The sequence below is a fragment of the Triticum aestivum genome, chromosome 4B (assembly GCF_018294505.1).
Source record: "Triticum aestivum cultivar Chinese Spring chromosome 4B, IWGSC CS RefSeq v2.1, whole genome shotgun sequence".
In the NCBI taxonomy this organism is placed as follows: domain Eukaryota; kingdom Viridiplantae; phylum Streptophyta; class Magnoliopsida; order Poales; family Poaceae; genus Triticum; species Triticum aestivum.
In genome coordinates this window covers 579,801,183-579,873,271 of record NC_057804.1, presented here as the reverse complement: position 1 = coordinate 579,873,271, position 72,089 = coordinate 579,801,183, and the positions used below count along the sequence as shown (strand labels likewise).

Sequence of the window (72,089 nt, the reverse complement as noted above, 5' to 3'; positions counted from 1 at the left end):
AGAGGCGAGAAAGCGATAGGGTGATGCGGGGCTAGGGATTGCGGAGGAGGGTGGGGGTGTGCGATTTGAATGGATGGTTCTGCCCACCGTTTTCTTGTATGTGGCGGTGGAGACGGCGGCGTCCAGCCATGCAGGCGAGGCATGGGTCGAGCCGGGCACACGGCGAGGCGCAGTAGCAGACGCGGGGGCGATTTTTTGCTACTGAGATGCAGGGTGTGGGATTGATTGTTCATGTTCTCTTTTCCTTTTTAACGGGAGATGGATGCAATTTTTTCACGAGGGGAGAGATGCGACCACGTACAGATTCCATAATAAATTAATTAGGTCCATAACGGGATTTCTTTACAATGCGTTAAGATTTACGTGTTAGTTTTCTTAATAAAGAAATGCACTGATGTAGGAATCGATTGATTCGGATAAGGAAAGATAGATTCGTGATCTTTTGTATGTTAGGAAATTAGTGGTTTGCAAGGAAAGAGTGGAGAGAAAAAGAACCAATGCGACCACATATAGATTCCATAATAAATTAATTAGGTCCATAACGGGATTTGTTTGCAATTTGTTAAGATTTACGTGTTAGTTTTCTTAATAAAGAAATGCACTGATGTAGGGCGCGATTGGTTCGGGTAAGGAAAGATAGATTCATGATCTTTTGTATGTTAGGAAATTATTGGTTTGCAAGGAAAGAGTGGAGGGAAAAAGAACCAGTACGAGGGGGTGGTGGGAGGTGGGACGAATAAAAACCGGACGAAATTGGGAGGTGGGAGGGGGCGAGTAAAAACCAACGAAATTGGGAGGTGGGAGAGAGGATGAAAAAAACCAGATGAGGTGGGAGGAGGACAAAAATAAACCGTACGAGGCTACCAACTGCTCCATTAGGAGTAGAGATTGTTTGTGAAAATAACATGCGACGACGACTTAGCGAGCGGATCCCCTTAAAAAAGACATAGCGAGCAGATTCCCTTAAAACTGGTAGAAATGGATACGATTGATGACATTGATAAATAGTGGTGAATGTTGGCATAATTTACTATCATCATGCATGGAAACGAATCATCAAGAAAAAGAATACTTCCAATTACTACACTCATAGGAAGCTTCCTAATCTCTGCTACCAAACACTTTCTGCCCAAACAAGGAAGGAAAGTTATGAACGTGATTCGAAAGGAAACAAACATTATGAAGATTAATTAATTTAGATTTGATCTTTAGAGATTGATTGTGATTGATTCTTTTAAATAAAGACATTACTAAATAATTTGTGTCAGTATGGAAAGTTCTGATCCGTTCAGTTTTTTTTGTTGTCTGAGAGGGTGAAGTGAAAATAAACCGATGAAGTGGGGGAGGCGACGAAAAAATCTACGACAGTTAACCTATGAAAAAAACCGAACGAAAGTGGTGGGACGAAAATTGACCGGCGAAGACTACCAACTGCTCCATTAGGAGTAGAGATTGGTTGGTTCGATTTTTTTGCGTGGAGGGAACTACCTGGGAGGTGGGAGGGAGTACGAAAATAAACCGTCTCGGCTGAGCGGGAGGTAGGAGCAAGTACCAAAGAAGTACCAAAAAAGACCGGGCAAGTACCTGGGAGGCGATTTTTTGCTACTGAGATGCAGGGTGTGGGATTGATCGTTCATGTTCTCTTTTCCATTTTAACGGGAGATGGATGCGATTTTTTCACGAGGGGAGAGATGCGACCACGTACAGATTCCATAATAAATTAATTAGGTCCATAACGGGATTTCTTTACAATGCGTTAAGATTTATGTGTTAGTTTTCTTAATAAAGAAATGCACTGATGTAGGGATCGATTGATTCGGATAAGGAAAGATAGATTCGTGATCTTTTGTATGTTAGGAAATTAGTGGTTTGCAAGGAAAGAGTGAAGAGAAAAAGAACCAATGCGACCACGTATAGATTCCATAATAAATTAATTAGGTCCATAACGGGATTTGTTTGCAATTTGTTAAGATTTACGTGTTAGTTTTCTTAATAAAGAAATGCACTGATGTAGGGCGCGATTGGTTCGGGTAAGGAAAGATAGATTCATGATCTTTTGTATGTTAGGAAATTATTGGTTTGCAAGGAAAGAGTGGAGAGAAAAAGAACCAGTACGAGGGGGTGGTGGGAGGTGAGATGAATAAAAACCGGACGAAATTGGGAGGTGGGAGGGGGCGAGTAAAAACCAACGAAATTGGGAGGTGGGAGAGAGGATGAAAAAAAACCAGATGAGGTGGGAGGAGGACAAAAATAAACCGTACGAGGCTACCAACTGCTCCATTAGGAGTAGAGATTGTTTGTGAAAATAACATGCGACGACGACTTAGCGAGCGGATCCCCTTAAAAAAGACATAGCGAGCAGATTCCCTTAAAACTGGTAGAAATGGATACGATTGATGACATTGATAAATAGTGGTGAATGTTGGCATAATTTACTATCATCATGCATGGAAACGAATCATCAAGAAAAAGAATACTTCCAATTACTACACTCATAGGAAGCTTCCTAATCTCTGCTACCAAACACTTTCTGCCCAAACAAGGAAGGAAAGTTATGAACGTGATTCGAAAGGAAACAAACATTATGAAGATTAATTAATTTAGATTTGATCTTTAGAGATTGATTGTGATTGATTCTTTTAAATAAAGACATTACTAAATAATTTGTGTCAGTATGGAAAGTTCTGATCCGTTCAGTTTTTTTTGTTGTCTGAGAGGGTGAAGTGAAAATAAACCGATGAAGTGGGGGAGGCGACGAAAAAATCTACGACAGTTAACCTATGAAAAAAACCGAACGAAAGTGGTGGGACGAAAATTGACCGGCGAAGACTACCAACTGCTCCATTAGGAGTAGAGATTGGTTGGTTCGATTTTTTTGCGTGGAGGGAACTACCTGGGAGGTGGGAGGGAGTACGAAAATAAACCGTCTCGGCTGAGCGGGAGGTAGGAGCAAGTACCAAAGAAGTACCAAAAAAGACCGGGCAAGTACCTGGGAGGCGATTTTTTGCTACTGAGATGCAGGGTGTGGGATTGATCGTTCATGTTCTCTTTTCCATTTTAACGGGAGATGGATGCGATTTTTTCACGAGGGGAGAGATGCGACCACGTACAGATTCCATAATAAATTAATTAGGTCCATAACGGGATTTCTTTACAATGCGTTAAGATTTATGTGTTAGTTTTCTTAATAAAGAAATGCACTGATGTAGGGATCGATTGATTCGGATAAGGAAAGATAGATTCGTGATCTTTTGTATGTTAGGAAATTAGTGGTTTGCAAGGAAAGAGTGAAGAGAAAAAGAACCAATGCGACCACGTATAGATTCCATAATAAATTAATTAGGTCCATAACGGGATTTGTTTGCAATTTGTTAAGATTTACGTGTTAGTTTTCTTAATAAAGAAATGCACTGATGTAGGGCGCGATTGGTTCGGGTAAGGAAAGATAGATTCATGATCTTTTGTATGTTAGGAAATTATTGGTTTGCAAGGAAAGAGTGGAGAGAAAAAGAACCAGTACGAGGGGGTGGTGGGAGGTGAGATGAATAAAAACCGGACGAAATTGGGAGGTGGGAGGGGGCGAGTAAAAACCAACGAAATTGGGAGGTGGGAGAGAGGATGAAAAAAAACCAGATGAGGTGGGAGGAGGACAAAAATAAACCGTACGAGGCTACCAACTGCTCCATTAGGAGTAGAGATTGTTTGTGAAAATAACATGCGACGACGACTTAGCGAGCGGATCCCCTTAAAAAAGACATAGCGAGCAGATTCCCTTAAAACTGGTAGAAATGGATACGATTGATGACATTGATAAATAGTGGTGAATGTTGGCATAATTTACTATCATCATGCATGGAAACGAATCATCAAGAAAAAGAATACTTCCTATTACTACACTCATAGGAAGCTTCCTAATCTCTGCTACCAAACAGTTTCTGCCGAAACAAGGAAGGAAAGTTATGGACGTGATTCGAAAGGAAACAAACGTTATGAAGATTAATTAATTTATATTTGATCTTTAGAGATTGATTGTGATTGATTCTTTTACATAAAGACATTACTAAATAATTTGCGTCAGTATGGAAAGTTCTGATCCGTTCAGTATTTTTCGTTGTGTGAGAGGATGAAGTGAAAATAAACCGATGAAGTGGGGGAGGCGACGAAAAAAATCTACGACAGTTAACCTACGAAAAAAAACCGGACGAAAGTGGTGGGACGAAAATTGACCGGTGAAGACTACCAACTGCTCCATTAGGAGTAGAGATTGGTTGGTTCGATTTTTTTTGCGTGGAGGGAACTACCTGGGAGGTGGGAGGGAGTACGAAAATAAACCGTCTCGGCTGAGCGGGAGGTGGGAGCAAGTACCAAAGAAGTACCAAAAAAGACCGGGTGAGGTGGGACGAAAATAAAACCCGGAACGCGACCTACCAACTGAGACATTAGGAGTAGAGATTAGGAGTAGAGATATTAACAAAAGTGCAGATCCCGTCCCACTCTTCACTTTTTGACAAAAAACTTCCGAATAGCAATCTTGGTGAGTGATCTCGATCGGGTTCGATCGGCATGGCGTGTCGTTCCTTCAGGAGTGGGTGCTGAGAGGAAGGATGGCAAACCTCCATTGTCAATCGGCCGGAGCTGCATCGTCATTTGGATCAGAGCATGGACGAAATCGAGATGGTAGAGGTTGAGGAATTTGTAGGACGTGAGGGTTTAGGGTGGGCATCACGAGAACTCACCCATATCTTGGGAGACGGCAAACCCGAGGTGCAGTCGTGTTCGTGCTTCAGGGGCTGCCGCGTGCTGTCCTCGCCGCCATCGCCTGTCGATGCCACTTCAGCGCCACGAGCATGGGACTGAGGGACAAAGGGAAGAGATGGGAAGAAAGCGAGCTAATGACGTACCTATGTTTGGTATGTAATACCCTCCATTAAGAGTAGATATTTTCTTAAATCGGTTATTTTATTTCCTAATTAATGTGATTGAGCACTTTAAGGTAAGGTTAATTAATTTAGATTTGATATTTAAAGATTGATCGTGATTGATTCTTTCACATAAAGACATTACTAAAAATAACTTGCACCAGCATGGAAAGTTATGATCCGTTAAGATTTTTTTTGTTGTGTGAGAGGGTGACGCGAAACTAAACCGGTGGGGTGGGGGAGGGACGAAAAAAAACCAGCGAAATAAAACGGGTGGGAGGTGGGAGGAAGTACCAAAGAAGTACCAAAAAAAACCGGGTGAGGTGGGACGAAAATAAAACCCGGAACGCGACCTACCAACTGAGACATTAGGAGTAGAGATTTAGGGTGGGCATCACGAGAACTCACCCATATCTTGGGAGACGGCAGACCCGAGGTGCAGTCGTGTTCGTGCTTCAGGGGCTGCCACGTGCTGTCCTCGCCGCCATCGCCTGTCGATGCCACTTCAGCGCCACGAGCATGGGACTGAGGGACGAAGGGAAGAGAAGGGAAGGAAGCGAGCTAATGACGTACCTATGTTTGGTATGTAATACCCTCCATTAAGAGTAGATATTTTCTTAAAATCGGTTATTTTATTTCCTAATTAATGTGATTGAGCAATTTAAGGTAAGGTTAATTAATTTAGATTTGATATTTAGAGATTGATCGTGATTGATTCTTTCACATAAAGACATTACTAAAAATAACTTGCACCAGCATGGAAAGTTATGATCCGTTAAGATTTTTTTCGTTGTGAGAGGGTGGGGGAGGGACGAAAAAAACCAGCGAAATAAAACGGGTGGGAGGTGGGAGGAAGTACCAAAGAAGTACCAAAAAAGACCGGGTGAGGTGGGACGAAAATAAAACCCGGAACGCGACCTACCAACTGAGACATTAGGAGTAGAGATTTAGGGTGGGCATCACGAGAACTCACCCATATCTTGGGAGACGGCAGACCCGAGGTGCAGTCGTGTTCGTGCTTCAGGGGCTGCCACGTGCTGTCCTCGCCGCCATCGCCTGTCGATGCCACTTCAGCGCCACGAGCATGGGACTGAGGGACGAAGGGAAGAGAAGGGAAGGAAGCGAGCTAATGACGTACCTATGTTTGGTATGTAATACCCTCCATTAAGAGTAGATATTTTCTTAAAATCGGTTATTTTATTTCCTAATTAATGTGATTGAGCAATTTAAGGTAAGGTTAATTAATTTAGATTTGATATTTAGAGATTGATCGTGATTGATTCTTTCACATAAAGACATTACTAAAAATAACTTGCACCAGCATGGAAAGTTATGATCCGTTAAGATTTTTTTCGTTGTGTGAGAGGGTGACGCGAAACTAAACCGGTGGGGTGGGAAGGGACGAAAAAAAACCAGTGAAATAAAACGGGTGGGAGGTGGGAGGAAGTACCAAAGAAGTACCAAAAAAGACCGGTGAGGTGGGACGAAAATAAAACCCGGAACGCGACCTACCAACTGAGACATTAGGAGTAGAGATTTAGGGTGGGCATCACGAGAACTCACCCATATCTTGGGAGACGACAGACCCGAGGTGCAGTCGTGTTCGTGCTTCAGGGGCTGCCACGTGCTGTCCTCGCCGCCATCGCCTGTCGATGCCACTTCAGCGCCACGGGCATGGGACTGAGGGACGAAGGGAAGAGAAGGGAAGGAAGCGAGCTAATGACGTACCTATGTTTGGTATGTAATCCCCTCCATTAAGAGTAGATATTTTCTTAAAATCGGTTATTTTATTTCCTAATTAATGTGATTGAGCAATTTAAGGCAAGGTTAATTAATTTAGATTTGATATTTAGAGATTGATCGTGATTGATTCTTTCACATAAAGACATTACTAAAAATAACTTGCACCAGCATGGAAAGTTATGATCCGTTAAGATTTTTTTTCATTGTGTGAGAGGGTGACGCGAAACTAAACCGATGGGGTGAGGGAGGGACGAAAAAAAATCAGCGAAATAAAATGGGTGGGAGGTGGGAGGAAGTACCAAAGAAGTACCAAAAAAGATCGGGTGAGATGGGACGAAAATAAAACCCGAAACGCGATCTACCAACTGAGACATTAGGAGTAGAGATTAATAAGCCCTTCAACAGTCTGATCCACTTGAGTAGCCGTTTCGCCGGCCGCTGCTCTGCGGAACGAGCTGCGTGTTGTGTGGGTAATCGGGCCGTGTAGGTTAAAGGCCCAGGAGGTCCAGTGGAACGTGCAAAGCCTTCCCACCTTCGTTCCTTCGTCTCTCGCCAGCCCTTTGCTCCTCTGTTCCTCCCGGCGGCGAGATTATACTGCACCTCTGGGAGTCGGTGCCCTCTACTACTGTTCCACCGCACACCCCCCCCCCCCCCCCCCCCACCCCCTCCCCTCCCTATGGTTGATCCCTTCTTTCCCATGCCGTGTCCTGCTCCATGGCGGCAGCACGTGTCGTTGCCGTCCATTCCCTGCTGGCTGCTGTCCTTCGCTGGCGTTCCCCTCCATTCCTTTGGTACTGTTTGTTCATTACTGAGAGTTTCCTCTCAACCAAGTAGCTAGCGTTCTCGGCTGCCCCATGAGATCAATGACCAAAAACAGTACAGATCAAGAGCCCCAAGATTATGAGACAATCTCCATCTTCTGTACCGATTCTCGTTGCTAATGTTTCTATTATGTATGATAAGGCAAGATTTGCTTACCAGTTCTGATGCATGCTTTATGTACTACCAGTTTTGGTGTTTAGAAGGGAAATCATAACTTTACCTTAATCCAAAAGGACCGCGTGCTCTACAGGAAAGATTTAGGTTGTGATCAGTCCACTATTTCAAGGTTGCATCAGTCGAGGTAAAATCTCCGTATGCCAAAACAAGTGTGCAAATACTGCTCTACTCTGCCTGCAGTGATGTAGCTTTGGAGGATGTGTTTGTTTTGGTACTTAAGCTTTGCCAAGTGTGGTAACTATAGCTCGTCTTTACTCATGAGAGCATATTAGTTATTACCAGCCTTATATGAGGGTGTGTTTTTTCATTGCCGATTAATTCGGCATCCTTGAAACTTGAAAGGTTCTTTTCTTGCTAACGTGCTCTTATTTTTATTTAAAAACAGGCATGGGAGGAATGGAAATAGATGCTCCCCAGCTTCATGCTAAGCATTATTATTTATGACAGCAACATAACTGAGTTCCTGTAAGGTATCTCTCTAGCAAGTTTTTCTTATCTTCACATTTGAAGGCTATATGAAAATTTCTGTTTTGTTGTATTGATTTCATATCCTAATTGTGGTACGCAGGAACCAACATGAACAGATGATGGTGAGGAGTTTTTGGTTTCATAGAGCGTCCGAGGAGGTATAACTCTTTGAGTGAATAACAAAGTCACGGCAAGTGAGCTGAAGTCACATGTACACATGCACAAGCTGGAGCCGTTTAATTCAAAACACATTGCAAACCGAGAAAATTCTTGAAGCCTGGATTGTCTACGATTTTATTAATTTTATTTTTCATACAAACTCACTATAGAATCTTATCTCACATAAGGCGGGAGAGATGGTAGATCTGCAAGTGGTATCACGGTATGCTCAATTTTGAACTGAAACTTTGTAAACACCACGATAATATGTATGCATCATTAGTGTGACCCATTTGAACCGACAGTTTAGTGAAATCAGAATATTTTCTAGCTTGAACAAAACATAGATTTTTTTTCCTTGATCTACATCACTGACCCAAGCAGTTTTGGAAGAGATTTTCCGAAATCTAACATCCAATTATTTTCAGGTAATTGTATTATTGAAATCTTATATTTTACATTCATTCTACCTTATAATTGACGGGCACGGCAACGCGCGTTTTTTATGTTCTAGTATAAACGGAAATGCATTAGCCGTCCTAGTATTATGCTACTCTATCATGCTCGTCTCTTTCAAGGTTTTAACTATGGCCAACAATGGGAGTCTAAGTCTCCGCGCTACTACTATTCGTGACCACACATCACGGTATCTGCATCCATGACCGATGCTCGCATAGTGGCATGTACAACACGTGCATCCGTTCATCTAGTGCCGATCTTCTTCGTGTCGATCGAGAGGGCAGGGTGGGTACACGGGCTGGCTCTGGATCGATCAGGTCGTGCGTGGACAAACGGGACCTGTAGATCATGATGCCGACGAAAGAACGGAAAAGGAGAGACATGCCCGTTCGTCTTTATACATGTTGGGTGGCATGGCATTCGTCGGTCGGCGTCACCTCCGACTCCGAGCGGCACCAAATCTAATCGGTTCACTCCTTTTTTATCATCATCATTTGGTACCACACCAGCACCACCGTATCGACGACTGTGTACATCGGTCGGTGCGTTTCCAGTATATTCTGTGCCCACTCGAACGAAATGTGGCCAGCCGGCTAGTAGCATTCTAACTGTTGAGTATTACTTCCTCCGTCCGGAAATACTTGTCATCAAAATGAATAGAAGGGGATGTATCTAGATGTATATTAGTTCTAGATACATCCCTTTTTATCCATTTTGATGACAAGTATTTTCGGACGGAGGGAGTAGATTATTAGAAAGTATGGGATGGATTAGGATTTAGTTCTGTCTTGTCTTGTGCTTCAAGTTGATCATTGTATTTTTATATATATGCCCATGAGACTCAAGCAATACAACAACTATTTTACCAAACCCTCTCTCTCTCCCTTTTAACATGATATCAGTTTCCGGGTTCTAAATCCTAGCCACCGCTGCTTCCGCACCCGTGCGCCGCCCCTGGGACGGTCGGCCTCCATGACCGCCGCCGGGGGCTGCACCGTCCGTACCTAGGGTTCGTCCGCCGATCGTGTTGACCAGCTGCCCTAAAGAGTCTTTTTCTCGAGCCCTTGCTCCGGGTTTTTTCGCTCTCTCACCGGTTGTTTTGATCGGTGTTTACTTTTTGGTTTTCCGATCTAAGATCGGTTTGCGTCGCCCACCGCCGCTGTCGACACCTCGCGCCTCTACTTCGACATCGACGCGACCGGCCGGCTACTTCATCGACCCGGCGGCCTCGCGTGACAGGCAGCCCTCAAGGCCGTCGTCCACGCGGTGGCCCGCCCGTCGCCCTGCGCCGGCCGTCACCGTCCTGCTCCGACCGGGACTCCTGCATCATCCGACCCGGCGGCCTCGCGCCATGCGGCGGCCAATCATAGCCGCCCTGTCGCCCGCCGTCGCCGGCTTCATCTCGGACTCCGCCGCCACCCCGTCTCCACCGAGCGGCGTCCCCGACCTCGCGCGCGATCGGCTTGATCACCCCCTCGCCGCCGCGATCCGCCTCATCTACGCCGCGCGACCGACCTGGCCCGTCGGTTACGCGCGCCTCCGTAGGTCCCGTGAAGATCGTCCCCGAGTTCAGCGCGCCTCTTCACCGATCAAGCATCGGGCTGCCGCTGCGTCGCCCCGTCGGGCCGCAGCGCCGCCCCCCGTGGTTCTCCTCACGGTTGCATCGACTCGTGTGTCGCCTCTGCGTCGCCCCTTCGGGCCGTAGTGTCGCGCTACGCGGTTCCCGCCGCCGCCCTGAGGCCGTCCCCGCTGTTGCACCGACTCGCGAACCGCCGTTGCGTCGCCCCTTCGGGCCGCAACGTCGCGGCTTGCGGTCCCCGCCGCCGCCCCGAGGTCTTCCCGTCATCCGCCCCGACCCGCTTGCCACCGCTGCGTCGCCCCTTCCGGTTGTAGTGCCGCGGCCCGCGATCCACTCCGCCGGCACCGCGCGTTGACCTCCCGTGGTATGCGTCGCGCCGTCTCCCTTGGCGCGGGAACGCCACCGTCCGCGCCGGTCTTCGTCACGCTGTCAGGGTTCTTCGCCTACTTCGAGCATCACCGCCGCACTCCTAACCTAGTCACTGCCGTCGCCGTCTGGCTGCTGCCGCCGCTCTTCTTCGGCCGCCGCAGCCGCCCGTCCACCCACTTCATCTTCGTCCAGCACCAGCCCGTCGCCAGCGTCGCCGTCATCTACCCCGACCACTTCGTCTACTCCGACAACCACGGGCGACATCGGCCCCGCGCTGATTGGCGCCGCAACCGTCGTCGAGTCCTTCTCTGCTGGCCTCTCCGACTTCTCCGACATGGCGTACAGCTCATGCAGGTCCTCGTCTACGCATGCCCGGTGCTGGCAACACCGATGCGTGTCTTCGTCCATGACGTGTCCCCGGGCCTGGCAAGCCTAGTGCGGCGCTTCATCAACTTCGTCTTCGTCCGTCTACGCATGTCCGGTGCTGGCAACACCGACGCCTGCCTTCGTCTATGATGTGTCCCCGGGGGTTGGCAACCCGGCGCGATGCGTCGTCAACACCATCTACTTCCTGGTGCACCACTATTTCGACACCACTGTGCCCATGACTAACTTGGCGCCTCCTTGCGCCCGCAGCTCTATGGCGACTTCCTCGACACCGGCTACCCCGACTCTACATCGACCACGGCATTCTTCGCACGGCTACGTCGACCATGGCTCCACCACCCACGCTCTCGGCTACATCGACAAACGGCACAAAGAGCTACCGCCTGCTTGAGCAACCTCGTCGGTTTTCACTCCAGCCACGACTCTGCGATGCATCGACTGTTACGACTGTGGGGGGGTGTCCGTCGGCCTGCCTTCGGATTCTTCTCCAGTCTCACCGTCTGTGTCGCTACCGTTGTGACTGCGGGGGATGTTGAGTATAAGATTATTAGGAAGTATATTTTTTTGCGGGAAATCTTCCGGTCTATTCATCTTCAATCATGGCAGTACAACGAATACCAAAAATAATAAAAATTACATCTAGATCCGTAGAACACCTAGCGACGACTACAAGCACTGAAGCGAGCCGAAGGCGCGCCGCCGTCATCGCCCCTCCATCGTCAGAGTCGGGCACAACTTGTTGTAGTAGACAGTCGGGAAGTCGTCGTGCTAAGGCCCCATAGGACCAGCGCACCAGAACAGCAATCGCCGCAGATGAAGAATAACATAGATCAGAAGGATCCAATCCGAAGACACACGAACGTAGACGAACACCAACGAGATCCGAGCAAATCCACCAAAGATAGATCCGCCGGAGACACACCTCCACACGCCCACCAACAATGCTAGACGCACCACTGAAACGGTGGCTAGGTGGGGAGACCTTTATTCCATCTTCAGAAAGCCGTCGCCGTTTCGTCTTCCTGAGCAGAACACAAACCCTAACAAAATTGAAAGAAACGACTAAAAACAAAGCCCTCCCGCCGGCCCTTGGCAGGATCCACCGCGCCTCCATGGCCCTAGGGCCACCGGAGACGAGGTGGACCTGCGTCGGAGCCGGAGAGAGGCAGAAACCCTAACTGCCTTTTATAGGAGGAGGAAGAGGCGGCTGTGGTGGTCTTTGTGATTATTAGGAAGTATATGATAGACTAGGATTTGGTCCTGCCTTGTCTTGTACTCTAAGTTGATCATTGTACTCCTATGTATATGCCCACGAGGCTCAAGCAATACAACAACTATTCCACCAATCCCTCCCTCTCCCTTCAACACTAACAAACGCTGGCTATTTTTCTTCACGACTGTGTTGATGTTCTTTTCGGTCTCCCACTGGGCTATTTTTCTTCACGACTGTGGTATGGTTTTCTGATAACACGGGCATCTGAGCTCAACCTTCCATGCGTTGCTGTTTTCTGGTGCCAACGGCCTTCCGTTAGCAAGCCAATGACGGGGCCGGGAGATTTTTATGTCGAAACGACGGGGATATCTCCTCCAGATTGCACGAGCCGACCCGGCCTGGGAGAAGATCATCATCAGCGGGGCGGTGCCCACCGTGACCCTCCGTGATCTCAGGCCAACTCCAACGCGCGACCCCAACTAATCTAGCCGCGTCTGTTTAAGGGAACGGATAGAACAAGCTACCCAGCGCGCGGGAGCAAACGGAGCATCGTTCGTTTTTTGTCCGCTTTCGGTCCATTACTGGCCCAAAGTTGAGCCGTTTTTGTGGCCGAACGGACAGCGCGCGGACGGACGGGACGCACGGCCTTGTCCTCCCCTGGTCTGGCCACACTTTCCCTCCATTTGCCAAAAACTCTCCCGTGCCCTCCCCCGCCTCTCCACCTCCATCATGGCCCATGACCCGATGAATCTCGGCGACCCGCCGGCGGCCGAGCGGCCCGTAGCAAAGAAGAAGGGTACCAAGAAGCCACGGCCGGAGCTCACGCCGGCGGAGGTTACCAAGCTCGACGCTGAATCGGCCAATAGGAGGAACCGGCGGGCAAAGGACAAGGAGAGGAAGGTTGCTGCGGGCTACACCGCCGAGGCCGCCGCGCTGCGTGAGGTGTAGCACCAGGCGGACGTCGACGACAACAAGTCCATCGTTGCCAAGGCACACGTCCTCCTTATGTTAGGGTTGTGCAGACCCCGCCGGCCATCCTCTCGGTCGCTACCATGGCCGCGGCCAGCACAGGCTCATCGGTCGCTCGTCCTCGTTCCCCGAGCTTGCCCGTCACGCCCGAGACATGTCATGTGTCGCCGCTCCACGGCCACGGGCAGACACGGTTCTCCACCTCGCCGGACTGCGGCGTGGTGGCTCCGGCCACGCCCGCGGACGTCATCAATGTCAATGTCACGCATGGGTACAACAACACAGGCCAGGCGTCCGCCGGTACGTAAAGCAGTCCCGGTCCTTGCCGGCAGTGAACATGTCTGGCACCCGTAGGCTATTCGACGAAATGCCAATGCCGATGCCCACGACCGACAATCCAGAGTACTCTGCGTTCATGGAGAACGTCATCTTCAAGGGCCGTGGTGAGGCCTTCCACGTCGACGGCCATGCCCATGGTTTTGATCCCGACGCCACCCAAAGTCAGGACGGTTGCAGCCACTATGAAGACACTGAATTCGACAGCCATGGTGAAGATGAGGACGACCATGGCAACTCTTGACATGAAGATAATGACTTGTATTGTGAAGATGAGGAAGAAGAGGTCGCATTTACGCCGAGCCTTTGATTCACCTTGTCAATGCAGCGAAGATCAAGAATGTCAACCAACTAGCAGGCGTCACCTCGAGCGTGGGGACCGCATGTCATGATGTTAGCCATTAGTATGTGCCTTCCTCTCCTGTGCTTATTATTCTGGGAGTAGTCCGCATGTTGTTTCGCGGGATGGCTTTTGTAGCGCGCCATCTGTGGGGTCCTTGTTGGCTTGTCGGGTCTGTGTGTGGGTTTGACCCTTGATGTATCGGTTTTCGCACGGTTTTCCTGTAATTAACCGGGCAACTATCTTCTTCTCTATTAATGAAAAAGGCAAAGCTTTTGCATCTGTTTCAAAAAAAAAAGATAACTCAGGCTGGGGAAAAGATTATCATCGGTCGGCGGCTAGAAGGACATCTCTTAGGAGGACTCCTGGCCTCCAACCCCGTGAGGCTCGGTACACTTCACTTGCCACCCGCTTGATTATTTTTGCTCTCGGTGTCATCACCTTTCACCCTTGATCATTTGGGTGAATAATTGACCAATCTAAAATCAAAGAACACATTACTTTAATCATCCCCATAGGATCAGAGATAAAATTTTCTTTCAAAGATAATGTTATTTCTACATTTTCAAACCATCCAAAAAATGGCAGCAATGCCAACCAAAACGACTTTCTTATCATTTTTCAAAAAGCTCCTCGTCCATCTCCCTAAACAGTCTTGAAGATTATGTAGAATTCTAATCGAAAGCACATTTCATCCGGCTCCAAACTAATTTAGAAGCAACACAATGAAAAAACAAATAATCAATAGATTCATCTTTACCATAATACACACAATTTTCGTTGCCTTTTTAGGCCCTCTTCAAGAGATTGTCTCTATCCAGAAGGCTCTTTCTAGTCAAAAGCAAAAAAAAAAGACTTTGGTCTTAGCTGGAATTTCGATCGTCCACATATTTTTTTTAGGAAAACCACTTTCAGACTTAACTAGGGAGAGGTATAAGGATATCACAGAAAACTTCTGTCAGCAGTCAACATCCATCCGATTTGATCTCTGCCACCCAACATCCTAACCTCATCACATATATTTTTCAAAATATTCCCGAGATCTACAGATTCTCCCAACAGAGTTCTCCTGAAAGAAAAGCCACCCCACCCTGTGTTAATAGCATCAACAACTGTAATTTTATGATAAAAGCTAAGCAAAGAAATCATAGGATATGAGAGTTTCAGTGGTTTATCTCCCTCCCACGAATCTTCCAAAATCTAGTGTTATTACCATGTCCCAATATCTATTCAGAATTGCTATAGAAAAAATCTTTGACCTTCAGGAGACTAGACCAGAAATGTGAGTCTCCAACTTTATGTTTAATCCCAGAGATGCGTTTGCATTTTGACATATTTGTTCAGCGATACAATGAGGTTACGGTACACGTGGAGTGGTGGTGATCCAATTTATGGCTGCACTTGTCGGAGAAGGATGACCAAAGGAAGAGAAAAGCCAAGAGAAGGAGAGAGGCGATACAACACAAGATTAGTGTAGGAAGACAAATTTATAAAAATAAAAAGAAGAAGGGCACTTTTTAGTAGAAAAGAAGAAGGGCAGAGAATGCCATTGAAAGGAAAAGTCATGTTGGTTCAGTAATCCTATCTGACGCATTCTACGTCGTCAAACAATCGAGGTTTTTTGGCACAACGGTCGACCGAGTGAGCGACATATGAGACGACCCATTTAGCAGTTACAAGAACTAGATTTTAGGAACTCTCTGGATGGTTCTCTGTTTTTTTTTCAAAAACTGTTTGTTGTTTTTAAAAGGTTGGAATTAAAAAAAAATCGGATTTTCCAAATGTTTTCATATTTTCAACAAATATTATGTTTTCCCAAAAAAATTTGAATTCTAAAAATTATTCAGGAATTCAAAAAAAACTGTGTTCTAAACACATGTTCACATATTTTTCTATTTATTTTTTCTTTTCATTTTTTAAAATGTTTCTTTTGAAATTCAAAACCTTTTTTGCAAACTTGTGAACGTTTTTCTCAGATTTTGTGATATTTTTGGCTGCTTACAGTTTATATTTTCAAATTGATGAACTTTTTCCAAACCCATGATTTTTTAAAGAAATGAAATTTTTTCAAATTTGTGTACTTAAAGAAAAGAACTTTTTTGATATCTCGTGAACTTTCTCTCAAAACCAGGGACCTTTTTTCAAATTTGCAAACATTTTTTCGCAAAAATCGATGAACCTTTTCCAAAATAGGGAACATTTGTTATATATTCTTAAGATTTTTTAAATATCATGAACTTAAAACAACAAACAATTATTCTGTAACGTGCGATCTAGTGGCGCTCAAGGCGCCGGGACTTCCTAGTGGGCGATCTAGTGGGCCGCCCATTAGCAGCGCCTGTTCTGTAACGTGCTCTACAAAAAAGCGAGTTCTGTAGCAACGCTACGCTAAAATAATTAGTGCATTCTGAGGAGAATCTAACACGTGACCTCTCGTGTAGGCTACTCCAAGCTAGCCATTGCACCACGAAAGCTTTTCCGGTAAAACGATGCAGCTCCCGAGGAAAGTACTATAAGCCACGACAGGTCAAAACATTTTTGAAATTTCAAACACAGTTTGTTTTCAAAACCTGTGTCTTTTTCTAAATGAGGGCATATTCAAAATTGCAAATAATTATTTATAAAGTTGAACATTGTTTTGACCTGTGAACAAAATTTTGAAAAACAGCAATGTTTTTCGTCATTTTGAACAAATTTTGATAACGCAAACATTTTTTAAATTTGCGAACAATTATTAAAAACAAGAAAATTTTATAGAATTCTGAATGAAAATAGAAAATGCGAACATTTTTTGGAAAATTAAAATAATTTTAGAAACTAGGGATTTTTGTGGAAAAGCGAACATTGTTTTGGATCTGTGAATAATTTTTGAGAAAGGGAAAAAGTGAACATGTTTTTGGATCTGTGAACAATTTGTGAGAAAGGGAACAAATACTTTAAATGCAAACATTTTTTTAAAAGTTTTCAGAACAGGAACATTTTTAAAATTCATGAACAAATTTTGAAAATGGGAACATATTTTTAATGTGTTATTCTTTTTTGAAAACTGAAACATTTTTAAAAATTTCGAACATTTTCTGTGAATCTCAAACAAAATCTTTAGAAATCACAATTGATTTATAAATTACAAGCATTTTTTTTCAAATTAGCATATATTTTTAAAAATTCTGAACGTAATTTGAAAGAAGGAACAATATTTGAAATTTCCAAACATTTTTTGAAAAAATTAAGATAAACTTGAAAACGAAAAAAAGGGAAACAAAAAGGGAACAGAAGAAAGGAAACAGTAAACAAGAGAAACTACACCCAGGAGAAAAAAAGGATCCAAACCGGAATGAACGAACTAGTCGAGTGGACCGGCCCAGTCGCTTCCCTGGTGCACCTCCCTCTGTGCGATGCGGCGACAGTTTGCCGCAATGCGCAGCAAATAGGGATTTCCCAAGGCGCCGACGAGCAGGACTCCCGTATAGGATCTCGATGCCGTCCTATGCTCTATGCATGACCAAAGAGAGATGTTTCATGGTCCGTTCGGCCTAGGTCACGGTATTGCAACTGTTGTAGCCCTGTGGCCTGGTGGCCATGCCACATGGGCGTACCTATGTCTCGCTTCACGCGAGATGTAGGGCAGCCTTGCATGAGGGAGCGTGAGACAGGGCCAGCCCAGCTTGTGGGAAGCCACAATCTCGTTTTTCTGTTTCTTTTTCATGTTTTTTACTTTCTTTTTTCTTTTATTTATACTTCCAACTATATATGTTTTCTCATGTATACAAAAAATATAATGTGTATGAAAAAAAGTTGATCATGTATTTTAAAAGTTAATCTGGCAGTTGAAGAAATGTCAATCATCTATTTAAAAAATGCATTCAAATATTCCTTGTCTATACAAAAATGTTGATCCTATATAATAAAAATTTAATTATATAATCATAAATGTTAACCGTGTATAAAAAATGTTCCTAATATATAGCACATATGCACAATGTGTATGAAAAAGTAGTCATCAAATACAAAATTTTGAAAAACTGTTCATCATCTATTTAAAAAATGTTAAATGTGTAAGACAATGTTCCTGATGTATACAAAAAATATAGAACGTGCATTGTCAAAATTGTGCATGAAAAAATTAATTGCCAAAAAATTAGATCATGCATAAATATATTAATCACGTATTTTAAAAAATTAAAAATGTTTCAGACATATATTGAAAATGAAAAATGTGTATGTAAAAATAGTCATCAAACATATTTAAAAAAATTAATCACGTGTAAAATATTTTTTCCTGATGCTAACGTGAAATATACAAAAGTGTATGAAAAATATAGACATGTGTTGAAGAAATAAAAGGAAAAAACAAAGAAACAGAAGAGAGAATCAAAAGAAACACCTCAACAACGAATAAAAATGGAAAACCTGAAGAAAACCATGAAAACCCATGGTGAAACAAGAAAAACAAAATAAAACCAAAGAAAAATGAAGAAAACTGATGGAAACTAAGAAGGAAACAAAAACCAAAGAAAAATAAAGAAATATAATAGAAAAACAACAATAAAATCAAAGAAATGAACAAGAAAAAAATGAAGAAAAAATAAATAAATCAGTAAAAGCCGGAATAAAATGATGAAAGCGGCGAAAAACAAAGGATACAACTTGAGTTATAAAACGGCCTAACACCTCGTCGAGGCCCGACCAAAGAATCTTGAGCTCCACGACAACACCCCAAAGAGGGTGACAACGCGTCCTTACCGGGTCTGAGCATAGACATAGGTTTTTACCCGGAGCACTGAGACAAGAACGAGTTGCATGACGATGTCTTGAGGAAGTAGGCGACGACCATAGGTGTCGCCTTCGTTGGCGCTAGAAATGCAAAACTTTCACTATGAAGCTCCCCTACGGCACCAAGAGGAGTCTAGGTCACCATTACAACAAGGCCCAGCACATCGACACCAGATCAGGGCACTGCAAGAGTAGAGAACAAAGATCAGAGCCTCCCATCACTACACCCTTGCCGTCCACACGACCAAGAGATGAACCCTGCCGGAAAGCCAATGTGAAGCCACCATCCTGGACCGCTGCCTGGGCATCCAACCCCCTAGGCATCACCGACCATCCACGTCACGACCACGCAACAACGGTAGGAGGAGTGAAAGGCACCTCCTTGCCTTTCTCTGTGTACTCTTTACTTGTGCAACCTGCCGAGCGTAAATTAGATGGAATTTTTGCTCGTGTCCATGATTAACGCCTTTTGCTTGACGACGGAAATGAAGTAATATCTGAACACTCACCGGACAATGATAAAGCTCGGTTATCTTTCTTCCTTCCTCCCCTCCCTGTTCCATGCATGCATGCTTGCATGCAGGCATTCTTTTCTCGGAAAGGAGGCAGTAAGCGTTGCCGTATACGGGTATTCAAAAAGTTTAACACGTTTAGGCGCGTGATTAGGCCTGCAATTAGGCACAATCCTTATGTTTAGCTGGACGTAAACTCCTCGAAAAGGCAAAGGCATAAACACAAAGCTGCAATTTGGTGGCCGGAAGCAATGCAATTCAAAGATTCTTCTGCCGATCAATCCATCTCATATTCTCCTGTGGTCCTGCGTATATATACTAGCTAGGCTTTGTCACGCATTGCTTCGGCCGCTAAGCTTCGTCGAATCGCGTGGTTCACGATAATCACGTACGTACAGCGCCGATCGATTAGGCAGGTGGGTAGCCAGACGCGACATGAGGAGTCATGGGACACTTCCACACTCAAATCGCTCTATTTATTCCCTCCATTGATGCATTGCCCCGACTTCAACACGTGCGCAGGCAGGCTATCTATCCTTGGATCATGGGTGCGCACACGCTTCTCACTCCGGTTGTCAGCAAGATCTTCTGCAGCTCCCTGCAGGCCGTGCTCCTGGTCCGTCGCCGTCCCCCCGCCGTGACCGGAGGCGGCTTGGTCGTCACCGACCGCGAGCAGAGGGTCGTCTTCAGCGTCGACGGCTGCGGCATCATTGGCGCCAGCGGGCAGCTCGTCGTCAGGGACGGCGACGGCACGGCCATCCTCTTCATCCACAAGAAGGTGAGTTACCGACTTCGTAGATCGAGCTCGAGCTAGTCCATGTGCCATCTCTGAGTGTTTCAACTGACTTGGCCGGTGTCACAGGGAGGAGTCGTCCAAGCGCTGAGCGTTCACAACCGGTGGAAAGGGTATCTCATGGACTACGGCGAGCCCAGCAAGCTGGTGTTCAGCTTACAGGAACCGAAGACGGTGCTCAGCTGCGCGGCGGGCGACGTCCGGGTCACCGTCGAACCCAAGGGGAGGAAGCGGCACTGGGACTACGAGGTCACGGGATCCTTCGCCCACAGGGCTTGCGCCGTCAGGAGCCGCACAGGCCACGTCGTAGCACAGGTAAAGTTCTACCAGCTGATAAGTCAAAGGAGTTGAGTCATGAGTTCAGTTCAATTCAATTACAAATTATGAGTTTTGATTTCTTAATAACGTGTGAACTAGATTGGAGTGAAGGGGATGATGGCTGGCAGGGACTTCTACCATGTGGTGGTGCAGCCGGGCTATGACCAGGCCTTTGTGATTGGCGTAATTGCCATCCTCGACAACATGAATGGGGAATCCACAAGGTGTTAATGCTACAAAGTGGGAGCAATGAGCTGATCACACTTAGTCATGGGACCGATAAGATTGTGTTGCCAATTTGTTTAATTATCTTGATTGATTGATTGTTGGGCCGCTATATTTGCTCCGTCTCAATGGTAGTCTGGAGGTGAAAGTACTGTAAATTGGTGTAAATTAAGGTTGAGTTTGTTGAACAAGCAAATGGTATGTGTATAGTGTTGCATATCTTGCGAACATGCTCCTCATGTTTGCCTATGCCCTAGAATGAGTTGGCTGGGTTTGCTGCCACGGTCCCGCCCCAATGTTCATTGGAGGTGACTTTAATACTGTCCATCATGGAGAAAAGTACCGGTGACCTTTCCTGTTCACTAGCTAATTGCTCGTGCGTTGCAATGATGACATACATATTCTATTGCTTCAACCCCTATACAGTGTGATAACTTGGACCTGACGGACATCCTTAATTCCTTCCCACCGCAGCGTTCCACCTTCCCGATGAAGTACCTCGGATTACCTTTGTCGGTAAGGCGTCTCAAGAGAATACGCTTCCAACCCCTTGAGGACAAGATTGGGGCTCAGCTTACACCTTGGACCAGGCAGGACGGTCCTAGTCAAGTCGGTCATTACGGCAATCACCATTTACTACATGGCGGCTCTAAACCTCCCGGTTGAAGTTACAAAGAAGATTGATGCACTCCGGCGGGCCTTTCTTTGGGCTGGACATGACAAGGTCATGGGTGGCAAATGTAGATAAACTGGGAGCAGGTGTGTAGGTCCAAGCTGCTTGGTGGGCTAGGTGTTCTAAATCTTGCAAAATTTGCCTCTGCGTTACAGCTGCGTAGGTTGTGGTTCAAATGGATAGACTCGGCCAAGCCTTGGGTAGGCTTGGGAACCCATGTGACTCGAACGACCGAAATATATTTGCTGCGGCAACCAAGGTGGTGGTGGGTAATGGACTCCGGGCATCCTTCTGGGGTCGGCTTAGCTTGATGGCTTGAGGCCTAAAGATATGGGGCCCAAAATTTACAACATTGCCAAAAGGAGGAAGTGCTATGTCCAAAAGGCTTTGCAGAATAGTTTCTGGATCTCACAGCTGGACATTTCTTCGGGTATCTCACCTGTACACATATCCCAGTTTGTTGCCCTCTGGGAAAGGCTTTTCCACATTCATCTCAACCCTGATGTGGAGGATTCTATCTCATGGAAGTTTTCTAAAGATGGTCAATACTCTGCAGCCACGGCTTACAGTGCTCAATTCCTAGGTCTGATGGTTACGTACATGAATCAGATTGTTTGGAAGAATTGGGCACCCCCCAAATGCATATTCTTCGCTTGGTTGGTAATCAACAACATAATTCGGAGGGCTGATAGACCGCAACGTCGTGGATGGCCCAACTGCCACTTATGCAAACAAGTGCAGGAATCAGCGGCCCACCTCATTTTCCAATGCAGGTACACCGTCAGGGTCTGGGGCATGCTCAAGAGTTGTCTTGGGCTACATGATGTCCAACCAACGAATTGGGTGGCAATGGAGTCAGTTGAGGTTTGGTGGAGACATAATGCTACACATATGACCCAATTGCGTCCACCACTTATCTCTTTGATGTTGCTGGTCTCTTGGGAAATTTGGAAGGAACGAAACACCCGGGTTTTTCGTAACACCGTAGTTACGGTGGGAGTGTTGGTCACCAAGATAAAGGATGAATATTCACTTTGGAGCCTGGCGGGGCAAAGCATTTGCGTAATATAATGTCACGAGAGTACTGTCTTGTAATCTGGTCTTGGGCCACGAACTATATACTCCCTTCTTAATCAATGAAAATGGCAAACCTTTTGCCTAGTTTCAAAATAAATCATGTCCAACATAAATCTTACACCCATCTTATTACATATCTTGTTAAGATTTGAATTAATTTGAGTACGTGTACGGAAAGGCAATTTTTGATTTAGGTGAGGTGCTTTTGATAAGATTTGATTTGATTTGGTATGGGTAGGAGAAGACAAGGAAAGTTTTAGCCCAGGTTTTGGATTCGAATCCCAAACCTATTTTTTTCCTGACATGTTCCTTTTCATTTTGCAATCACATAGTGTCAACATTGTCACTTGCGCTCACACATCATGTTTACATGCTCATGTTTAATTTGCGGTCACACATCATGTTTACATGCTCATGTTTAATTTGCGGTCACAACTTGACAAATTTGCATCAAAAATCACAAACTATAACATCTTTCAGTACACATTGCAACAAAATTTCACCATAAATGGAAGCAAGTTCAGTAGCCATTGCTCGAGGTTCATTAGGCCAAACACATAATATATTTCAGTACAAACGGACATATTTATAACATATTCCATTGATCCATTTAACTCATATGATCAACCTTGCAGATAAAACCCCTAATGATAAATGCCACTAGAACATAGATAATTGCCCATGAGCATACCAGTAACACTACAACTAAATCCCTTCTCTCCATCCTTTCAATTTGTTGACTCCGATATATGGGCTTTATCTTCGTCCTACAAATATGTGGCTTGTTTTCAATCTGTGCCCTTTCCAGCTTCATATTGTCATCGGCAGGCTTCTGGATCACAATCCTTGCTCCCCCCCCCCCCCCCCCCCGCCAGTCTTCATCCACTGACCCCAAATATCCACAAGAATATAGGTACAAAATTCATATGGCAGTTCAATTATAATTGGTAAAACATTTGACGAAACAATGGTCAGCAGCATAAAGACAACAAATTGAATTTAATGGACTGATTCGCTAACATCATAAGGGCAGCTCGGAAATCTACGACCATCGTCAAATCCTTCACTGCAAACTTCACGAACCGGCGTAAGTTCCTGCATGCAAGATGATTCCTTCTTCTCTATCACATAGTACTTATAATCTTACACAAACAACCCCCAAACATCCCCATACTCTATCACATGTATATGTGGTAAGCAACTTTTGAATGGAAATTCGGTGATTAAGGTAGTTAGATCTACTTTAAGAGTTACATAATTCAAAAAGAAAAAAACATCCTCATACTTTCAAATATATAATCCACATCCGAATTTTTGGTGTGTACTTGGAAGAATTTAGAGATGGAGGGGACATAGGGAATACAAGAAGCAAACGCGCACCTTGCCGTGCTGATTTCCATTATCATTATAAAAACTACTCCCTCTCCTTTCATCTATATAGGGTCTAATGCGTTTTTTGAGGCTAACTTTGACCAAATGTTAGAACAATAATATATGACATGCAACTTACACAAAGCATACCGTCAAATTCGTATGCGAAAGGAGCTTCCAGTGATATAATTTTCACATTATATACCTCATGTACTATTAATCTTGTCAATAGTCAAAGGTGGTCTTAAAAAATGCATTAGGCCCTATATAGATGCAAGGAGGGAGTATGTTTTTGTAGGTGAGCGTCTTCATGCCTTTTAGTGGCCGAGGAATGTTTTCTTTCCACTCGCCGTGTTTACTGTTGAAACATAGAGACAAAATATAATGAATCTTGCCACATATTTTAGACTTTCAATTTCTCTATTTGGCAGATAGAAAATTTAGAAACATTGTAACTGCGCATCTTTTCATCCCTCTCAGGCCATTAGCCACCGCTGCCGCCCGATCATCACTTGCAGTTGTTTCTGGCCATCAGATTAGCTCTTAATCCCACGCCTCCTCCCTCTAATCACTACGAACGAGCGCTAACAGGGATGGGCCGCTGCTCTGCGGACATTTTTGGCTGTCTCACATTAAACCAGGCCTGATGGGCTTCGCACTGTCTTCGGGACTCTGAGCATGACGAGGACACAAGTGATATGGTGGCGCGGGACTCGTGGTCGCGGACCAAGTCCTGGACCGCACTCCCCGATTCAGGTCGAGGCAAATCAACGTCCGTTTGTTCGTCTGGTCGGTGAAGCAAATCCTGCACTCAGGTTTTAAGGAGGCAATAATTCTTCAGTTTCCACAGACATTGATGGCGGATGAAGTGTGCCACTCGCCAGCGGAGTTTATTGAGGTTTGCCTTTCTGTCTTCCCAGCATGCTGATGCGTCAGTATATAAGCTTCCTCGCCCTAGCCCTCTCAGCCTTAACCTTGTCGCTGGGCAATGCAAGCACACGAGACTTGGTGATTAGGGCCTAGGTCCATGAGGCGGCCATAGGATGCGTGCGGCCGCCGACCAGAGGAAGCTCGGGGCACCAGCCCAAGGTTAAGTTGGGACGTTGGGCGGCGGTGGCCAGATGACATGGATCGCCGGTTCCATGTTCCCCCTCTCTCCGATTGGTTGTTATTTTTACAGCGATTCTCTCTCACCCATCGCTTTGACTTTTCTCTGCAATGAACATGGCGGACGAGTACATTCTCAAGCCCGAAGATTAATTCTCCACTCGACTCTGTCGATGTGGGCCGCATTACCCGAGAGATGTTTCAAGGACACACCCCCTGGCAATTCACTGCAGCATCAATCCGTTCCCATGCCCGAGCTCTCCCGTCGTGCTCGATATGAAATTACCTAGACGGACGAGCGTACAAGAATTTCTACGGAAGTCATAGCAGCGCTGGCCTCATACGCACTGGAGAATAGAGTAAGTTAATCTAGAGATTTGTATCTGTAGTTCTTTAATTTACTTATAATTATCACCTTAACATGTTTCAGTCACTCATGCCTCTGCGGCTATGCGGACTTGCAGGAACAGCATGATCTTCATGTTATTTGTGGAGTCAACCATAATGTATGTGGCCGTGTGTACTGCACGGATGCTGACAAACCCATTTTCATATTTCATCACATTCATGTTAATTTTCCGGCAAGTCCAAGTGATCGAAATCCAAAACTCTTTTATATATACGCATGATATGCAAATCCCGTAGATCAACCTTGTGAAGAAAAACTAACAACACAACCTGTTTGACATGAGGTTAGATGAATGATTTGGATATTCGATAAGAAATTTTTGCAAGGCAACTCTAAGACCAGCAGAACTGATCAGTATAGTGAAAGACATCCACAAATCAAAACTACCTATTGCATGGCTCGATCCATGCATGCTAAGTACCAGCACACTGGAAGAAGATTCCCTGCTTCCTAAATTCCCGTTCGCTGGTTCAGCCTTGGTCGCTGTTGGCAATTGGTTATCTTGTCAGTACTTCACAATTAGGATGATGCATTCATGTATTTCTCTCAGCTTGGTGCTTGTACGGTTGTTCCCATACTATTTATTGAAGTAGACGGATGTGTTTCTTCCCCCCTGTTCTGAATCTAATTCTTGGGTGTAAGGGGGCCTGTAATATGATTTTGATATTTTATATCTTGTAAAATATTAGTTGGAGAAGAATGACACATACATAGAAATTTAGTTTAGTTAGATTCTTCCAAGGTTAGTTAATTGAACTATTCATATCCTCATGTCATTTTTTTAGACTGCAAAAATTGGAATTTATGGGGTAATTATGGTGCAGTCAAGCAAAGGCAATGGTGTTGCAAACGGCCACAAGTAAATCTAATTATGTCATTTTTTGGTATAATTTAGTTGGTGACCATGGGAGACTTTGAGCACTCAAAAGCAACTAACCTAATTCAAGATTCACAAACAAAGAAGATTTAGATCAATGCACTACACTGTTACATGCTTATTTCATATTTGTGTTATTGCTTATCATTGATCTTGACGATAATGATTAGCTATATTTACTGTACACTATTTTATTGTCATACCAAAGCCTATTTTTACATATGATATTTTTCTTGACGCAAAGTTCCTTTGTAGCTCAGGCTACATGAAACCTCTTATTCTCAACCCTCCAGCCTTGCTTTGAAATCCGTACTCTCCAACAAACTTGCAACAAGAAGATTTCTCTTTTTTGTTTCTCTAAAATGAAACAACATATGAACTTCAAACTTTTCAGATCGAACATTAGAACATCAATGTGTGAAAAAACTTTCAGATTTTTTGGTCTGATATAAATATACAAAATGAGATTTTGTTTGACTAAAAATATTAATTTAAGTATTTAAAATGCATGAAAAAATCTGAAATTTTTTCCTAGATTGTAGTTAGAATGTATTGTTGTTTTGCAAAATTTGAAGTTTATATGTTATTTCGTTTGAGAGAAACAAAAAAGACAAATGCGTCTGCACAGACCGCAGTGTAGAAATGGATGGCAGTGATAAGGGGTACCATGTAGCCTGAGCTACAGAAAACCACACTCCTTGCTTGATTATCGACTAATAGATGTTTATATTTGTGCAAAATTGAATATGTTGCATGAATTCATATGTTTATTATGCAAATAGACGGGCGCGGCAACGCGCGCCATCAATGAACTAGTGTAGCATTATAACTATACTAACCAAATAAAATTGGGAAATTAGCTACAGTTTTACAAGCTTCGAGACAGGATAATACACAACAATTAAGAAAACAGCAAAAAGAAAAGGCATCATAAAGATGGTGACCCTTTTCCTACAGTCCCAGCAGAATTAATTTCAATGCCAACTTTGTCAATGCCACTTCTCAGCAGTTATAACACATCGATTTTCACCCTTCAATGATCACAGCGGAGCCTCCTGATTTGCTAACTTGATAAACGAAACCATCAATTTAGAAATACACCACCCCTTCAAATCTGCCCTCACCTGGCCTAATTTCTTACTATTTTGCATATTTGCATACACAACCTGGAGAGCACTCGCATGAGGTACCTATGTACTCCCTCTGGAAAGATTTATAAGACGTTGAGGGATTTTCAGACACAGCCGACAAAAGTGCAAATAGACCATTATGCCCTTATTTTGAATTTCGAACCAGTCGTCTTCTTCCTCGCGTCGTCCCCGTATCCACGCCCGCAGCCTTGCCGTCGCCGTCGCCTGGCTGTGTCCAGGAGCTGGTCCCCGTCGTCACCCGCTCGTCCCCGTCGCCTGGCTGCGCCCAGCCTTGTCGCCGCCGGGCCCCTCCACGCGCCCAGCCTGGCCGTTGCCGTGCCCTGGTCCTCCTCCTCGCGCCCAGCCTTGCCGTCGCCGCGCCCAGGCCCTCCTCCTCGCGCGCCCAGGTCCTCCTCGCGCCCTGGCCCTCCTGCTCGCGCGCCCAGGTCCTCCTCCTCGCGCCCTAGCCCTCCTCCTCGCGCCCAGGTGCTCCTCGCCCAGGTACTCCTCGCGTCGCCCAGAGCAAGGAGAAGCAATACATTAGCAAGATACGAGATCAAAATCAATTCCACTATAGTGGAGTACAAGATCCATGTGCTTGACAGTGGAGTATAAGATCAAGAGGAGTAGCTTCGAGAGCAGCAATAAATCACAGTAGCAATAATTTCTCATCATAGCACAACACCAGATCAGGAGATCTTCAAATTACTCCAGATCAAGGAATCAGGTGTGCTCCAGATCAAGATCAAGAGTACAGGAGTAGGACAACAAAAGAGATCTTCAAATTACTCCACATCAAGAGATCGATAGCTCAGGATTAGGACAACAAAAGCATTAAGAGCATCATTAACACAACAGCTGATCAAGAGGAGCAGTTGATCAAGAGGACCAGCAAGAACAACAGCATTATCAGCAGTATCAATAGCAGGCGGCATTATTAGCAGCATTATCAGCAAGAGCAGCACCAGCACAACAACAGTAGCAAGTGGAGCAACAGCACAGGATCAGTAGCAAGAGGAGAAGCAGTATCACATCAACAGTACCGGAACATAGCAGCAGCAGCACAAAATGCTCCCAGACCTGAACTGCTCACCACCCTCAGGAGAAGAAGAAGCTGATGTGAATATGGTCCAAGAAGAAGAAGTAGCAGATGTCCAAGAAGAAACATTAAATGTCCAAGAAGAAGCAACAGGTACTACATACACATACTCCTTGTATAGAAGTACATCTGCTTTTAGTTGTGCACCGGATGTTGGCATATGCATAGGCAGCCTACTCCTAGTGCTTTAATAGCAATTCCTTTGCTTGTTGTTAACAAGATTTGGTGTTTTTGAGTATGCACTAGCCGATGCTATACAAATATCAGGTTTAACATACTCTAAAGTGTTCATGAAAACTGAATATATGTTCATCTACACATACTATACACATACTCCAAAATGTTCATGAAAACTGAATATATGTTCATAGAACTTAACATATGTTTAACAACAAGTTTAACTTGCTCAAATTCATTTAACTTGCTGAAATTTGCATATGCCTACTCCTAGTGCTTTAAATAAGAGTAATTTTCAGTTTTCTTATTCTAACACAATTTCCCTAATTTTCCTATTTTTCTTTTGTTGCTGTAGGTGTTCAGCAAATACGAAGGCAAAGAAAGTCACTAACAGATGAGCAGAGATATGCTGCTTACATGGCAATGCTTACGCTGAATATGAGTAGGGGTGGCAAGTTCAAAAGAACTGACAAGAAGGATGTTGCTCGAATTTTTCAAGCTGATATTCAAGTTATTCAGAGAATCTGGAGGACAGCAGAGCGACAAAAAGAGCTTGGTAAGGAGGTGGATGTGTCCAACCAAAAGAAAAGAAGATGTGGAAGGAAAGGAAAGGATAATGTCCTATCTCAAATCCCCACAGTTCCATTGAATAGAAGGTCGACTCTCAGGTCACTTGCTCGCGCATTGGGTGTCAGTCATACTACACTCTACCAGAAACTCAAGCTTCACAAGATTAGGAGGCACTCCAATCGTTTGAAGCCAAGCTTGAAAGAAAAGAATAAAAGAGAAAGAATCAAGTTTTGTATGTCGATGCTTGATGAGACAACTTTAGCAGCTACAAGACCTAAATTCATCAGTATGCACAACATTGTGCATATTGACGAAAAGTGGTTCTATATGACAAAAATGAACAGAAACTACTACCTCCTCCCTCATGAAGATGACCCGGTCAGAACCATTCGGAACAAGAACTGTATTGGCAAAGTAATATTCCTGACCGCTGTTGCTCGACCCAGATATGATGCTGAAGGCAATGTAACATTCTCAGGAAAAATTGGTGTCTGGCCTTTCGTCCAAGAGATTCCAGCTGCTAGAAGAAGTGAAAATAGAGCAAGAGGGACCATGGAAATCAAGAACGTCACTGTGAACCGACACGTAATGCGGCAGTATATGATAGAGAAAGTGGTTCCGGGAATAAAAGAAGTGTGGCCCACAGATGATATTGGCCCAATATTGATCCAACAGGACAACGCGAAGACACATATTCTTCCCGGTGATGCAGAGTTTGCAGAAGCTGTGGCTACAACTGGTCTCGACATTAGAATAATACAACAACCTCCAAATTCTCCAGATCTGAATGCACTTTATCTTGGATATTTCAGATCCCTTGAGTCTTTGACCGACTGCAGAGCCCCTACGACTATCAAAGAACTGATTCAAGGTGTGCATGAAGAGTTCGATGAGTATGATGTCGACAAACTCAACCGAATATTTCTAACACTTCAGACCATCATGGTTGAAGTGATGAACTATCGAGGAGGAAACTCGTATAAAATTCCACATTTGCGGAAGGAGAGATTGGAAAGGCAAGGAATGCTACCGCCTATGATACATTTCCCTCGTGAAGTTTATGATAATGCCATGGAGATTCTAGGACAAGATGTCGACTGAGCATGCAGTGGAGTATGTTGAGACTTGTAGTGCTATGATGAGACTTGTTTGTGGAAATGCATCCATGGAGTCTTTTTTGTCGAAATGGATTATATTGTTTTAAAGTTGTTTGTGGAAATGGATTATACGCCTCACTCTCCTAGATGCAGAGGCCGGGGGTCATCCTCCTTTTCTAAAAAAAAACTACTCTTACAAGGAGTACTTTCAGACTTCCAGTAGAGTACTCTAACTGCTCCTAACAAAAATCCTACTCTGAGCAAGCACTCTAACTACTGCATGTACTCTACTCCTACTCATATTAATCTAGCAGCACCAGAAGATATAGCAGCACAAGCATAACCACTAGCAGTACAAGCAAAAGAACATGGAGTACAAACAGCAACTCACTGTCGTCGGAGAGGAACCGTGGATCAGAATGGTTAAATGGTTGTCCTTTCTTATGCAGAAATTGAATGGTTACGTGGTTGTCCTGTCTTCTGCACTAATTTTGGGACGCTGAGCATCTTCTCTGGGATTGATCCTGCAAATTGATTGTTCTCCACATTCTTGTGAACATTGACATAATCAAGATTCAGGACTAGGCATGCGAGAAATTCAGTTAGATCTTTGTGTCATCATCATCAGTGAGGAGCAAGTTTGCAATACTCAACAAGCATGCGGCAAGCAATCAGATCTACAGAGAGGAGTGCTCACCGACGGCGCCGACGTCCTCCTGCTCCTCCTCCACTGGTCAGCAACAGATGGAAGGTCGCCTGCACCATGTCATCGCTGCCTCCGCTCCTCCTCATCTAAAACAGCCGCTCGCTCGTGTTCCTACCACCCCTCTCCCTGGGTGTCGCCCTCCTCCTTTTGCTCTGCTCCATTGGCGGCAATGTGTGACCTTGGATGCAGATGCGGATGTAGTCAATCCAGATGCCCAAAATCAAATTCGCACCAAGAAGACACGCTCATCTTGATTTACTCCCAAGATTGCTCCATCTGGCGTGGTAAAAATGAAAGAGAGTTGCATTTTTTACCTTCTAGATCTTGGAGTAAGACGGAGCGGAGGTCATTGAGGTGCTTGCGGCGGCGGCGCTCCGCCATGCCCTCCACCTGCTTATTCCTCGACGCCGACGTCGGCGCGGGGGACGAACGCGCTCCTCCCGCTCATCCTGACCTCACTAAAAAAACAATTTTGGCTAGACAACGCGGGCGAGGAGAGGGAGAGGCGGCGACAAGAGGAGAAGGGAGGCTGCGAAGCGGCCGAGAGGGAGGTGTCGACGCGGGCGAGAGGGAGGTGTCGACGCGGGCGAGAGGGAGGAGCGTCGCCACCACGCCGGAGAGTGAGGCGCGTCGCCACCGCGCCGGATTCGGGCAGGGAGATGTCGACGCGGGCAAGTGAGTGCGAGAGGGGAATGGGTGAGTGCGGGTGAGTGAGTGAGCGCAGGGGCAAAAATGGAAACGACCGAATTTTCTTAACGTGCCGAGATTTGAACTACACTTTCTAAAACGTCTTATAAATCTTTCCAGAGGGAGTACTATGCTTTTATGTCGATAGTTGCTCTTGGCCTTCACATTCCACTCCCTAGTACTGGCAACCAAGTATTGAGGTGCCCTTTGGCGCAATTTTTATTGCATCTCTTGTCAGGTTAAATTCTTTTTTTGAGACAATCTTGTGAGGTTAAGTGCAAAGTGCTAAAGTAGCAACAAAGAAAAACTAAATTAACCAAATATGACATGAGAAAACCAAATTAATCAAATATGACAATAGGAGCAACCAGCGGCAAGTTCACTTCATGAAGATTTAAGCACTCATAAGTTATGACATTATATCATAGGCACCTACCAATATGTAGGCACGAAAGGAAATGCAAGGACACTAATAATGTTGTGAGGAAACCTATTCCATTCAGACGATCAGAATAAGTAAATTTGGGAATTTATATTTTTATGCATTAGCTCTGATGGCCCATCTAGCATTAAACAAGGGATTTTCTTGAAAAATTTAGCATTTCAGTATGAAATAAGGGGCACTCACAATCAGGTTTAAATTGGACAAAATAGCATACTGAATATAAAGACCATAAAACATTGTACATTAGAGTCACATCCTTCATTAAGGATACCTCTTCACCACTGATATATGCTAGTTTACCATTTGCAGTGATTATTGGGCCCACACCAACCAACATACAAATGATACATGAGTTAAAAGGCCATCAATTCAGATTGGAAACAACATTGTTACCAATATTCAGGATGTCCCTAGAAACTGTAGCTTATCAACTTCATGCTAGCACAACATGTTTATCTCCATTCAGATAAATAAGAATCTAATAGTTGCTTAGTTAAATCTTTTAGGTGCTCAAGATCCCATATGAATACATTATGTTATATTCTTCTGGAATCAATGCCTTATACTATTACCACCCACAAAAGTATTGCAGTAAGATTTCAAATTTTATGAAGTTTGAAATTTAACCTATGTAAGCTTAATGAATGTCAGTAGTTCTGAATATGTAATGCTAGAACCCAAGCCATAGCCTTTCTAGAGAAGTTCGTACGAAAAGACAACAATTATGCCAGCAAAGAAATGTTGAAGTTGAATGAAATAGAGGGGAATATCATGCCCTCTTCCTAGTTGGCTTACATTCTAGACAAAACATATGGCACACCTTCCCCGATAGGCAATAGCTATCACAATAGTGTAGTTGGAGAACATTTTTTTATTATAGTTGGTAAAGAATTAACCAAATCCAAGTGCATCCCATGGCCTATGACACACATTGATTTGACAATAATGAATTATTTATAGCACTCAATCGACTCCAAAACATTCTTAATCATAATGGTTTGCTACCTATAGAAGGAAAATGGGAAGGTTATGTTATTTCAAATGAATTATATTAGTAGTAGTACATGTCTTCGCACTATATACTAATGATACTTGGAATTTGGGAGGAAACACACTCATAAAATTGCAGAGTAGTTGTGTTCTCTAATTGATGAAGAATGATGCTCTGCCCCTCTCCTATATTACAAAGAACAACAAGCACATACCCCAAATAATATAAAAAATGTTATTGTAATTCATAGCTTTATCAACACATAATTGATATACCATTCTTCATGCAATTAATCTCAATTTGCGTGGCCGTGAGGATGCATGGATGCAAGATTACCACGACTGAATTGTATATCACCTACAAACTATTGCCAAGTGAAACTAGGGGGTGATGCACCATACCTACTGTGAGAATAAATCGAGGAAGAATTTGCACACTGGAGCCTTCCCTAGGGGCGGTAGTGCTATTTTCTTGGCGAGAGAAATCACAATCGCAAGCACAAGGGATGGCTCCCCGGACCAAAACGCAAGAAATCCACCAAATGGAAACTTGAACACGCCCTCCAGAACACCCAACCAAACCCACATCAACATGGAATCCCACAACCCTCTTCCAGCCCATCACTGTCCTCAAACCGAACTAAAACGATGATTGTAGAAAACATGAAAAGAAAAAAACACCAAACCCTACCCCTGGCAAGACAAAGGAGGAGCAGCACAAAACCAACCCACCACCAGACGACGTGCTGCTCATGGGAAGCCCTCACACTGACGCATCAACCTCTAGTCCCACCCGCAGATGCAAGGAAGCGTATCCTGCACCCCACACCCGCTAGTAACCCTTTTCCCCTTCTCCTCAGCCGAGCAGCTCCACAATGCACAACCGAAAAGAGCAAACAAACGACACATGGACCTCACACTCAGCCATGCTTAATAAGCGTTTAAATCAGATGACAGACAGGGACCACCCAGTTTGGCTGTAGGGAGATTGCTATATGTATAAGTACAGAGCAATCTTTTTTAGGAAGGTATACAACCAAGGATAGAACCCAAAATCGGCATATGTGTGAATCGCCAAGGTCATAGTTATTTGTCGGTTTAAATGGTATACCACCCACCTTCGCTAGATGAATTTTGGCTCCTACAATGTGAGAACTGCTTGATGCAACAGGTGACTAAGAAATCCACTGCTAGGACCAGATAATTTAAATGCTAGAAAAAAAATCAAGATCTGACCTCAGACAAAAAAAACATGCCCTCTTTATGAGACCACCCATGTTTCTTGCACTTTGTGTTCAAATAAGTGTGCCATCTCAACAACCAATATTTTTATTTTATTTGGCAATTCTTGTACAATATGCATCAATGTGTGCAAAAAAAGAGACGTCTTAGCCTCAACTTTAGGGGAGCCCTGCTTCAAAGAATATCAGTGTGTTGAGAAGCTTAAGAAGGAGAAATCAAAATAACTCTACTATCCAAGAGCAAGGAAGAGCATTACGTGGAGAAGAATCTCCTACTTAACCGGAACTTGTTGGACATGAAATAAAAAAAGCATTAGCAATCGAAATCCATCAGTAATTTGCATTGAAATTTTTGATGAAATGAAATTTATCCACAACATTCAGGTGATAGCCGCAAACAGAAGACTTCATCAATGAGTAACAAATGCAACAATGAAACCATTTCTGAGACACTTACACATCATTTGGAAGTATTTCTTCGAATAAAACTGCTCTGTACGTGATACTTGTGCCCGATCTATGCGCGACATGTAAATCCAACAGGCAGCGCCCTTTTCAATCATACACATGTCCAGCTAGATTTAATCATCATGCGTGAATCATCCGAATTTTGTCATGTGCATAGCACGACTCTTCTTCCAATTGTCCAGTCATTCATGTCCCTTTCCTTCCAACCCAGTTCTACAATTTTAGTTAAGTACTAAATAATTGTTACCAATGACAAAGTCTGAATCAGACAAATGTACTCAGGAGGTATGACTAAAATAAGGATGGAGTTTTTCATAAAAAACACTGCAATATCTTGTATCACGGTTAACATGGCCGGTATGAAATATATGAAAAATTAACATATATAGGGACTTGCTGATCACTTACGGAAATTTCTTCAAACATCTGTTCACAACTAAAAACTCCGCCTATGTCTTCTAGGCATAGCCGGTCCCAAGCCCGGGTAAAGGAGGAGGGTTGTGATAGGCTTCGCGAGCCAACGTAAAAACTAGCCAGTCCCATAGGTATGAAACCCATTTGAGCGAGAGTAGTACTAGGATGGGTGACCTCCTGGGAAGTCCTCATGAAAGGGTTTCATATCTAAGGGTTGTGATAGGCTTGGCGAGCCAACGTAAAAACTAGCCAGTCTTTTGGGTATGAAATCCATTTGGACGAGAGTAGTACTAGGATGGGTGACCTCCTGGGAAGTCCTCGTGAAAGGGTTTCATATCTAGCCTACCCCAACTTGTTTGGGATAAAAGGCTTCGTAAGTAAGTAAGTATCTGTTCACAACTAAACCATCAAAGATATAGTATGTAAGAACTAAGAATTCTGCCCCTTGGCGTTATGACCATTTCATCAAGCATCTTGTGTACGGTGTAATTTGTGCAGAAAAATTGAATCATAGAAAAGAGGGTGATTTCCTAAACGAAGAAATAAAGTGGCCTTCCTCACCTTCAATCTTGTTGGCCTCTTTCTCCACAAGTGTTGCCGCCAAGACCTGTACTGCAAAGTTCCGCCACCTCCTTTCAGGAGCAAGGCCACCATGACCTTCCGCCATGGCCTCTCAACCCTAGCACGAGGAAGAGGTGGAAATCAGAAGCAAGGCCACCACGAACGTGATGGCGAGGGCGCGTGGCTGTCTCCCTCGCTCCATCCAGCCGAGGCACGGCGCCGCAGCAGACGGGTCTCGGCAGCCGACGCAGCAGCACAGAGGAGCGGGGGCGGGGAAGGGAGAATGCAGATCGGGAGGTGGGGTATGGGGCTGCAGCGCGGAGGAGGCCCGACGCAGTGGGAGGCTAGACCGACAGAGGAAGAGGTCGAAGGCAGCAACGGCAGCAAGCGCTGGAGGAAGAAGAGCGGCGGTGGGGGCGGTATCCGAGGACGGAGAGAATGGACGTGTGAGGCCAACCCCACCGCGCGCGACCCCAAACGGACGTCCGTTTTGTCCGGATTCTGTCCGTTTGGATAGGCGTTTGGGGCCGTGTCCGGGCCTGTCCTGGGATGCGGTGGCCGTGCGCGCAGCGCGCGGCCGCATCCATTTGCCCCATCCTATCCGCGTCCACTTAAGAAACTAAAAAACAGCATTTCACATGCCAAGCCGTAGTTCAGGCCAGCGGCCCCGGTTCACCACGCCGGCCTACACGTCCATCGCCGGCATCAGCCAGCGGCCGGCAACACAGCCAGCCTCCAAAATGAATAGTTCTCCTCGCCGGCAACACAGTCAGCAGCCGGCAATACAGCCGGCCTTCAAAATGAATGTTTTCTCGCCGGCACACTGCCAGCGGCCCCGACGGGCGGGCGGCACCCATGCCAGCCTCAAAAAGAACGGCCACGCCGATCGGACAACCTAGTTCAGGCCTTCGGCGTCGAGCATCTCCTTCTGCCTAGCCTCGAACCAGGCCCTCGTCTTGTCGCTCATCTTCGACAAGTCCACGCTCATGATCGCAAGGGCCACCTCCTTCGCTTTGGTGGCGACGTCGGCGACTGGCAGTGCGTAGGCCGGGCGACCGACGAGCTGGTGCTCGCCGGGGCGACGGCTGCTGCAGGGAACCCGGCAGGACGGCCCATGCCAAGCATGAGGATGGCGTGCGCTTTGTTGACGAGGTCCTCCTTCTCGTTGGCAGCGGCCTTGCGCCGCGCGGCCTCCAGCTCCTCGCGCATGGCGGCTCTCTTGGCCGCGGCGGCATTGAGCTTGACGACCGCTCTCCGTTCCCTCCTCTTCGCCGATTCCGCGTCCAACTTGGCTATCTCCTCCGGCGTGCACTCCGACCGCGGCTTCCTTGGCACTTTCTTCTTCACCTTTGCGGGCGGGTCGACGGCCAGGCCGCCGGAACTCGGCGGGGCGTCGGCCATGGACGGAGGAGAGAGGGGGCGGCGGGAGGGAGGCGGGAGGGTTCGGGGCAAATGGCGCCAAATGGGCATGGGGGGGGGTTGGTTTCTCCCACTGACAGGCGGGCCAGGGGAGGACAAGCGCGCGCGTCCCGCCCGTCCGCGCGCTGTCCGTTTCACCCCAAAACCAGCGCAAGTTTGGGCCGGGGATGGGTCGAAAGCGGACACAAAACGGACACAAAGTCCGTTTGCGCCCGCGCGCTGGGCCGTCTCTTTTGTCCGTTTTACTCCAAACGAACGGGGGCGAACAGGATAGGGTCGCGCGGTGGAGTTGGCCTGAGGAATTTGACGGAGTCAACAAATAAAGATCCCAAAACCAGACCCATTTACCGCCTTATACAACCCTGATGCACCATAGGCTCCCATTTCCTGGGAGCCTAGTATCTGTAGCAATGTTATAGCTAGAGTGATTTTCTTAACCTTGACTTCTCTATTGATAGTTTTATAGAGATTGGGTAGAAGTAGGGAATCTAATAGAGTTGCTCTGAATGAGTGTGATTGTGTTTCATCTTGGAGTGTACACATGACATGAGGGGAGCTACTTCTTTCGAAGTTGGGGTCATCTCCGGCGCTGATTCTCATCGGACACCATATCTGATTCGTCCACGGACTGGTGGGACCAGTCCAAGGACAGTGATGTGGGAGCCGGCCATCCAAAGCTAGCCGTAAATGTCCAGTCATATTTCAAACAGAATTTAATGAAAATAAACAAATTTGATGCAAATTTAAACAAACTGGATGATTTTCATTGAAACTTAGATAATTTGACATGAAATCGGACAATATTTCGCCGGTTGAGTTAAACAAAATCTAAAGTATCCTATACTAGACGGTGACCTCGTACGCCATGCCAGGCAGGCCGGCGGCACCACCGTCGTTGTCATCGGAGTTGTCGTTGTCGGGCTTCAAGCAGTAGTAGGGCACGGGGCGCAACATGACTTCCCAGCCGCTGCCTGTCGCTCCCGGATGATCTTCTCCACTAGCTCCTATGCCGCCGAAGGTTCCACCTTCACCCGGCGGCAAGGTGGCGACGACGACTCCGGCTTGACGGCGCGGAGGAGCGTCTCTGATGGCATCGTTGAAACGACGTTGTAGAGGAGCAAGCACCGGAGCATCAGCTCCATCTGCTCCTCATACTCGGTGTTCATCATCGCATACACCGTGTCCTGCGAGAGAACGAATGTCTGCGGCGGCGGCTATTGTTGCGGCCACTGGTCCTCCTCACCGCCGGAGGAGATGACGATATCCTCCTTCACGGTCCAGGACTTGCCCTTCGCCGGTGAGTGAAGGAAGAAAGGAGTGGCGGAGGTGCGTGAAGATTTGGAGTGAAGAGTGTGTTGTGGACGTAGACGACGCCAGCGCCGTGCTTAAATAGACGTGGTCAGGCGAATGGACGGTCAACCTACTAACGCAGCGTTCAGAGTTTGTTTCTCGGGACGACGCGTCCAAGCGGTGTCGCCCGAGTGGTCACACCGGCCAGCGCCCTCCACCGTCTGATCACATTGTGCAACATCAATGCCAGCTGTTGCGGGCTCTGAGTTGGCTTGAATTCGGGCGACAAGCGGCGCATTCGTTGAGAAAGCGTGGGGAAGGGTTCTTGGTTGGGTTAGGTCGTCGGACGCGTGCGTGGCAGCGATCCGAATGCTCGTAAATCCTGTGGCTACGTTGGGTGATAAAACACATCTAGACTGACTGGTCCCAATGAGTGTGGGGTGGTCGTGAGGGTCCCTAAGGCCTTGTACAATCCAAGGTGCTTAGGAGAGGTGCTTGGAGTAAGCATCGGTGCTTATTTGTACAGGGCAGACACTTAATTAGGCGTCTCTCCTGTAGAATAAGCACTGATGTTTCAGAAAAATTCGGTTTATTTTTCTAAGCACCTAGCATTGTACAAGACCCTAGTCGGTTCTATATAGAGCGTGAGCTTGGGGCTGGCAGGGCAATGACTCGCCCACATGGTGACATGTTTCAGGTTTCAGCCCGGTCGGATTGGAGACTCATGGCAGGGCAGTGACTTGGTTGTGATTAAGGATTAATAAAAAAAATCAAGCGCAACTCTTTTTTGACACTCATGGTGGCTCAACATTCATTGCATTATTAGTAGCTATTCAACCATACGAGACAACATAGGTCACATACACTCAGATACCATAACATCACGCTAATGACCACACAATGACAAACATATATAGGTCACATACTCAGGTACCACACCATCACACAGCTATTTAATGAAGACAAACTCGCGCTAAGTAAGCACCACAACTGATCGAGCGAGACGGCAGCTAGTTGTGGTCGTGGATCTGCTTGACGAGTCCGAGGTTGATGATGCCCCAGGCGGAGCGCGGCCATTGTTTCTCCTTGGCTTTATCCCTCATCACCCTCCCCCATGACACCCACCCCTCCCATGACATCCTCTTGTCCCAGCTGCTGCCCCACTCCACCACCAGCCTAAGCCCCTCCTCCGCCGCGGCCTCCGCCTCCTCCCACCTCCCTCCGCCGTTTAGCAGCACCTGAGCCAGCACCAGCCACGGCTCCCCCACGTACGGGTTCTTCGCGATGCACCGCCGCAGCAGCGACTCCACGCCCTCCTTGCCGTCGCTGCAGATCGCCTCCCAGTACAGGTCCCTCGCCGCGATCTGCTCGCTGGGGTCCAGCACCTTGCTGCACCGGTCGAACACGGGCGGGAGGCGAAGCTCCAGGCCCGCGTCCTGTTCGTCCGCCGTCGTCTTCGTGGACCCATCCTCCATGTGGCGGAGCTGCTCGTCGGTGGCGATGAGGCGGTACAGCGCGGCGAGCCTGGACATGGCGCTCATCCACAGCCCCGGCTTTCCGGTCCCCGGCCAGAGCGCGGCCCAGTTGTCGCCGGCGAACTCGAGGCGGCCGTCGTCGTTGCGGAACAGCTTGTCCTGGTAGTCCGTGTACTGGTCGCTGAAGTCGGCGACGGTCATCAGCACGAACACCGCCAGCACGCGCCGCGACAGCGCCACCGGCTCCCCCGTCCGGATGTGCGGCACCACCACGCCCTCCTCCGGCACCACGGACCGCAGCTTCGCGCGCCACGGCTCCGCCTTGTCCTCCGGCCTGCCCCCGCCGGAGCGCGCGGCCTGGAGGGACGCCTCGGCGGCGGCGAGGTGGTCCCGGAGCTCGGCGTCGGTGTAGCGGAGGTGGAGGTCGTCGTGCATGAGCGCGTGGCGCGGGACGACGCAGAAGAGGTGCACGAGCCGCTCGGCGGCGGCGCCGACGATGCCGCGGACGCGGGCGCGGCTGACGTCGGGCTCGAAGATGGCGAGGTTGACGTAGGAGTTGGAGTAGGAGGAGTGGAAGAGGCCGCAGCGGGCCACGGCGTCGGGCGCGCCCCAGAGGCGGAGGATCCGGTAGACGTCGAGCAGGTGGGCGAGGAAGGTGCCGTGCTTGTGGTAGCACTCGCCGGCGCCGGCGGACACGAGGACGGAGACGAGCGAGGGGAGCTCGGGGTCGACGGCCGCGAGGTCGCCCCGGAGGAACGGGCGCGCGGCGGCGAGGATCGACTGGAGCGCGTCGTTCGTCGATGGGCCTGTGCCGTTGCTGATGCCGGTCGCCATTTCGATGATCCCGGCCGGTGTAGTGTGTGTGATGTGTGTCTCACTCTCACTCCTGCTCATGTGTTGTGTGTGCGTGCGTGTGGAGTGTCTATTTATAAGCCAATTTCTTTACTGTATTTGATCATTAATCACCGTGGGTGAAATGTTGGTTGTTTACGAAAATGAATAATTCAGTGGCCTCATGCATGCATATATGCATAGAGCAAGGTCACGTAGAGTAGTACCTAGCTAGGCTATGATGCCAGCTGTTGTCGTCCCGTGAACGTTGATGGAATGTGTCCAAGTTAGCTTTCCAGTGCCGTGTCTGGAGCCTAGCACGTACTACTACGTGCGTACGTGTTGTTCACGAGCTATGTCTGGCGTGCACCGATGAACCGACTACGTACATGTACATGCAGAAGCAGACAGTATACGATGCGTGACATCGATTTTTGTTGCTTTGTCAGCTTTGGAAGCAGTATTTACCCTCATGACATGTGTACATTACATAAGCAGGATGAAAAATAATCACACTCACTCAGAGCAACTCTATTAGACTCCCTATTTCTATCCAATCTCTATAAAACTTTCAATATAAAAGGCAGGGTTAAAAAAAGAAGGAAAACATTTGGGTATGACAGTCGGGCCGAAAGCTTTCCGCTGGTCTCACGAGCGTCGCTCAATCCCAATCACTCTGGCGGTCCACGTCAGCCTCCTTCCCCCGCACACGTCCCTATCCCTTCTTCCCCACTTTCTCCTCCCCTTCACCCACCAACCGTCCTCACCCCACATTATTGGTGCCCGCCCCGCTACTGGTCTCCCCTAGCGAGCGTGCACCTTCTCTCGTCTCTCTCCCTACCAAAGCTCGGGCTGGCGAGGTGCTGCAACGGCGAGGCGAGGTGTTGGTCACCCAGTGACTAGCGGTGCTACAACCGACGTCCAAATATGCTATGACCGGCGATCCAAAGTGCTACAACCGGCATCATTTTTGGCTACTACGGACATTGGCCACGATGACCACACCCACCAGATGTTGCAACCGCTCTCGCAAATGCTGGTACCAACATAATTTTTTGCTACTATGGGCGATGACCGTGGCGACCCCTCGCGATGGTGTTGGAGCCGGCAGGCTGGGGGAAGTTGCAAGCGGCTTGGCGAAAAGCTACTACCCTTTGTCAGAGGTACTGGAATCGGTCAAGTATAAAGCTGCAATGGGCCATGGTGACCCGTGCTTCGACAGCGCAACCGGCGGTGGCCCGTGCTACAACCGCGCCCCGGCAAAGTTGTAACCGACGGTGAGGTATGCTGGAACCGTACCGATTTTTTGCTGGAACCATAGGTCGTTGTGGTCGCTCTCCACAAAAATGTTGCAACCAACGGTGAGCTTTGCTGGAACTGTAGCAATCTTTTGCTGGAACCATGGTCGTCGGTGCTACGTGGGAGGCCACCATGCGACCCGCAAAGGCTGCAATCGGCGGTGAGCTTTGCTGGGACCATAACACTTTTTTGCCGGAACCATTGCCGTCGGTGGTACAATTGCTATCAGCGACGAGACGATGATTTTCGGTTGGCGATGACAAGATGCGAGGGATGGTTGTTTTGACCTTTGATTGACAGCGAGGGACGAACCGACGGTTGGGGAAGAGGTGCGGGGGGCACGCAAGAGGCGGGGAGTGGGTCAGGCGGGGGAGGAGGTGCGAGGGATTCGCAGGCATGTGGAAGAGGATGACCGAGTCCATGCGACCCGTCTAATACGAGCTTGATCGAACGGTTTCTGCAGGCTCTATACGTGGCAGATCGAATGACGGGGCCTGGCCGGCCCAAATTTTGCGCCGGCACACCGACGCCTAGTAGCGACCTAAAAAACCACTCTACCCATCCCAATATAGGCATTCCTATTTAAGGCCTTCAGCACCGGTTGTAGTACCTTTTTTTTAGTCTAAACATACTTTACTTTATTGAGTAAACAAGTTCATGGGGATACAATGTAAGTCCGGCGGGTTTAAGAGCTACACATGGCGCCCGAACTCCAGACCAAAAGCATGTTTAGCGAGGCTATGTGCCTCAAAATTAGACTCTCGCCTTTCGGAGATGAAGGAACAATGCTAAAAATTCCTAGATGTTTCCAAAATCTCTTTTATGATACTTGCATAAACTCCTCCAGTATTGTTCTTGACATCATGAATCACACCTTGGCAGTCCGAGGCCACCAACACATGTTATAGTGCAAGATCCGAGGCTAGCGCCAGAGCTTCACGACACGCTAATGCCTCCAGAGTGGCTGAGTCAGAAATTCCCCTAGTCCGGATGACTGAAAATCCAATATATGTTCCGGTTGAATCCCTGCAAACTGCACTAAATGTACCTTCATTGAGATCACGTGCGACTGCACCATCCACTCTAATTTTCGCCATCCCAAGAGGTGGAGGGATCCACCTTGGTTGCCCTTGGCGTCGTGGCTCAGGAGCCACCATGGTCTTCTTTGGCTTACAATCCTTTAGCTCCCTCACGTACTTCATGATAAAGTTATGCGTCGCTTGGGGGCTTTGGAAAACAGGTTCATGCAAGGCCTGCCTTTTCGCATACCAGATTGACCATAGTGTCACTAGTACCTGCGTGAATTCATCCGAAGATAACATATCTATTAGAGAAAATATCCACCTCTTCGCGTCAGGTTCCTTGGTATTGTTCAAAGCTTCCACCAGTTCGGGATCTTGGAGTGCCCAAACACAACATGCCACGGTACAATGGAGTAGTGAATGCTGCCACAAATCCTCGGCTCCACACAGCCCGCAACTCGTTGTTGTTGACATGTTACGGTCGTGCAATAGATCGGGGGTAGGGATAAACTGTTGTGCGAGCCTCCATAAGATTTTAACCTTAGAAGGAGCATCTATTTTCCAAAGCTTCGTCCAAGCTTTTTGCTCCTTCTCCGTATTCGACGAATCAGACCGGCCCTCAAGCCAGGCTTCCTGCCTCATCTTCGTCTCAATGAGCATACGATAAGCTGCACGAACTGAGAAAACTCCGTTCTTCTCATGAACCCAGGACCAAAAATCTTCAATATGTCGCGCACATAAAGGTATATTCAAAACCGCTGCCGCATCAGTGGGGAGAAAAACATCCGCAATGGTTGCATGATCCCATTCCGCCCCAGGTAAGATCAGCTCCCCAACATACTCTGGTGGATTAGGTACTCGGGATACAATGGGACGCATGTTTGATGGCCTAGGGAGCAAGTTATGCTGCCAAATTTGTGTTGATTGACCGTCTCCAATACGACGGGTGAGGCCCTGTACAAGGACATCGCGTCATTCTAAAATTGATCTCCAAATCTGCGATGGATTCGATCCCAACTCTGCATTCAGGAAGTCGCAAGTGGGATGATACTTGGCTTTGAGCACACGTGCACTCAGCGACTCTGGCTGCAAAAGAACTCGCCAAGCTTGTCTAGCCAGGAGAGCTAGATTTAAAAGTTCAATGTCCCTGAAGCCTAGCCCCCTACAGAATTTTGGTCTTGTCAGGACACTCCATGAAACCCAACTTGGCTTTCTTTTGCCCTCCTTACTGCCCCACTAGAATTTCCGGATGAGAGAATTAATATGCTCGCAAAGGCCACGAGGGAGTTTGAAACATGACATAGAGTACACCGGTACGGCTTGGGCCACTAATTTGATCAATACTTCCTTGCCACCAGTCGAGAGGAGCTTCTCCATCCATCCCTTAATCTTGTTCCACCGGTTGTAGTAGCTACAAGCCGCGCTCTTGGGCCGGCCCAACTAGTACGATCTGATAGATCGCTTCGGTCTGTCATCTTTGGTCCCTTCTTTGATCGATAGGCTGATGGTTGACTAGGCAACTATTTTTTTAGGAGACTGGTTAACTATTGACACTTGACCAACCATTAACCTTTGACCGGATGACCGACAAGTGCTGGCTTCGTTGAAAAAAATGCAAATCTCTAAAAGTACAAAAAAACAGGAATTTAGATATTATTTTATCAATTTGAAAAAAGTTCATAGATTTGAGAAAATGTTCATGAGTTTGAAAAAATTGAAGAATTCAAAAATGTTTACGATTTTGGGAAAAAAGTCACAAATTTGAAAGAATTCACCAATTAAAAAATGTGGGCGTTTTCAAAAAAATCAAGAATTTGAAACAGTTCACGGGTTTGGAAAAAAGTTCATAAAAAATTGAGAAAATATTCAAATATTTGCGGAAAGTTCATAAATTTGAAAAATGAATCATGGAATAGAAACAAGTTAACACATTTGAAAAACAAAAATCACGTGTTTTGAAATGTTGACAAAAAAAGAAAAAAGAGAAAGAAAAGCAAAAAATAAAAAAAAGAATAAGAAAAAACCCGGTAGGAAAATTGAATGAAAAAATAGAAGAAAAACATTCCCAAAAGAGCGGGCTGCACCAGCGGCTCGCCAACGTCACCCACGGGCTGCAAGCGTAGAGAGCAAACAAGAGGGGGAAAAAGTAAATGGACCTAGCCCAGAATAGAGTAGGTGTGCACCAGTGGAACAACCTGTATTTGACGCTAAGGGCGCCCAATAGGATTTTGATGTATCCTTCGTAAGAGTAAAACGTGAAACAGACAACCGAGGGTGGTTCACATGTTGGACGATGAGGATCATGTACAAGCAAGACGAGCAAGCATTACTTATTCCGCACTTATGTGCCAAGTAGTAGCCATTTCGTACTCAGCGCCCGCTACAGCAGGCGCGCCGAACTCCTATTTGGCGTCCGCCGGGCTGTTTAGAGTGCATTCTGTTAAGGTTTACCCTAAACGTTGCCCGTTTCTTCAATTCTGACAAATGAGCGCACACCCCCGCGCGGTGCTGGGTCGGCCCGTCTTTCTTCTTTTTCCCGTTCAATCTGAAGCGAGCGAAAAAATTAGCACCGAACTACCAATTGGACTAGGAACGACTTTGTGCCTATATGTTTCTTCCGCTTCTTCTATTCTTTCTCTAGGTTGTGAGAACTTTTTGTGCCTTGTAATTTATGTTTTTTAAAGAATAGATGAACCCTTTTTTTCTTCAAGAATGTTGAACTTATTCCAACATCCATGAACTTTTTCCAAATTCATGAACTGTTTTCAAAATCAGCGAACTTTTTTAAAATTTTGTGAACTTTTCTACGAAAATTAGATGAATTTTTTACGGATTTATGAACTTTTCTTGAAAAAAATGATGAACTGTTTTTCAAATTCAATAAACTTTTTTTAAAGTTGATGAACATTTTTCAAAATAATGATTTTTTTAAAAATTGATGAACTTTTTTCAAATTTGTGAACCTTTTCCCTCAAATACGTAAACTTTCCGCGAACATTTTTCCTCAAAATCCTGAACTCTTTTTTCAGATCCGCAAAACAAGTGAACATTTTTACAATTTCCTAAATTTTATCTAATTTACGAGATTTTAAAAAACAAAATTTTTGAATTCGCGTTCTGTTTTGGAAAGGTCAATGATAAGTCAACAGTCAACAATCCACGATAATTTGTGGTCTTTTCCAAATTTATGAATGCACGCACACCCTACCCATATGAATACCTCCGAGGGACTGAGCAGATATAACATCTTGAAATTGATGAAGTCACCACAAACACCTCCGTAGTAGACGAGAACGCCTCCTCCCACTGAACGACATCACCAGAAAACCTGAAACAAATTCAGAAAAAATGCGAGCATCAGTGCCAAGTCTAGAACTTAAAACCTAACGAATTTGATCCACTTGAAAGAATCTAACCATCTGAGCCAAACTTAGTTAGCTGATCGCTTCACTTAATAAAAACAATAAAGGCATTATTAGGTAAACAAGAAAAACGAGCAACGACCAATGAGACTTTTTGTGGCTAGCGGCGTGGCAAAAAGCACACATACACTTCTAGTTAAACACTGTTAGAAGGGAGAGCGAGGGATTGGTGGAATCGTTGTTTATTGCTTGAGCCTCGTGGGCATATATAGGAGTACAATGACCAACTTGAAGTACAAGACAAGGCAGGACAAATCCTAATCTATCTTATGTTTCCTAATGAATCAATATACTCAATATCCCCCGCAGTCACAACGGTAACGACACAGACGGTGAGACTGGAGAAGAATCCGAAGGCAAGCCGACGGACAACCCCCACAATCATAACGGTCGATGCATGATGGAAGGCGTGGCTGGAGTGAAAACCAACGAGGTTGCTCAAGCAAGGCGGTAGCCCTTTGTGCCGTTGTCGAGGTAGCCAAGAGCGTAGGGTGGTGAAGACGTGGTCGAGGTAGCCGTGCGAAGAATATTGTTGTCGATGTCGAGTCAGGGTAGCCGATGTCGAGGAAGTCAACATGGAGCTGTGGACGCAAGGAGGTGCCGAGTTAGTCATGGGCGTAGTGGCGATGAAGTAGTGGTGCACCGGGGAAAAGATGTTCTTGATGAGGCATCGCGCCGGGTTTGCCAAGCTCGGGGACACGTCATAGATGAAGGCACACGTCGGTGTTGTCAGCACCGGGCATGCGTAGACGAACGAAGACGAAGTTGATGAAGCATAGACCAGGCTTGGCAGGCCCGGGGACATGTGATAACCCACAAGTATAGGGGATCGCAACAGTTTTCGAGGGTAGAGTATTCAACCCAAATTTATTAATTCGACATAAGGGGGCCAAATAATAGTTACAAGTATTAGCAGTTGAGTTGTCGATTCAAGCACACCTAGAGCTAAATATCTGCAGCAGAGTGGTCAGTAGCAGAATAATATGATAGTTTGATAGCAGTAGCAATAATAGTAACAATAGCGGTAGCGGTAGCAGCAATGGCACTGTAGCAATTGTGAAAGTAGCAACAGCGGCAGCAGTAACTTAGCAAATATCTGTATGTGAAAAGCTTGTAGGCATTGGGTCGGTGATTATGTTGGATAACATTCATCATATATCAGGCATAACTTAGGGTGACATAGAACTAGCTCCAATTCATCAATATAATGTAGGAATGTATTCCATATATAGTCATTCGTGCTTGCAATAAAACCTTGCATGACATCTTTTGTCCTACCCTCCCATGACAGCGGGGTCCATAAGGAAACTAAGGGATATTAAGGACGACGCGGATTTTTGGGACATGGTGGCACGCGAGGATGGAATCTGGGCAATCCATCCATGTTATGAGATTAGCAACTAATATAGTGATTGAATGAATACCCAAACAACATGACAGATTAATTACATTAATTCAGCAAATACATGTACATGGTTTGGTGGCTAGCCATCTTAAATGGAGTTGGATACAAGCTATTACACATGCAAAATACGGTCCTTACCGTTCTGCCATGTTAATGTGATGCAGACCATTTAAAACGCTGGTCAACACCGTTTAAATATGTCTATCTCAAAACTGTATGCCTTGAATGGCAGTTAACAAGTGTGGGCCTGCCGTTTTTGTTTTCATTTGTTTGCCCAAGTTCATTTTGCTCGTGTACTATTGAGGGTACTGCAATATCAGTTCATCATAGCTCTTCGTTCATTTTAATGCTTCGTGGATGATAGGATATCCCCCTAAGAATTAATGTATATAACATAAACGCGTTGCAGTAATAACAAATTTCACGGGAAGGTAACAGTAATACTCCTACACTGTACAACCTTCTTCAACGTGCCCACTGAGAAGGTGACTATGGCATCAAGCTCAAGCTACGGTGGAAGGTTAGCCGCCCATTATGTGCACTACTATAGCAAGACCTTTCCTATGCTCAAAATATCTGCTCAGGCGAGTTTTTGTTATTCATTTCCAAGGCTCGTAAGAAGGTGTGTTGAAGGGAGCTATGAACTAATCCATTCAGCCCATAGGATGAGCGGATGGAGAGCTACCTGCTATGAATTTGATGAATGGATACTTGTTGAAGGAGATATAATGAACTAGACTTGAACATGGTGGGCAGTGGAGCATATGATAGAACACATAGCAGGGAAGGCCAGCAGTTGAACAATCAGAGTCTAGGAGAAGGATGACTGTGAGGAGCGCTGGCTGGTGTGAGGATGAGTAAGAGTGGAAAGTTTGGTGCATGTGAGCTGTAGGATGGAGAGGGCTGGAGATAAGTAGTGTTGGGTGCTATTAACCCACAAGTATAGGGGACTGCAACAGTTTTTTAGGGTAGAGTATTCAACCCAAATTTATTGGTTCGACACAAGGGGTGCCAAAGAATATTTTCAAGTATTAGCAGTTAAGTTGTCAATTCAACCACACCTGGATAACTTAGTATCTACATCAAAGTATTTAGTAGCAAAGTAGCATGATAGTAATGGTAACAGTGATAAAAGTAACGATAGCAGTTTTGTAGTAATTGTAAAAGTAGTGACGAAAAAGTAAATAAGCAAAGCACAATATGTGAAAAGCTCGTAGGCATTGGATCAATGATAGATAATTATGTCGGATGCGATTCCTCATATAATAGTTATAACATAGGGTGACACAGAACTAGCTCCAGTTCATCAATGTAATGTAGGCATGTATTCCGGATATAGTCATACATGCTTATGGAAAAGAACTTGCATGACATCTTTTGTCCTACCTCCCGTGGCAGCGGGGTCCTAATGGAAACTAAGGGATATTAAGGCCTCCTTTTAATAGAGAACCGGACCAAAGCATTAGCACTTAGTGAATAGATGAACTCCTCAAACTACGGTCATCACCAAGAAGTATCCCGATTATGGTCACTTCGGGGTTGTCAGATCATAACACATAATAGGTGACTATAGACTTGCAAAATAGGATCAAGAACTCACATATATTCATGAAAACATAATAGGTTCAGATCTGAAATCATGGCACTCGGGCCCTAGTGACAAGCATTAAGCATAGCAAAGTCATAGCAACATCAATCTCAGAACATAGTGGATACTAGGGATCAAACCCTAACAAAACTAACTTGATTACATGGTAAATCTCATCCAACCCATCACCGTCCAGCAAGCCTATGATGGAATTACTCACCCACAGTGGTGAGCATCATGAAATTGGTGATGGATGATGGTTGATGATGACGACAGCGACGAATCCCCCTCTCCGGAGCCCCGAACGGACTCCAGATCAGCCCTCCCAAGAGAGATTAGGGCTTGGCGGCGAATCCGTATCGTAAAACGCGATGAAACTTTCTCTCTGATTTTTTTCTCCGTGAAACGGAATATATAGAGTTGGAGTTGAGGTCGGCGGAGCTCCAGGGGGGCCACGAGACAGGGGGCGCGCCCAGGGGGAGGGGGCGCGCCCCCACCCTTGTGGACAGGGTGTGGACCCCCTGGCCTTGATTCTTTCGCCAATATTTTTTATATTTTTGAAAAGTTATCTTCGTGGATTTTCAGGTTATTCCGAGAACTTTTGTTTTCTGCACAATAAACAACACCATGTCAGTTCTGCTGAAAACATCGTCTGTCCGGGTTAGTTTCATCCATATCATGCAAGTTAGAGTCCAAAACAAGGGCAAAAGTGTTTGGAAAAGTAGATACGCTGGAGACGTATCAACTCCCCCAAGCTTAAACCTTTGCTTGTCCTCAAGCAATTCAGTTGATAACCTGAAAGTGATAAAGAAAAACTTTTACAAACTCTGTTTGCTCTTCTTGTTGTAAATATGTAAAGCCAACATTCAAGTTTTCAGCAAAGATTATGAACTAACCATATTCACAATAACACTTAGGTCTCATATTTACTCATATCAATGGCATAATCAACTAGAGAGCAATAATAATAAAACTCGGATGACAACACTTTCTCAAAACAATCATAATATGATTTAACAAGATGGTATCTCGCTAGCCCGTTCTGAGACCGCAAAACATAAATGCAGAGCACCTTTAAAGATCAAGGACTGACTAAACATTGTAATTCATGGTAAAAGAGATCCAGTCAAGTCATACCCAATATAAACTAATAGTAATGAATGCAAATGACAGTGTGCTCTCCAGCGGGTGCTTTTTAATAAGGTGATGACTCAACATAAAAGTAAATAGATAGGCCCTTCGCAGAGGGAAGCGGGGATTTGTAGAGGTGCTAGAGCTCGATTTTAAAATAGAGATGAATAACATTTTGAGTGGTATACTTTCACTATCGACATAACAACTATGAGATCTCGATATCTTCCATGCTACATACATTATAGGCGGTTCCCAAACAGAATGGTAAAGTTTATACTCCCCCACCACCAACAAGCATCAATCCATGGCTTGCTCGAAACAATGAGTGCCTCCAACTAGAAACAGCCCTGGGGGAGTTTTGTTTAATTATTTCGATTTGCTTTGATCTTTTTAATCATGGGACTGGGCATCCCGGATACCAGCCATTTTCTCGTGAATGAGGAGCGGAGTCCACTCCTCTTGAGAATAACCCACCTAGCATGGAAGATACATACAACCCCAGTTGAAAAATGAGCTGCTCGAGCATACAAAATAGAATTTCATTTGAAGGTTTGGAGTTTGGCCCATACAAATTTACTTGGAACGATAGGTAAATACCGCATATAGGAAGGTATGGTGGACTCATATGGAATAACTTTGGGGTTTATGGAGTTTGGATGCACAAGCAGTATTCCCGCTTAGTACAGGTGAAGGATAGCAAAAGACTGGGAAGCGACCAACTGAGAGAGCGACAACAGTCATGAACACGCATTAAAATTAATCAACACTGAGCGCAAGCATGAGTAGGATATAATCCACCATGTACATAAATATCGTGAAGGCTATGTTGATTTGTTTCAACTACATGCATGAACATGTGCCAAGTCAAGTCACTCGAATCATTCAAAGGAGGATACCACCCTATCATACCACATCACAACTATTTTAATAGCATGTTGGCACACAAGGTAAACTATTATAAGCTCCTAGCTAATTAAGCATGGCATAAGCAACTATAATCTCTAATTGTCATTGCAAACATGTTTATTCATAATAGGCTGAATCAGGAATGATGAACTCATCATATTTACAAAAACAAGAGAGGTCGAGTTCATACCAGCTTCTCTCATCTTGATTAGTCCATCATATATCATCATTATTGCCTTTCACTTGCACGACCGAACGGTGTATATAATAATAATAGTGCGCGTGCATTGTACTAAGCTGGAATCTGCAAGCATTCAATTCAAGAGAGAAGATAAAGTAATATGGGCTCTAAGTTAAATAACCAATCATGCATATGAGAGCCACTAAATATTTTCATTATGGTATTCTCCTCTCGACCCCCAAAAGAAAGAAAAGAAATAAAACTATTTACACGGGAAAGCTCCCAACACGCAAAAGAAGAACGAGAAATATTTCTGGGTTTTCTTTTTAATTACAATTACAAGCATGGAAATTAAACTAACTAGTTTTTTTGTTTTTCTTAAGGTTTATCAAACATACAAGAAGAAAGCTAGAAAAAGAAATTAAACTAGCATGGATAGTACAATGAAAAAGTATGAGCACCGACAACTAGAATAAGTGTGTGAACATGAATGTAAAGTCGGTGAGAAATACGTACTCCCCCAAGCTTAGGCTTTTGGCCTAAGTTGGTCTATGCCCAAGGATCGCGGCTACTCTCCCCGGTGTACTGAGGAGTGTCATCTGGATACCACTGGCTGGCGATCTCCTCTGGATCCCACTGATAACAGGATGGACGATAAGGGTCCAGTAGAGGTTCCGGCTCAGTCTCTGGAGCGGGTGTCTGGCCTCGATGCACGTACATGGCCTTCGACAAGACGAGGTAATGGATGTTCGATCCGGTCGTGGAGGAAGTCAGTGAGACCCGCATTTTCAGCCAAAGAATAAAAGTCTTCATAAATCCCGGCTGCTCTCAAGAAATTATCACAAGGCCACTCACACGGTCTTACTTCCACTATGCGAGGAAGATTATACTTGGCCTTTTCTTTCTCCTTAGCTTGTTTATCCTTGGAGCTTTGACTAGAAGAGCCCCTCAATAATCTCCTCATCACTTTCTGAGAATTTCTGAAATTTTTAGTAACTCAAAATAAAAGTGAATCAAACTAAACAAGATTGATATCAACTACTCCCACAAGTGCCTAGAGCCTATATCATGCATTAGAATTACTTGGGACCTCATAAACTTTACATGCAAGCTCAAGAATAGGGTCACCTAAGCAGCAACAATTTGCAATGAATAAAGCACTAGAACAAAAACTAATTGGACCAATGGAGGAGTCACATACCAAGCAACAATCTCCCAAATAAGTTTTGTGAATGTAGCTTTGAGCAAGGAGATCGAAAATCGCAGCAAAATGAGCTAGAACTCTTGCTTGAGCTGGATGGGGATTTTTTGGGAGGAAGATGGAGTGTGTGGGTGCAGGAATAAGTGGAGGGAGGCCACCGTGGGCCCACGAGGCAGGGGGGCACGCCTAGGGGAGTGGGCGCACCCTGGACCCTCGTGGCCAGGTGCTTGCCCCCCCCCTGTTGTGTTCTCAGTGCCTAAAATCCTCAAATATTCCATAAAAATCATACTAAATTTGCAGGGCATTTGGAGCACTTTTATTTTCAGGATATTTTTTATTGCATGGATAAATCAGAAAACATATAGATAATACTATTTTTGCTTTATTTATTCTAAATAACGGAAAGTAAAAAATAGGGTACATAAGGTTGTGCCTTCTAGTTTCATCCATCTCATGATCATCAAAAGGAATCCACTAACAAGGTTGATCAAGTCTTGTTAACAAACTCATTCCGAATATCTTGGAACCGGAGAAATTTCGAATAACACTAGGTTACCTCAACGGGGATATGAACATCCCCAATAATAAGAATATCATATTTTTTCTTGACAGTAGGAAGAGGAAATTCAAAACCTCCAATAATGATAGTTGGAATTTTTCCAATAGAATTGATGCTATGAACTTGAGGTTGTTTCCTCAGAAAGTGTATCGTATGCTCATTACCATCAACATGAAAAGTGACATTGCCTTTGTTGCAATCAATGACAGCCCCTACAGTATTCAAAAAGGGTCTACCAAGGATAATCGACATACTATCGTCATCGAGAATATCAAGAATAATAAAGTCCGTTAAGATAGTGACATTTGCAACCACAACAGACACATCCTCACAAATACCGACAGGTATAGCAGTTGATTTATCAGCCATTTGCAAAGATATTTTAGTAGGTGTCAACTTATTAAATTCAAGTCTACGATATAAAGAGAGAGGCATAACACTAACACCGGCTCCAAGATCACATAAAGCAGTTTTAACGTAATTTCTTTTAATGGAGCATGGTATAGTTGGTACTCCCAGATCTCCAAGTTTCTTTGGTATTCCACCCTTAAAAGTATAATTAGAAAGCATGGTGGAAATTTCAGCTTCCGGTATATTTCTTTTATTTGTAATGATATCCTTCATATATTTAGCACAAAGGTTTACTTTAAGCATATCAGTTAAGCGCATACATAAGAAGATCGGTCTAATCATTTCAGCAAAGCGCTCAAAATCCTCATCATCCTTTGTCTTGGATGGTTTAGGTGGAAAAGGCAAGGGTTTCTGAACCCATGGTTCCCTTTCTTTACCGTGCTTCCTAGCAACAAAGTCCCTTTTATCATAACGTTGATTCTTTGATTGTGGGTTATCAAGATCAACAGCAAGTTCAATCTCTATATCATTATTATTGCTAGGTTGAGTATTAGCATGAACATTATCATTAACATTATCACTAGGTTCATGTTCATCACCAGATTGTGCTTCAGCATCAGAAATAGAAATATCATTGGGATTCTCAGGTGTGTATACAACAGGTTCACTAGAAGCATGCAAAGTCCTATCATTTTTCTTTTTCTTCTTTTTAGAAGGACTAGGTGCATCTAAATTATTTCTCTGAGAATCTTGCTCGATTCTCTTAGGGTGGCCTTCAGGATACAAAGGTTCCCGAGTCATTCTACCAGTTCTAGTAGCCACTCTAACAGCAAAGTCATGTTTATTATTTAATTCATCGAGCAAATCACTTTGAGCTTTAAGTATTTGTTCTGCTTTAGTGGTAACCATAGAAGCATATTTGCTAATGAGTTTAAGTTCACCTTTAACTCTAGCCATATAATCACTCAAGCATTCTATCATGAAAGCATTACTCTTTAATTCCCTACCAACATAAGCATTAAAACTTTTTTGTATAGCCATAAAGTCATCAAATTCATCTAAACATGGGCTAGGAAATTTAGTAGACGTGATATCAACCTTATCATATCTATAGAGAGAATTTACCTTTACTACCTGTGTCAAGTTATCAAGACAATGTGTTTCTTCAACAGGCGGTATATTAAGACCATGTATTTCTTCAATAGGAGGTAAATTCTTAACACCTTCAGCTTTAATACCTTTTTCTATCATAGATTTATTTGCCTCTTGCATATCTTCGAGACTCAGAAATAGAACTCCCCTCTTCTACGAAGTTGGTTTAGGAATAGGTTCAGGAGTTGGCTCAATTGGCTTAGGAATTGGCTCAGGAAGAGTCCAATTATTTTCATTAGTCAACTTATTATTCAATAGTAATTCAGCTTGGTCGGCTGTTCTTTCCCAGAAAACACAACCAGCACAACTATCCAACTGGTCCTTGGAAGCATCGGTTAGCCCATTATAAAAGATATCAAGTATTTCATTTTTCTTAAGAGGCCGATTAGGCAAAGCATTAAGTAATCAGAGAAGCCTCTCCCAAGCTTGTGGGATACTCTCTTCTTCGATTTGCACAAAATTATACATTTCGTGCAAGGCAGCTTGTTTCTTATGAGCAGGGAAATATTTAGCAGAGAAGTAATAAATCATGTCCTCGGGACTACGCACACAACCAGGATCAAGAGAATTAAACCAAGTTTTAGCATCACCCTTTAATGAGAACGGAAATATCTTAAGGATATAATAATAGCGAGACTTCTCATCATTAGTGAACAGGGTGGCTATATCATTCAATTTAGTAAGATGTGCCACATCAGTTTCAGATTCATAGCCATAAAAAGGATCAGATTCAACCAAAGTAATTATCTCAGGATCAACAGAGAATTCATAATCCTTATCAGTAACAAAGATAGGTGAAGTAGCAAAAGCAGGGTCATATTTCTTTCTAGCATTCAAAGTTTTCTGTTTAAGTTTAGCTAGTAATTTCTTAAGATTAGATCTATCATTGCAAGCAAAAAGATCTCTAGCAGTTTCTTCATCCATAACATAACCCTCAGGAACAATGGGCAATTCATACTTAGGGGGAGAACCTTCATCATCACTATCATCAATAATATCATCTTCAATAATTTCATTCTCTCTAACCCTAGCAAGTTGTTCATCAAGAAATTCACCTAATGGCAAAGTAGTATCAAGCACAGAACTAGTTTCATCATAAGTATCATGCATAGCAGAAGTGGCATCATCAATAACATGCAACATATCAGAATTCATAGCAGTAGCAGGTTTAGGTGTCACAAGCTTACTCAAAACAGAAGGAGAATCTAGTGCAGAGCTAGATGGCAGTTCCTTACCTCCCCTCGTAGTTGAGGGAAAAATCTTAGTTCTTTCGTCTTTCAAGTTCTTCATAGTGATCAGCACATATAAATCCCAAGTGACTCAAAGAATAGAGCTATGCCCCCCGGCAACGGTGCCAGAAAATAATCTTGATAACCCACAAGTATAGGGGATCGCAACAGTTTTCGAGGGTAGAGTATTCAACCCAAATTTATTGATTCGACACAAGGGGTGCCAAAGAATATTCTCAAGTATTAACAGTTGAGTTGTCAATTAAACCACACATGGATAACTTAGTATCTGCAGCAAAGTATTTAGTAGCAAAGTAGTATGATAGTAATGGTAACAGTGATAAAAGTAATGATAGCAGTTTTGTAGTAATTGTAACAGTAGCGACGGAAAAGTAAATAAGCAAAGCACAATATGTGAAAAGCTCGTAGGCATTGGATCAATGATGGATAATTATGTCGGATGCGATTCCTCATGTAATAGTTATAACATAGGGTGACACAGAACTAGCTCCAGTTCATCAATGTAATGTAGGCATGCATTCCGAATATAGTCATACGTGCTTATGGAAAAGAACTTGCATGACATCTTTTGTCCTACCCTCCCGTGGCAGCGGGGTCCTAATGGAAACTAAGGGATATTAAGGCCTCCTTTTAATAGAGAACCGGACCAAAGCATTAGCACTTAGTGAATACATGAACTCCTCAAACTACGGTCATCACCGAGAAGTATCCCGATTATTGTCACTTCGGGGTTGTCGGATCATAACACATAATAGGTGACTATAGACTTGCAAAATAGGATCAAGAACTCACATATATTCATGAAAACATAATAGGTTCAGATCTGAAATCATGGCACTCGGGCCCTAGTGACAAGCATTAAGCATAGCAGAGTCATAGCAACATCAATCTCAGAACATAGTGGATACTGGGGATCAAACCCTAACAAAACTAACTTGATTACATGGTAAATCTCATCCAACCCATCACCGTCCAGCAAGCCTATGATGGAATTAGTCACGCACAGCGGTGAGCATCATGAAATTGGTGATGGAGGATGGTTGATGATGACGACGTCGACGAATCCCCCTCTCCGGAGCCCCGAAAGGACTCCAGATCAGCCCTCCCGAGAGAGATTACGGCTTGGCGGTGGCTCCATATTGTAAAACGCAATGAAACTTTCTCTCTGATTTTTTTCTCCGCGAAATGGAATATATAGAGTTGGAGTTGAGGTCGGTGGAGCTCCAGGGGGCCCACGAGACATGAGGGCGCGCCCAAGGGGAGGGGGCGCGCCCCCACCCTTGTGGACAGGGTGTGGGCCCCCTGGCCTTGATTCTTTTGCCAGTATTTTTTAAATTTTTCAAAAGTTATCTCCATGGATTTTCAGGTCCTTGCGAGAACTTTTGTTTTCTGCACAATAAACAACACCATGGCAGTTCTGCTGAAAACAGCGTCAGTCCGGGTTAGTTTCATCCATATCATGCAAGTTAGAGTCCAAAATAAGGGCAAAAGTGTTTGGAAAAGTAGATACGTTGGAGACGTATCAACTCCCCCAAGCTTAAACCTTTGCTTGTCCTCAAGCAATTCAGTTGATAAACTGAAAGTGATAAAGAAAAACTTTTACAAACTCTGTTTGCTCTTCTTGTTGTAAATATGTAAAGCCAACATTCAAGTTTTCAGCAAAGATTATGAACTAACCATATTCACAATAACACTTAGGTCTCATATTTACTCATATCAATGGCATAATCAACTAGCGAGCAATAATAATAAAACTCGGATGACAACACTTTTTCAAAACAATCATAATATGATATAACAAGATGGTATCTCGCTAGCCCTTTCTGCGACTGCAAAACATAAATGCAGAGCACCTTTAAAGATCAAGGACTGACTAAACATTGTAATTCATGGTAAAAGAGATCCAGTCAAGTCATACCCAATATAAACTAATAGTAATGAATGCAAATGACAGTGTGCTCTCCGGTGGGTGCTTTTTAATAAGAAGGTGATGACTCAACATAAAAGTAAATATATAGGCCCTTCGCAGAGGGAAGCGGGGGTTTGTAGAGGTGCCGAAGCTCGAATTTAAAATAGAGATGAATAACATTTTGAGCGGTATACTTTCACTATCAACATAACAACTATGAGATCTCGATATCTTCCATGCTACATGCATTATAGGCGGTTCCCAGACAGAATGGTAAAGTTTATACTCCCCCACCACCAACAAGCATCAATCCATGGCTTGCTCGAAACAATGAGTGCCTCCAACTAGAAACAGCCCTGGGGGAGTTTTGTTTAATTATTTCGATTTGCTTTGATCTTTTTAATCATGGGACTGGGCATCCCGGATACCAGCCATTTTCTCGTGAATGAGGAGCGGAGTCCACTCCTCTTGAGAATAACCCACCTAGCATGGAAGATACAGACAACCCTAGTTGAAACATGAGTTGCTCGAGCATACAAAACAGAATTTCATTTGAAGGTTTGGAGTTTGGTCCATACAAATTTACTTGGAACGGCAGGTAAATACCGCATATAGGAAGGTATGGTGGACTCATATGGAATAACTTTGGGGTTTATGGAGTTTGGATGCACAAGCAGTATTCCCGCTTAGTACAGGTGAAGGCTAGCAAAAGACTGGGAAGCGACCAACTGAGAGAGCGACAATAGTCATGAACATGCATTAAAATTAATCAACACTGAGCGCAAGCATGAGTAGGATATAATCCACCATGAACATAAATATCGTGAAGGCTATGTTGATTTGTTTCAACTACATGCGTGAACATGTGCCAAGTCAAGTCACTCGAATCATTCAAAGGAGGATACCACCCTATCATACCACATCACAACCATTTTAATAGCATGTTGGTACACAAGGTAAACTATTGTAAGCTCGTAGCTAATTGAGCATGGCATAAGCAACTATAATCTCTAATTGTCATTGTAAACATATTTATTCATATAGGCTGAATCAGGAATGATGAACTCATCATATTTACAAAAACAAGAGAGGTCGAGTTCATACTAGCTTCTCTCATCTCGATCAGTCCATCATATATTGTGATTATTGCCTTTCACTTGCACGACCGAATGGTGTATATAATAATAATAGTGCGCGTGCATTGGACTAAGCTGGAATCTTCAAGCATTCAATGCAAGAGAGAAGATAAAGTAATATGGGCTCTAAGTTAAATCAACAATCATGCATATGAGAGCCACTAAACATTTTCATTATGGTCTTCTCCTCTCGACCCCCAAAAGAAAGAAAAGAAATAAAACTATTTACACGGGAAAGCTCCCAACAAGCAAAAGAAGAACGAGAAATATTTTTGGGTTTTCTTTTTAATTACTATTACAAGCATGGAAATTAAACTAACTAATTTTTTTGTTTTTCTTAAGGTTTATCAAACACACAAGAAGAAAGCTATAAAAAGAAATTAAACTAGCATGGATAGTACAATGAAAAAGTATTAGCACCGACAACTAGAATAAGTGTGTGAACATGAATGTAAAGTCGGTGAGAAATACGTACTCCCCAAGCTTAGGCTTTTGGCCTAAGTTGGTCTATGCCCAAGGATCGCGTCTACTCTCCCTGGTGTACCGAGGAGTGTCATCTGGATACCACTGGCTGGCGATCTCCTCCGGATCCCACTGATAACAGGATGGACGATAAGGGTCGAGTGGAGGTTCCGGCTCAGGATCTGGAGCGGGTGTCTGGCCTCGATGCGCATACACGGCCTTCGGCAAGACGAGGTAATGGTTGTTCGATCCGGTCGTGGAGGAAGTCGGTGAGGCCCGCATTTTCAGCCAAAGAATAAAAGTCTTCATAAATCGCGACTGCTCTCAAGAAATTATCACAAGGCCACTCACACGGCCTTACTTCCGCTATGCGAGGAAGATTATACTTGGCCTTTTCTTTCTCCTTAGCTTGTTTATCCTTGGAGTTTTGACTAGAAGAGCTCCTCAATAATCTCCTCATCATTTTCTGAAAATTTCTGAAATTTTTAGTAACTCAAAATAAAAGTGAATCAAACTAAACAAGATTGATAGCAGCTACTCCCACAAGTGCCTAGAGCCTATATCATGCATTAGAATTACTTGGGACCTCATAAATTTTACATGCAAGCTCAAGAAACAGGGTCACCTAAGCAGCAACAGTTTGCAATGAATAAAGCACTAGAACAAAAACTAATTGGACCAATGGAGGAGTCACATACCAAGCAACAATCTCCCAAAGTAGTTTTGTGAATGGAGCTTTGAGCAAGGAGATCGAAAATCGCAGCAAAATGAGCTAGAACTCATGCTTGAGCTGGATGGGGAATTTTTTGGGAGAAAGATGGAGTGTGTGTGTGGAGGAATAAGTGGAGGGGGGCCACCATGGGCCCAGGAGGTAGGTGTGCTCGCCTAGGGGAGTGGGCGCGCCCTGGACCCTCGTGGCCAGGTGCTTGCCCCCTGCTATGTTCTTCGTGCCTAAAATCCTCAAATATTCCATAAAAAATCATACTAAATTTGCAGGGCATTTGGAGCACTTTTATTTTCGGGATATTTTTGTTGCATGGATAATTTAGAAAACAGACAGATAATACTTTTTTTGCTTTATTTACTCTAAATAACAGAAAGTAAAAAGAGGGTACAGAAGGTTGTGCCTTCTAGTTTCATCCATCTCATGATCATCAAAAGGAATCCACTAACAAGGTTGATCAAGTCGTGTTAACAAACTCATTCTGAATATCATGGAACCGGAAAAATTTCGAATAACACTAGCACTACTGGAATTAGCTTATTTGCCGTCTGCCAGTTCTTTGCCATCAGCTGGCGGATGGCAAAGAGGCACTTTGTCGTCTGCTTGCAAAAAACAGACGGCAAAGAACTGATAGACGGCAAAGATGCCAGTTGCCATCAGCCAATTATTTGCTGTCTGCCAGCAGATGGCAAAGAATCTTTACCATGTGCTAGCGGACGGCAAAGAGGTGGGGCTATCTCTTTTTTTGCGGGTACAAAGAAAATCGTTGACCCCCACCTCCTCTCTCTGTCTCCCCTCTCTCCGCACGGCCCCCACCTCCTCTCTCTCTCCCCTCTCTCTCTCCCGCTCATCTCTCCCTCTCCCTCGCGCGAGCACCTACGGCGGCCGATTTCGGCGAGCTCCGACGGGATTCGACGCCGCCCAGCACACCCATGTGACCCCCTCGCCCCGCTCCTCCATCCCCTCCGACCAAATCTGACTCGCGCGTCCTCCAGCGACCACGTGTGACCCTCCCCTGCGGCTAGGGTTTCGGCCACCACATCGCCGGCGTGGCTCCAGTGTTGCTCCGGTGACTCAGGTGAGTCTCTTCACTCCTCCTCGTCACATCCATCCCTCTCTTTCTCACCGCGTCGCGTCGCGTCTCCTCTCCCTCATAGATCCATCACGCCGGGAAGCCATGGACGGGAAGGATGCCATGGACGAGAAGGACGCCGTGGAGGACGCAGCTCCACCACTGCCCCAACGCCATCCAGGTCCGCCCCTTCTCCTCTCCTCCCCTCTTGGATTTCTTCTTTTCCTGTCTTGCACCCGTCCACTCAAGTTCTAAACCAAACAAGAAAAATTATCAATCTTGTTTTCGCTTCATATGCAATAATGGTTGAGGAGGACTCAGCTGTTCACTTCTATAATTGTGCCATAAATCGGTTTACTCTGCTTGAGGGCTGCCGTGGTTAGCTCGATTTGATAGGGTCCTTAGTACATATGCTGCAGGGATTTAACTTGACTTGTTAATAATGAGTGTCAATCAATCAAACACAAGGAAACTATAAATGCTTACTATTTCGTATAGTGATCGTTGTGTTGTGTATAGGTAAAACTTGTGCTGTCCTTATCTACTTCGGAGGCATCATCATGTGTTGTCAATTTAGTTTCTGCCATGGTTTTGGTTTGGTCCTGCTTATGCCAAATTGATCATTCATTGCTTCTGAACACTCTACCTTTAATCTTTGCTTCTGTAAAGCCGGCCTTTCTTCTATTGAATGGAGTGTTTGCTTGCTATGCGGGAAAAGTAGCTCATTCATCGCTGATTTGGCATGTGCAACCAAAGTGGACGGACCGCATTTAGGTCCGGTCGCCGTGAGGATCCTCTGGTGGTGCTGGATGTGTCGTGGCGCGGTGGTGCCCCCGGGTGGCGCCTCCGTGCTGCGGTGCCCCTGGTTGGCGCCTTCGTGCCCGTGCTCTCACTGGCGCCGCCATTGTGGTGCTCTCTGGCAAGCTCCGGCTTGTTGTGGTGGTGTTGGTTGTGATGCTGGTCACACCATAGTGATGGTGTGGATGCATCCTGCTTCGGCTACAACTCCTTTTGGTGAGCTTCTCCTTGCTCCCCTCCTGATCTCTCTAATGCATAGCTCTTGATTTGGGTAGTGATGCTGGTCTGAGCCCCCCTCTCTTAGGCTTAATTTACATGTGACTATCCCTGTGCTGTGATGAACTAGCCCTGGCACTTCCAGGCTGTCTGAGCACATAATCCCTCAAGTATACCTTGAGGTCTTATGTAGCTCTCCTTAATAGTTATCTCTTCTAAGCTGCTGGTGGTTGGATGTGTTGGGACTTGGTCTGCTTGGCTGGTTGCGATGTATATCTCCTCTTGGAGCTTTGTTTTTGGCGTTGCACAGTGACATGTACCTATTGTCACTAGACAAAACTGATTGTGGTGATGAAGTCTAATCTTTGGCTTTAATCACTAGTTTTTAGTTGGCTTAATTCCCGGAGCTAGTACTGATAGTGGTCTTTGTGTTGGCATTTAACTTACTGCTAATTGTGGTGGCTTCTTGATTGGGTCCTTGGCTGGTTCTCTTCTTTGGCTCTTTGGTATTGGTTTACTCTATTTGGCTTTCTAATTAAGATCACTTTGAAAATCAGGATCTTAACTAAGATTATCTTGATCTCAAGTACTGGCTCCTACAGCATTGCATTTCACCAAGTGAAATGCTACATTTCTACTCCTAACCCATTCTCTCTTTCTTAGTGTTTTTGTTATGCAGGTTGGAAGAAAAGAAGAAGATCCAGAGAAGATCTTAGTAATAAGATAGTTTTTAGGAAAATAGATATTTAGTTTTTGATCATTCCTTGTAATATTTGTTGGATATGTGTTCATGGATATGTGTTGGATATATATGTGTTCATGACTATATATTGGTAACATGTGTTGGATATGTGTTCATGGATATGTGTTGGATATATATGTGTTCATGAGTATTGGTAATATGTGTTGGATATGCTATATTGGTCATACATATAGTCTGTGTTTGATTGTGTTTGATTTTTTGTGAAAATGAATTGATATAAGAAAAAACAGAATTAATGCCTATTTGGTCTCTTTGCCATCTGCCAACAGATGGCAAAGAGCCTGCAGCCTTTGCCGTCTGCCAGCAGATGGCAAAGAGCCATGCCCTTTGCCGTCTGGCAGCGGATGGTAAAGAGTTGTGCCCTTTGCCGTCCGCCGCTGACGGCAAAGGCCTCTTTGCCGTCCGCTGCAAAAAACAGACGGCAAAGAAGGCCTTTGCCGACCCTGTCTTTGCCATCGCTGTTTGCCGTCCGCGGCGGACAGCAAAGGCCTTTGCCGTCCGCCATCCTAGCCTTTGCCGTCCGCCATGGCTGATGGCAAAGTACCAGATTCCTGTAGTGTAGGTTACCTCAACGGGGATATGAACATCCCCAATAATAAGAATATCATATTTTTCTTAACAGTAGGAAGAGGAAATTCAAAACCTCCAATAATGATAGTTGGAATTTTTTCAATAGAATTGATGCTATGAACTTGAGGTTATTTCCTCGGAAAGTGTACCGTATGCTCATTACAATTAACATGAAAAGTGACATTGCCTTTGTTGCAATCAATGACAGCCCCTGCAGTATTCAAAAAGGGTCTACCAAGGATAATCGACATACTATCGTCATCGAGAATATCAAGAATAATAAAGTCCGTTAAGATAGTGACATTTGCAACCACAACAGACACATCCTCACAAATACCGACAGGTATAGCAGTTGATTTATCAGCCATTTGCAAAGATATTTTAGTAGGTGTCAACTTATTAAATTCAAGTCTACGATATAAAGAGAGAGGCATAACACTAACACCGGCTCCAAGATCACATAAAGCAGTTTTAACGTAATTTCTTTTAATGGAGCATGGTATAGTTGGTACTCCCAGATCTCCAAGTTTCTTTGGTATTCCACCCTTAAAAGTATAATTAGAAAGCATGGTGGAAATTTCAGCTTCCGGTATATTTATTTTATTTGTAATGATATCCTTCATATATTTAGCATAAGGGTTTACTTTAAGCATATCAGTTAAGCGCATACGTAAGAAGATAGGCCTAATCATTTCAGCAAAGCGCTCAAAATCCTCATCATCCTTTGTCTTGGATGGTTTAGGAGGAAAAGGCATGGGTTTCTGAACCCATGGTTCCCTTTCTTTACGGTGCTTCCTAGCAAAAGTCTCTTTTATCATAGTGTTGATTCTTTGATTGTGGGTTATCAAGATCAACAACAGGTTCAATCTCTATATCATTATTATTGCTAGGTTGAGTATCAGCATGAACATTATCATTAACATTATTACTAGGTTCGTGTTCATCACCAGATTGTGTTTCAGCATCAGAAATAGAAATATCATTGGGATTCTTAGGTGTGTCTACAACAGGTTCACTAGAAGCATGCAAAGTCCTATCGTTTTTCTTTTTCTTCTTTTTAGAAGGACTAGGTGCATCTAAATTATTTCTTTGAGAATCTTGCTCGATTCTCTTAGGGTGGTCTTCAGGATACAAAGGTTTCTGAGTCATTCTACCAGTTCTAGTAGCCATTCTAACAACAAAGTCATGTTTATTATTTAATTCATCAAGCAAATCTCTTTGAGCTTTATGTACTTGTTCTGCTTGAGTGGTAACCATATAAGCATATTTGCTAATGAGTTTAAGTTCACCTTTAACTCTAGCCATATAATCACTCAAGCATCCTATCATGAAAGCATTACTCTTTAATTATCTACCAACATAAGCATTAAAACTTTCTTGTCTAGCCATAAAGTCATCAAATTCATCTAAACATTGGCTAGGAAATTTAGTAGACGGGATATCAACCTTATCATAGCTATAGAGAGAATTTACCTTTACTGCCTGTGTCGGGTTATCAAGACAATGTGTTTCTTCAATAGGCGGTATATTAAGACCATGTATTTCTTCAATAGGAGGTACATGCTTAACATCTTCAGCTTTAATACCTTTTTCTTTCATAGATTTCTTTGCCTCTTGCATATCTTCAGGACTGAGAAATAGAACTCCCCTCTTCTTTGGAGTTGGTTTAAGAATAGATTCAGGAGTTGGCTCAATTGGCTCAGGAAGAGTCGAATTATTTTCATTAGTCAACATATTATTCAATAGTAATTCAGCTTGGTCGACTGTTCTTTCCCTAAAAACACAACCAGCACAACTATCCAAGTGGTCCTTGGAAGCATCGGTTAGTCCATTATAAAAGATATCAAGTGTCTCATTTTTCTTAAGAGGATGATCAGGCAAAGCATTAAGTAATCGGAGAAGCCTCCCCCAAGCTTGTGGGAGACTCTCTTCTTCGATTTGCACAAAATTATATAATTCACGCAATTCAGCTTGTTTCTTATGAGCAGGGAAATATTTAGCAGAGAAGTAATAAATCATGTCCTCGGGACTACGCACACAACCAGGATCAAGAGAATTAAACCAAGTTTTAGCATCACCCTTTAATGAGAACGGAAATATCTTAAGGATATAATAATAGCGAGACTTCTCATCATTAGTGAACAAGGTGGCTATATCATTCAATTTAGTAAGATGTGCCACAATAGTTTTAGATTCATAGTCATAAAAAGGATCAGATTCAACCAAAGTAATTATCTCAGGATCAACAGAGAATTCATAATCCTTATCAGTAACTAAGATAGTGAAGTAGCAAAAGTAGGGTCATATTTCATTCTAGCATTCAAAGTTTTCTGTTTAAGTTTAGCTAGTAATTCCTTAAGATCAGATCTATCATTGCAAGCAAAAAGATCTCTAGCAGTTTCTCATCCATAACACAACTCTCAGGAACAACGGGCAATTAATACTTAGGGGGAGAACCTTCATCATCACTATCATCAATAATATCATCTTCAATAATTTCATTCGCTCTAACCCTAGCAAGTTGTTCATCAAGAAATTCACCTAATGGCAAAGTAGTATCAAGCACAGAAGTAGTTTCATCATAAGTATCATGCATAGCAGAAGTGGCATCATCAATAACATGCGACATATCAGAATTCATAGCAGTAGTAGGTTTAGGTGTCGCAAGCTTACTCAAAACAGAAGGAGAATCTAGTGCAGAGCTAGATGGCAGTTCCTTACCTCCCCTCATAGTTGAGGGAAAAATCTTAGTTCTTTCGTCTTTCAAGTTCTTCATAGTGATCAGCAGATATAAATCCCAAGTGACTCAAAGAATGGAGCTATGCTCCCTGCTACCTCTTGAGCACTGCGTTGGATTTCCCCGAAGAGGAGAGGATGATGCAGCAAAGTAGCATAAGTATTTCCCTCAGTTTTTGAGAACCAAGGTATCAATCCAGTAGGAGAAGACGCACAAGTCCCTCGTACCTACACAAAACGATAGCTCCTCGCAACCAACGCGATTAGGGGTTGTCAACCCCTTCACGGTCACTTACGAGAGTGAGATCTGATAGAGATGATAAATAATATTTTTGGCATTTTTGGTATATAGATGCAAAGTGAAAAGTAAAAGGCAAAGTAAAAACAAAGCAAGTAATAAAGTAATGGAGATTGATATGATGAGAATAGACCCGGGGGCCATAGGTTTCACTAGTGGCTTATCTCAAGAGCATAGATATTCTACGGTGGGTGAACAAATTACTGCTGAGCAATTGATAGAATTGAGCATAGTTATGAGCATATCTAGGTAATGATCATGTATATAGGCATCACGTCCGAGACAAGTAGATCGAAACGATTCTGCATCTACTACTATTACTCCACTCATCGACCGCTATCCAGCATGCATCTAGAGTATTAAGTTAAAAACAGAGTAACGCCTTAAGCAAGATGACATGATGTAGAGGGATAAATTCATGCAATATGATAAAAAACCCATCTTGTTATCCTCGTTGGCAACAATACAATACGTGCCTTGCTGCCCCTTCTGTCACTTGGAAAGGTCACCGCAAGATTGAACCCAAAGCTAAGTACTTCTCCCATTGCAAGAACTACCAATCTAGTTGGCCAAACCAAAAAGGATAATTTGAAGAGACTTGCAAAGATAACTCAATCATACATAAAAAAATTCAGAGGAGATTCAAATATTGTTCATAGATAAGCTGGATCATAAACCTACAATTCATCGGTCTCAACAAACACACCGCAAAAAGAAGATTACATCGAATAGATCTCCACGAGAGAGGGGGAGAACATTGTATTGAGATCCAAAAAGAGAGAAGAAGCCATCTAGAACTAGCTATGGACCCGAAGGTCTGAAGTAAACTACTCACACTTCATCGGAGGGGCTATGGTGTTGATGTAGAAGCCCTCCATGGTGGATGCCCCCTCCGGCGGAGCTCCGGAACAGGCCCCAAGATGGGATCTCGTGGATACAGAAGGTTGCGGCGGTGGAATTAGGTTTTTGGCTCCTGTTCTGATCGTTTGGGGATACATATGTATATATAGGAGGAAGGAGTACGTCGGTGGAGCAACAGGGGGGCCACAAGGCAGGGGGCGCGCCCTAGGGGGGGGTGCCCCCCACCCTCGTGACCCCTCTGTTACATCTTGGAGTAGGGTCCAAGTCTCCTGGATCACGTTCGGTGAGAAAATCACGTCCCGAAGGTTTCATTCCGTTTGGACTCCGTTTGATATTCCGTTTCTTCGAAACACTGAAATAGGCAAAAGAACAACAATTCTGGGCTGGGCCTCCGGTTAATAGGTTAGTCCCAAAAATAATATAAAAGTGGAAAATAAAGCCCAATATAGTCCAAAACAGTAGATAAAGTAGCATGGAGCAATCAAAAATTATAGTACGTTGGAGACGTATCATGCATCCCAAAGCTTAATTCCTGCTCGTCCTCGAGTAGGTAAATGATAAAAAAGAATTTTTGATGCGGAGTGATACTTTGGCATAATTTCAATGTAAATCTTCTTAATTGTGATATGGATATTCAGATCCGAAATATTCAAGACAAAAGTTCATATTGACACAAAAATAATAATACTTCAAGCATACTAATCAAAGCAATCATGTCTTCTCAAAATAACATGGCAAAAGAAAGTTCATCCCTACAAAATCATATAGTTAGGCTATGCTTCATTTTCTTCACACAAAGATGTTCCCAACTTCTATACCCCTGATGACAAGCCAAGCAATTGTTTCATACTTAAATAATCTCAAACTTTTTCAACCTTCACGCAATACATGAGCACGAGCCATGGATATAGCACTATGGGTGGAATAGAATATGATGATGGGGATTGTGTGGAGAAGACAAAAAAGGAGAAAGTCTCACATTGATGAAGATAATCAACGGGCTATGGAGATGCCCATTAATTGATGTCAACATGGGGAGTAGGGATTGCCATGCAACGGATGCACTAGAGCTATGAATCCTCAACAAAAGAAAACTAGTGGGTGTGCATCCAACTCGCTTGTTCATGAATACCTAGGGCATTTGAGGAAGCCCATCGTAGGAATATACAAGCCAAGTTCTATAATGAAAAATTCCCACTAGTATAAAAAGATAACTTATGAGACTCACTACATGAAGAACAAGGTGCTACTTTGAAGCACAATATATGAGACTCACTACATGAAGAACAAGGTGCTACTTTGAAGCACGAGTGCGGAACAAGAGATAGTAGCATTGCCCCTTTTTTCTTTTTTTTCTTTTGGGCCTTTCTCTTTTTTTGGCCTTTCTTCTCTTTTTTGGGCAATGCTCTAACAATGATGATCATCACACTTCTATCGATTACAACATAAGGATTACAACTTGAAACTTAGAACAAGATATGACTCTATATGAATGCCTCCGGCGGTGTACCGGGATGGTGCAATGAATCAAGAGTGACACGTATGAAAAATAATGCATGGTGGCTTCGCCACAAATACGATGTCAACTACATGATCATGCAATGGCAATATGACAAAAGTAATGTATGTCATGATGAAGATGATGGAAGTTGCATGGCAATATATCTCGGAATGGCTATGGAAATGCCATAATAGGTAGGTATGGTGGCTGTTTTGAGGAAGATAAAAGGAGGTTTATGTGTGATAGAGCGTATCGTATCACGGGGTTTGGATGCATCGGCGAAGTTTGCACCAACTCTCAAGGTGAGAAAGGGCAATGCACGGTACCGAAGAGGCTAGCAAAGGCGGAAAGGTGAGAGTGCGTATAATCCATGGGCTCAACATTAGTCAAAAGAACTCATATACTTATTGAAAAATTTAGAAGCCATCAAAAATCAAGTACTACGCGCATGCTCCTAGGGGGATAGATTGGTAGGAAAAGACCATCGCTCGTCCCCGACCGCCGCTCATAAGGATGCACAAGCCAGGTACACTTCATGTTTCAAATTTGTTACACAACTTTAACCATACGTGCATGCTACGGGACTTGCAAACTTCAACACAAGCATTTCTCAAATTCACAATTACCCAAGTAGCACGACTTTGATATTATCACCTCCATATCTCAAAACAATTATCAAGCATCAAACTTATCTTAGTATTCAATTCACTCAAAAGAAAGTTTCACATATCTTGAACACCAAGTATATTAATATTAAGCAAATTACCATGCTATTAATGTCTCTCGAAATAATCTAAGTGAATCATGAGAGATCAATAGTTTCTTTAAAACAAATCCACCACCGTGCTCTAAAAGATATAAGTGAAGCACTAGAGCAAAAATTATCACGCTCAAAAGATATAAGTGAAGTACTATGAGCAAAACTATCAAGCTCAAAAGATATAAGTGAAGCACATAGAGTATTCTAACAAATTCCAATTCATGTATGGCTCTCAAAAGGTGTGTACAGAAAGGATGATTGTGGTAAACTAACAAGAAAAGATGCAAATAATACAAGACGCTCCAAGCAAAACACATATCATGTGGTGAATAAAATATATAGCTCCAAGTAAATTACCAATGGAAGTGGACGAAAGAGGGGATGCCTTCTGGGGCATCCCCAAGCTTTGACTTTTTGGTGTCCTTGTATTATCTTGGGGGTTCCATGGGCATCCCCAAGCTTAGGCTCTTTCCACTACTTGTTCCATAATCCATCAAAAGAATTCACCCAAAACATGAAAACTTCACAACACAAAACTCAATAGAAATCTCGTGAGCTCCGTTAGAGAAAGAAAACAAAAGACTACTTCAAGGTACTGTAATGAACTCATTATTTATTTATATTGGTGTTACACCTACTGTATTCCAACTTCTCTATGGATTATAAACTATTTTACTAGCCATAGAGTCATCAAAATAAGCAAACAACACACGCAAAACAGAATCTGTCAAAAACAGAACAGTCCGTAGTAATCTGCAACTAACGCAAACTTCTAGAACTCTAAAAATTCTACCAAAATAGGAAGTCCTGGAAATTTTTTTATTGAACAGAAGCAAAAAGAATCAACGCAAAAGCACGTTCCTGTGATTTAACAAAATTATATTTGTGCGGGCAGAGTTTCTGTTTTTCAGCAAAATCAAATCAACTATCATCTTAGGTCATCCTATAGGTTCTACTTGGCACAAACACTAATTAAAACATAAAACCACATCCAAACAGAGGCTAGATGGATTATTTATTCCTAAATAGAGGCTATTGTTTAATGCCCCTAGCTAGGCATAAAAGCAAGGATAGATCTAGGTATTGCCATCTTCGGTAGGCAATTCTTCAATGAGACATCTATCTCCTTTAGAATTTTCTTTCTCTCTAGTAATTGTCAAATTTTCAGGCAAAAGATTGAAAAATTCATTCATAGCAAAAGGTTCCTTAATGATGGTAAAAAGATTGGGATGAACACTTATAGATTTAAGATCCGTAGTTTCCCTACTAGATGATTCACCCTTATTCTTTGGAACATAAATGAGCTTAGTATTTTTAGTAGACGAACTTGGAGTGTTTTGTACGGATGAAAAAGCGATTCCCAAGTTGGTAATGATACCCTCAAGTTCATCGATTCTTGTGGAATCTAGATTTATTTTCTCATTAACTATGGGAACTTTTTCTTTAATATTTTTCAAAGTCATTCCTACCTTAGATCCATATTGGGTAATTTGATTGTGGATCTTTTTATCAAGATTTTAAATTGATTCAATGGTAGCTACTTTATTCTCAATAATTTAAAGTCTTTGCATAACATGGTCCAAAGTTAACGTAGTTCCATTAATCAAAAGAGGTGGTGAGCCAAATAAATATATTAAAGCATTATAAGAATCAAAAGTATGGCTACCCAAGAAATTCCCTCCGGTAATGGTATCAACGATATATCTATACCAAGGATTAGCACCTACGTAAAAATTATGAAGGAGAACTATAGTAGATTTCTTCCTGGTAGATCTATTTTGAGCATTGCAAATTCCATACCAAGCGTCTTTCAGATTTTCTCCCTCCCTTTGCTTAAAATTTAGAACTTCATTCTCGGGAGATAACGGAGAAGATATGAGACTAGTCATGATGACAAGCAAGCAAACTAACACACGAGCAAACAAAAAGGCAACAGAAAAAAGGCAAATGGGAAAGAGAGGAGGAGATTGGGAAAGAGAGGGCGAATAAAACGGCAATGGTGAAGTGGGGGAGAGGAAAACGAGAGGCAAATGGCAAATAAGGTAATGCGAGAGATACAGATTGTGATGGGTACTTGGTATGGTTGACTTGCTTGCGTGAGCCTCCCCAGCAACGGCGCCAGAAATTCTTCTTGCTAC

The 72,089-nt window shown here is 44.2% G+C and overlaps 3 protein-coding genes and 1 long non-coding RNA gene across 4 annotated transcripts; 2 read left to right on the top strand and 2 right to left on the bottom strand.

Annotated features, from left to right (window-relative positions):
• Nucleotides 1-19,730: 19,730 nt before the first annotated feature.
• LOC123089259 (protein LURP-one-related 6) lies at nucleotides 19,731-20,861 on the top strand. Its single transcript, XM_044510977.1, has 3 exons — nucleotides 19,731-20,003; nucleotides 20,088-20,333; nucleotides 20,436-20,861. The coding sequence occupies exons 1-3, from the start codon at nucleotides 19,770-19,772 to the stop codon at nucleotides 20,565-20,567; spliced, it is 612 nt and encodes a 203-aa protein (XP_044366912.1). The 5' UTR covers nucleotides 19,731-19,769; the 3' UTR covers nucleotides 20,568-20,861.
• A 6,509-nt stretch (nucleotides 20,862-27,370) lies between these two features.
• LOC123093382 (uncharacterized) lies at nucleotides 27,371-30,389 on the top strand. The gene is made up of 3 exons (XM_044515335.1): nucleotides 27,371-28,397; nucleotides 28,837-29,511; nucleotides 30,068-30,389. The coding sequence occupies exons 1-3, from the start codon at nucleotides 28,274-28,276 to the stop codon at nucleotides 30,088-30,090; spliced, it is 822 nt and encodes a 273-aa protein (XP_044371270.1). The 5' UTR covers nucleotides 27,371-28,273; the 3' UTR covers nucleotides 30,091-30,389.
• A 461-nt stretch (nucleotides 30,390-30,850) lies between these two features.
• Nucleotides 30,851-36,063, bottom strand: LOC123093383 (uncharacterized). The gene is made up of 3 exons (XR_006445320.1): nucleotides 35,661-36,063; nucleotides 31,169-34,898; nucleotides 30,851-31,032 (listed from the first exon to the last, which is right to left on the bottom strand). It is a non-coding gene; the product is annotated as an uncharacterized lncRNA (long non-coding RNA).
• Nucleotides 36,064-39,169: 3,106 nt separating this feature from the next.
• On the bottom strand, nucleotides 39,170-40,756 carry LOC123093380 (uncharacterized). Its single transcript, XM_044515334.1, has one exon. The coding sequence runs from the start codon at nucleotides 40,736-40,738 to the stop codon at nucleotides 39,380-39,382; it is 1,359 nt and encodes a 452-aa protein (XP_044371269.1). The 5' UTR covers nucleotides 40,739-40,756; the 3' UTR covers nucleotides 39,170-39,379.
• Nucleotides 40,757-72,089: the final 31,333 nt, after the last annotated feature.

What these genes read in the sequence shown, in the direction of transcription:
- LOC123089259 (XM_044510977.1), top strand. Translation starts at nt 19,770, where the DNA reads ATGGGTGCGCACACGCTTCTCACTCCGGTTGTCAGCAAGATCTTCTGC. An exon ending in TCCTCTTCATCCACAAGAAG is followed by an intron (nt 20,004 to 20,087) that starts GTGAGTTACCGA and finishes CCGGTGTCACAG; the next exon opens with GGAGGAGTCGTCCAAGCGCT. An exon ending in CAGGCCACGTCGTAGCACAG is followed by an intron (nt 20,334 to 20,435) that starts GTAAAGTTCTAC and finishes CGTGTGAACTAG; the next exon opens with ATTGGAGTGAAGGGGATGAT.
- LOC123093382 (XM_044515335.1), top strand. Translation starts at nt 28,274, where the DNA reads ATGCTCCCAGACCTGAACTGCTCACCACCCTCAGGAGAAGAAGAAGCT. An exon ending in TGTCCAAGAAGAAGCAACAG is followed by an intron (nt 28,398 to 28,836) that starts GTACTACATACA and finishes TTGTTGCTGTAG; the next exon opens with GTGTTCAGCAAATACGAAGG. An exon ending in ACCCAGATATGATGCTGAAG is followed by an intron (nt 29,512 to 30,067) that starts GCAATGTAACAT and finishes GAGATTGGAAAG; the next exon opens with GCAAGGAATGCTACCGCCTA.
- LOC123093380 (XM_044515334.1), bottom strand. Translation starts at nt 40,738, where the DNA reads ATGAGCAGGAGTGAGAGTGAGACACACATCACACACACTACACCGGCC.